This window comes from Pseudonaja textilis, chromosome 12 (genome assembly GCF_049901715.1).
Source record: "Pseudonaja textilis isolate UNSWEBS1 chromosome 12, rPseTex1.2, whole genome shotgun sequence".
NCBI classification, from domain to species: Eukaryota; Metazoa; Chordata; class Lepidosauria; order Squamata; family Elapidae; genus Pseudonaja; species Pseudonaja textilis.
Genome location: NC_142001.1, coordinates 16,444,052 through 16,516,140, shown reverse-complemented (window position 1 = coordinate 16,516,140; position 72,089 = coordinate 16,444,052). Strand labels below are relative to the sequence as shown.

At 41.8% G+C, this 72,089-nt stretch overlaps 1 long non-coding RNA gene across 1 annotated transcript; it reads right to left on the bottom strand.

Moving 5' to 3' along the window:
* Positions 1-36,538: 36,538 nt before the first annotated feature.
* LOC148124788 (uncharacterized) lies at positions 36,539-54,958 on the bottom strand. The gene is made up of 3 exons (XR_015745015.1): positions 54,835-54,958; positions 51,328-51,418; positions 36,539-36,584 (listed from the first exon to the last, which is right to left on the bottom strand). It is a non-coding gene; the product is annotated as an uncharacterized LOC148124788 (long non-coding RNA).
* Positions 54,959-72,089: the final 17,131 nt, after the last annotated feature.

The window sequence follows — 72,089 nt, the reverse complement described above, 5'->3', positions numbered from 1 at the left end:
GTGGAAGAACAGCTTTTATTTTGAGAGTTACATAAACTCTCAACTTCCTAAAATGAGCTGTCCAAGGTACTGATGGTGTTTGCACTTTAATTCTGCCAGACTGCAGGTTCTTCTTTATCCACTCCTTAAGAGCCCTTTCTCCTGAGTTGTTATTTCTGAAGAGTCTTAGTCAGGTCAGGAGACGAGGACACCCTGCAAAACTGGGTGGCTTCTGGGACTGCAAAATATGCCGACAATAAGTTGGCAAGGACGCAAGCTTCATTAGAGGCAAGGAACTCAGGTTTCACCCATGACATGAAAGGGAATTTGTAGCCAGGAAAAAAAACCAACAACTTCTGGATAGCGTCCACAAGGGAAGAAATCTTTTATCCAGCTTGCTGTTCCAGTTTATGCATCTGATGTGCAGGAGGTCATGGGCAATTTGCAACAGAACTCCCCATTGTTCTGACAGCTTGCAAAATAAGAGGACCCCTTCTTTAAATGTCACCGGAGGGTTTTGAGGAAGTTCACAGAAGTGTAGAGTTGGAGACCATGGCAATCAGGTCAAAAGAAGGAGGAGGAGGAGGAGGAGGAGGAGGAGGAGGAGGAGGAGGAGGAGGAGGAGGAGGAGGAAAGTTTGGGATTTGCGCTTCCGAGTATTTTGATCGCAGAACGATGTGCAATAAATTTCCAGGCATTTAAGGATATTTGCATCAAAACTGAATGCAGAGGAAGGAGAGAATTGACAGGTAGATTTGCATGAATGCTCTCCATGCCATATGTTAGAAAATTTTCAGGTTTTATTCAGCACCTGTGAGAGATTGAGAGACGCACGATGTGTTATGATAATTAGTTATTTTGTGTGTGTGTGTGTGTGTGTGTGTGTGTGTGTGTGTGCGTGTGTGTGTGTGTGAGCTGGATAATCCCATCAATCACAGGCCCAAGTCACATCACGTATTATTAAATGTCTCCCAAATTACAGATAAATCCAAAGGACAAAAATACATTTCATTTTATAAGCATTGTTACAAGACTCTTTTAGCGAGTAAAAGCATTCTGGCTTTTCTAGAATCGGATTGACCAAAAAAAGAGAGGACTTTTTATATGCTTGCCTTGTTTCCCAACAGGACCTGCTATGAAACAGGGGAGGGGGAGGAATACAAGCAGATTTTTTTGCTACTGCATCTGAGGAGGTGATTATGGATAGCAAACTGGGTCAAAAAAGTCAAGGCCACATGATCAAAGCCCAGGCTCTTTTCTATTAAGACATGGGCATGCATATATGTAATAAATAACCAATCCCTAAGTCCTTTTTTTTTGTCTTCATTTACTGTAGCAGTTGAATGGAAATGAAAACAAAAAATCTATGTTTCTGAAGATTTCTTTCTTTCCTTCCTTTTCTCTCTCTCTCTTTCTCCTTCCTTTCTTCCCTCTCTTTCTTCTTCCTTTCTCTTTCTCTCTCTCCTTCCTTCCTGCCTTCCTTTTCTCTCTCTCTTTCCTTCCTTCTCTCCTTCCTTCCTTTTCTCTCTCTCCCTCCCTCTTTCTCTCCCTCTCTCCCTTTTTTTCTCTTCCTCTCCTTCCTTCCTTTCCTCTCTTTCTTATTTCTTTCTTTCATTCCTTCCCCCTTTCCTTCCTTTTTTCTCTCTCTTCATCCTTCCTTCCTTCCGTCCCTATTTCCTTCCTTTTCTCTTTCTCCCTCTCTCTCCTTCTTCTTTCTTTCTTTCTTTCTTTCTTTCTTTCTTTCTTTCTTTCTTTCTTTCTTTCTTTCTTTCTTTCTTTCTTTCTCTCTCTCCTTTCCTTTCCTTTCCTTTCCTTTCCTTTCCTTTCCTTTCCTTTCCTTTCCTTTCCTTTCCTTTCCTTTCCTTTCCTTTCCTCTCCTCTCCTCTCCTCTCCTCTCTCTCCTCTCCTTTCCTTTCCTTTCCTTTCCTTTCTCCTCTCCTCTCTCCTCTCCTTTCCTTTCCTTTCCTTTCCTTTCCTTTCCTTTCCTTTCCTTTCCTTTCCTTTCCTTTCCTTTCCTTTCCTTTCCTTTCCGTTCTACCTAGTCACCTTTATTGCAATGCAATCTTAGAAGTATTTAAGTAAACTCATAAATTTTCATGCTCATCAAAGGGGATGATTCTTGCTGTATTTTTTTTAGGAGAGGTCCGAAATTGCTGAGTGCTGGCAGGCGGTTTCTGCTGTAATGAAGTCATTAATCAAAACTAGTCACTTGTAACGTCCACAAGCAGCAATGCTGAAATGAGCTGGAGCACATTTTGGAGTTCTTTGGGTAGATTTTAGGAGGTATCTGAATTTAGATGGGGGAACAAAGATAGATAATGTCATTTTCACACAGATTATGAATTTAATTTGGATAAGTCTCTTTTTTAAGCACAATTGGTTTCTTCTGTAATCCAGTCTACATTTAAGGCTTTTATTATTTATTACTACCCTGCCTTTGTTATTTTTGCAAATAACTGAACGATTGGGACATATCCAATGCCCCTTCTTTCTCTTATTTTCCACACAACAACAACAACCCTCAGGGTGGTTGGGCTGAGAGAGAGGGAGTGGGCAAAGTCACCCATCTGGCTTTCATGATAAGGTGAACTAGAACTCAGGATCTCCTGGTGATTGACTCACAGTCATCCAATCAACTTTCTTGCCTAAGGTGAGACTAGAACTCAGAGTCTCCTGGTGATTGGCCCAGAATCACACAGTCAGCTTTCATGCCTGAGGCAGGACTAGAACTCAGAGTTTCCTGGTGATTGGTTCAGAGTCACCCAATCAGCTTTCATGCCTAAGGCGGGAATATAACTCAGAGTTTCCTGGTGATTGGCCCACAATCACTCAGCTCTTTTTCATGGCTTGAACAGAACTTGAACTCATGGTCTCCCAATTTCTATGCTGGTGCCTTATGGAGCAAACTGGGTCTATTTTATGCATTTAAATACAGTTTTTTTTTCCTGAGAGAAGGTCTGTAGGCTTTTCCTCAGGGGTTCTTGGAACAAAAAGTGTTGAGTCAATGCATCTAAACTTGTAGTTGTTTCATTGGGCCTTCTTTCTTTTATACTCGAACTGGGGAAACCTTTAGCAAAATTATCCATTTTTAGCAGCCTTCCTTTCTGTGTTCTCCCCAAACCAATATAGTGAGCATGTGCAAATCTCCCGAAAATTAATTCTAATTTTCAAGCTAGATTTTGCTTCTCTGTACTTTTCCTCCTCTTTCTTTAAGATAATAAGTCCAAATGCAATCACCATTGCATTTGTTCCTCCAGGTGTTTCTCACTGAAAAGACAGAAAAAGCGCAAACTGTGGCTGTAAAGAAAATGCAAACATTTTCCCTTCTGCCTTTGGAAACACATTTGCAGATGAATCGGGAAAATGTTTTCCTGTTTCACTCAAATGGGGTTGGCTTTGCTATACCTTTTTGTTCTTGCCAAAACAGCTTTTTTTTTTTAAAAAAAAATGTTCTTTTGATAATGAAATTTTAGGGTGCATAAGCACACATGCACACACAGACAAAGAACATTCTGTACCAAATGTGACATTTGTTGTAGTTAGTGGTTATTTTAAAAATACTAAATGGGGTCTCCTTGCCAGCGATCCAATTAGAAAAATGGAAAATGGCATGGAATCCACTGCTAACAGAATCAGGTCAGCATTAGATAGAATGCAATGGTTACTTTTGGCAACATATCTTGGGAGGTGGGGAAATGAAGGTCACATATTGGAAATCACGGTTGGGCGTAGACGTCAGCCTGACCACTGCACCAACACCAAAGCAAAATGTAACTATCAATTATGATTTCTCTATAAGGATTGGGATGAATTTTTTGGGACTCTAGAACAGGGGTCTTCACAGGGGTGGCATTCTACAGGTTCTCACCTATTTGCTAGAACTGGTGGTTAACTTTCTAAGCAGTTCAGAGAACGGGTTATTAGAAGAAATCTCCTTTTGTTTTTTTTCCACCCTTCTTGCATTCTTGGCAGTAGGCCTAGACTTACTGTCTCCAAAGGAGGTTTTCTTTTTCCTCTTTGCTGGTACTTTCTTAAAGGGGAAGGGTTGTTTTAAGCTTTTTACACTGCTGTTGGGAGGAAATACTCCCCTGTTGGAGTTAGCACTTTGAAGAAATCATTGAATAATGAAACAGAGCTGCCAGTAAGAAGCTTTTAATGACAAGGAACCAAGATGCGTGACCTTCAGCAAGGCTTCTTGGCTAGCTAGAAAGATTAACATTTGAAGGTGAGTTTACATACCCTTTTTGAGTTTTGGTCTAAAACAGGTGACCGTTTAAAGTTACAATGGCACTGAAAACAATGACTTATGACCATTTTTCACACTTACAACAATTGCAGCATCCCCATTGTCATGAGAGGCCAGGTGAGGAGAAGTGCCCCTTGACGTGAGTGATGTTGAGTTGGCCACGCCCACCCAGTCACATGACCAGCAAGCCACACCCACCAACAAAGCCATGCCCACAGAACCAGTTGTTAAAAAAATTGAATCCCACCCCGGGTCTTCAAACTTGGACAGCTTTAAGACTTATGGACTCCAACTCACAGAATTCCTCCTCCAGTCATGTTAGCTTAGGAATTCTGAGAGTTTGAAGTCCACAAGTCTTAAACTTGCCAAGTTTGAAGACTCTTGATCTAGAAAGTATTAAAGGATCAGCCTCCATAGGCTTGCTCCCAATCTTGTTGAGATGCTGGAGAACAGAATTGTGTGTGTTTCTTTGTCTGACTTATTTACGTCCACTCTCTAGATTAATTAGTTCTCCTCAGATGCAGTAGAGTCTTTGTTACACTAGAAAGTGTGCAGAGAAGAATGACAATGATTAAAAGTAAAGGTTTCCCTTGCACATATTTGCTAGTTGCTTCTGGCTCTAAGGGGTGGTGCTGATCTCCGTCACAAAGCCCAACAGCCAGAACTGTCTGAAGATGTCTCCGTGGTCATGTGGCTGGCATGACTAAATGCCGAAGGCGCATGGAATGCTGTTACCTTCCCACCAAAGATGGTCTTTATTTTTCTACTTGCATTTTTATGTGCTTTCAAACTGCTAGGTTGGCAGAAGCTGGGACAAGTAACGGGAGCTCACTCCATTACGCGGCGCTAGGGATTCGAACTGCCGAACCGCTGACCTTTCTGATCGACAAGCTCAGCATCTTATCTGCTGAGCCACCGCGTCTCCCATAACAATGATTAGGGGTGGCTAAAATGTGCAATGAATGGTTGCAGGACCTGGTTGTGTCTAGTCCAATGAAGAGAAGGATTAGGAGTGGCATGATAGCAGTCTTCCAATATTGGAGGGGCTGCCACAAAGAAGAAGGGGTCAAACCTGAGGGCAGGAAAGGAAGCAATCGATGGGAGATCATTAAAGAGAAAAGCAACCTAGAACTTAGGAGAAATTTCCTGACTATGAGTACAATTAATCAGGGGAACAACCTACCTCTGGAAGTTGTAGTTGCTCCATCACTGGAGGTTTTCGAGAAGAGATTGGACAACGATTATTCCAGAATTGGGTTCTCCTACTTGAGCAATAGATTAGATTAGAAGACTTCTGAAATCCCTTCCAACATTGTTATTCTGTTTTCTCCATGTTCTCCTTTTGCCAATGTTAAACTAAGACTCAGCAGTCTATCTTGTTAAGTTGGCTTCAGTATTCCCAAGCTAAGTTATCTTGTTGCTGCTGAAGCAACAGCCTCCATAGATCTGCCTATAATCTAGTTGTTCTCCAGAAGTTCATCTGTCTACAGAACAGTTTTGTCCTCCAGTCTACAGAGTCAAAATGGAACATTCTAAAATGCTCTTTGGAGGTAAGCATGAGAAATAAATCCAGAACGGGTTGACTTCTTTTTTTAAAAAAATTACTACATGAATATAAAAAGGCATCCTGCAGGGAGAAGGTTTGATAGGGGCAAAGCCAAGAATTGAGCTGTTGACAGGCAGTGATATCCCATTGAGGTCAACCTGAGCTTTGTCAAAGTAAAGGCCCATTGAATGAACTCTCTGGATTATCTTTTCATAATAAATTCCTTTTCATATGAATTGCTCTTCAAGTCTTTTAGGGCATTCTGTTGCACCTCCCTCTTTTGAATGATAGATTCTAAGCATACATAGTAAAAACTCCTTTCGAAAGGAATTGATAAAGAATTTTTAGATTCTTCTAAAATCTTTAGAATTTCCTAAGGAAAAATGAATGGGACAGCTTTGACATATTTTGTTGTGGCCTGCCAGCTGCCAGCAGAGCTGACTTGGATGAGGAGGAGGTTGGGGATGAACTTGGGCCAGTTCTGGAGCCTGGAGAAGGCTCTGATGGATGCTCAGCATCAGAGATAGAACCAGGGCCATCCGGCATTTCCCAGCCAGAGAGGCAGCTGCCTTTGGAGTCAGAAATGAGTGAGGAGGACGACTAGCTGGGGTCCGTTCCCGATGCGCGTAAGCGCAGAGCAGATAGGAAAGTTGAACAACGGAGGACAATGAGCTGGCCAGGGAAGCAAAACAAATGTGGACACTAACTGGCTCCTTTCTGGCTGTGGAATAAACAGGAGGAAAGGAGTTTGGCTGTCACAGACAACCATTCACATTTCTGGAAAGTTTGCTCCTTGTGCATTTCGTGGGACAAAGACTGCCTTGCCAGAACTGAGGTTTGTCTATTTCTCTGTTTGAACTGACTTAATTTGCATCCTCCCGGCTGGGAGCTCACACCCTTGTCAAGGCCAGGTCACAACATATTTCTGAACTCAAATCAATGTCAGTATGCTATACTTTTCTGCCACAAAACCAGCAAATTCCTTAAGTTGGTTATATTTCTCCACTTCTCTTTCTAATTCTTTCTGCCCACGGATCAGATTAACTCAGTCCTTGCTTGGTGCTACTTTTGCATCTGCTGGTACTTTTTGAAGACTATCAAGTTCATTCGGGCAAATCTGTTTGCGCGACGGGCCCGTTTCCAATGGCGATAGGTCTGATCCCTCCTTTCCAATATTTTCTGAGCGAGCTTTGTCACAGTTGCCGCCTCAGGTCTAATTTTGTCGTTTTCAAGCTTCTTTCACCGGATCTTTTTGGGAGATAATTGACTTTGATCACAGAAGTGTTTATGTTAGCTGCTCCTTAGCAATCCTGAGCCGGGATGAAATACCACAGAAAGGAAATGGCAGTCATTCTATTTTTCTTACGTTCTTTTTCTCGATCTCAGTAAAATGAGAAAGTTCTGGCCAACGATGCAGTTAATCTTTTCCTGTTCAGCCGAGCAACTGAATTCATTACAATTTTGGATGTTATCTCCCATATTGTTAAAATGCTTTCCGTTAAAGGCCAAAACAGAAAGAGAAGTGTTTTTCTGAGTTATGATTTTCAAAAAACGGAACATGGAATTTTCCTGTTCTGCAAATTCAGAGGAGACCTCTTCAGAGACAATTTAAAATGGTGAGGAGGCGGTAGTAGAACTGCAAATGGAATATAGTCATTATTTTGTGTAGGAGGCTCACTTTGAGGGTGGGATCAAACGTATCAGCAGTTTGGAATCTCTACGCTCCCATTAAAGGCCTAAGTCCAGGTCTCTTTAATGTCTGTTTACTCTTACTAAAACTTTTCCCCTATACTTAAATAATTTGTCACAATAAAACGCCTTCCTCCCCCTACTCTCTCTCCTATTTAAGTGGTCAGCTAATAAGCGATCTGTTTTCCCTTTTGCCTTCCTTAGATCTCCAAGAATTCACTAATGAAATTGTCTCTGTGTCAAGCATTCCTCATTACAGCCTGTAAAATGAATCCCTGAAGTTGGAGACTGTCACTTACATATTGTACTGAATTTATCTCCTTCCCTCTTTCGAGATGTCGTTTCCCATCTTGGCAAATCCAGATGGACCTTATTAGCTCCATCATTTGCTCGCACCAAATGAACCTTGGTCACTCCACTCCCCACTCATAATGTCTGCCATTGTGAGCATAATGGCTCACTAATTAAAGTGAGTTGTCGGGCAAAATCTATTGCATTCAACCTGATAAAAGAAGTGGGTGTTTCCCTTTTATCTGAAATGAGGCACTTCCCCCCCCCCCGCATTTTTCCATGGGAGTTAGATGATTAAAACAATAACAACAACAACCAGCCGGTGTTAATTCCATTCCGTTCAGAAAATGATTCACACCGTGCTTGCAATCCACGATTGATGAGGTTAATATTAAATAAGAATGAACTCTTCACCCCTGAATTTTCACTGCCACTACGAAGGGAATCGTAGCTACACCAGGAGCTTTGTACTTGTAATGGAAAGTGGTGCAAAGTTGTAGGAAGGAGGGGCTCTTTTCCAAGGATCTAAGCAAGAAATCAGCCTAGAATCCTTAGATCCCAAGGATCTAAGAAGGGAATTAGCCTAGAATCCTCTTTCCCAAGGCTCTAGGAAGTCTAATTTCCGAAGGGATGATATCAGAGGTGGGATTCAATTTTTTTAAATTTTTTTTTAATGGTCATATATCACTTTTTTCAGTGCCATTATAACTTTGAATCGTCACTCCACACAAGTAAAGTACCAGCAAAGGAGCGGGAAAAAACTCCAGAGAAGTTCCTGAGACAGGAAGTCTAGTCCTGTCAAGAATGTAATAAGGGTTAACAGAGAGGCAGTTTCTGTAAGCAATACCAGAATGTTTCCTTCCTGCCTTCCTTACAGGATTAGCCCTGTAATTTCTTCTAACAATCGGCGAATAGGTGCGAACTGATAGAATCCGACCCCTGGATGATATTCCATAGGGAATATCACAGAGAAGGCCCTTCTTCTGGGTCCCATCAAATGTACCTCCTTAGAAGATCGGGACCCACAACATTCTAATAGCAAGAATTAGTTGCTGCTCCGACCACAGGTGGGCTTCAAAAATTTCACCAAAGGGCTCTCTGCCTAGTTTCTGGATGGGCGTGTCCATGATGGGTGTGGCCTAGTTGACCTCCTGCACCATGGAAGGGGGGCATTTTTGCCCTCCCCAAGCTCCGGAGGCTTTCCTCGAGCTTTCAGGAGGACAATAATGGCCTCCCTGGGCTCTGGAGGCTCTCTAGAAGCCAGAAATTGGGCCATTTCTGGCCTTCCCAAACTTCTGGGAGGCCCATTTTTTGCCCTCTCCGAGCCTCCGTGCATGCCCTGCACTTACCTGCATCCAAAACAGACCATGTGGGGACTCCTGGGAGGGGTGGGGTGGGTGGGGCTAGCCAGGAGTGGGATTGGGGGTTCTCCAAAGTGCACAGAATCTTAGCTAGGGGCTCTCCCAAATCCCAGCAGCCCACCCTTGGCTCAGACCTTACCTTACTGTCGGAAGAATTCCGACATATTTTATTCTCCAAGTTCTAGTTCATGCCTAAAGCACTTTGCCCACACAAAGAGGTAAAACAGATTTTATTCCAAGTTCCAAAGAAATCAGCGCGGGCAGGACAAAACAACAGCAAAAACAACAACCCCTAAATTTGATTGGATTGCATTGGCATATAAACTGAACGTCAAATTAATTAAATATGGTTAATAGAATTAGTCCCCTCCCTTGGCAGAATTAATCACTGTCATCCATCTCTATCATGATGAAAAGCAAAATTGGGTGACAAATCTTGACGGGAGGACGGAGGAAGGAAATTCTGTAAGGCAGCTGTGGCGTCCAGATCTTGCATTCCACCATTGTCCTTGTAAATCTATAGCATGCAAGATAGAAAATATTGGAAGCTATTCGTTCTATTTTTCAAGATGGCATCTGTTAAAATTGACCCTTTTGGGGGACTAATAGAAAAGAACAGAAATTTACCAGCCAGTTGTATTGGAAATGTTCCTCTGTTTATTATTCGAGTCAGGGTCCCAAGTAACAGACACAACAAAATCAAAATTCTGAGGTCTGGAGTTTCCTCAAAGTAAGAATTTATTGAGAATGCCATCTTGGCGCGGCTGGTGAAAAACCCGACTCTGAAGGACTGGAGGTTTTCCCAACCCAAATCAAAACCCAAATTTCTTGCGTTTTCCCCCAGTCACATGTCCATCACGAGGTCACAATCTTCCTTCGGCTGCTTTTTGTCCATGCTTTCCCAACACCTGGTGTTGACATCCTTGGCTCCCACAGGAAAGAATGTTATTTTGGCTACCATCCAGTGGTGGGATTCAAACTTTTTTACTATCGGTTCTGTGGCCATGGGTTGGTGGGCATGGTGTGGCTTGGTGGGCATGGCAGGGGAAGGATACCGCAAAATCCCATTCCCTCCCCACCCCACTAACCTGCTTTCCAGCCCCGTTCTCCTGTGCAGGGCAACAAAAGAAGACCCAGCCAATCAGCTGGGACTCAGGAGGCAGGGGTGGGGCCAGTCAGAAGTGGTATTTGCCGGTTCTCCAAACTACTCAAAATTTCTGCTACTGGTTCTCCAGAACTAGCCAGAACCTGTGGAATACCATCTCAGCTACCCCCCCGCCCCAGCTGTCTCTATCTCCCCACCTCACGTTCCCACAGCCGCAACTAGCAATACTGCATTCTAACCACTGGGAAGGAAGGAAGGAAGGAAGGAAGGAAGGAAGGAAGGAAGGAAGGAAGGAAGGAAGGAAGGAAGGAAGGAAGGAAGGAAGGAAGGAAAATATCAATAGCACTTAGACTTGTATACCACTTTACAGTTCTTTTTACAGCTTCCTCTAAGCACTTTACAGAGTCAGCATATGGTCCTCAACAATCTGGTCCTCATTTTACCCACCTCAGAAGGATGGAAGGCTGAGTCAGCGTTGAGCCTGGTGAGATTTGAACTGCCAAATTGCAGGCAGTCGATAGTCAGAAATGGCCTGCACTACTGCACTCTACCACTGCGCCTCCGAGGTTCTAAATATTGATGCATATTTAAAAATAAAAATCCGATAAAACTTTCAAATAATAATTTAAAAAGATGGTTAGGGATTTTTTTTTGCTTTGAAAGGCAACTGGATTGATGCTTTTTGAGGAGGAAGAAGAAAAATCAGTCCAGTTGCCTTTTCAAACACACACACCAGAGGTGGTATTCAGCAGGTTCTGACCAGTTCTGGAGAACCGGCAGCGGAAATTTTGAGTAGTTCTGAGAACCAGCAAATCCCACCTCTGACTGGCCCCGCCCCCATCTATTCTCTGCCTCCTATTGAGTCCCAGCTGATCGTTTCCAAAGGGAACTATTGATGTAGTCGTTCTCACTTTCATTAAAAGACGCCTCCAATCTTTATCAGAGCCTGAGTTGTGGTAAAGCTGTGAAAAAAAATCAATCAAACAAATACTTGGTGGGGGGACGTCGAAGTGAATGACACACGCACCGTTTAGAAGAAAGTTAAATAAATTGGACCAAACATCAAAGAAATGCAGGCATTCATGTTCTCACTTAAACACCCAGAACACTTTCTTTGTTCTTTACGCACAAAGGATGGGGGAAAGAATCAATGTGACGATGCTCTCCATGGAAACTTTATTAATTATATAGCCTGAAAATGTATATGTACTGTATATGTATATGTTAGAATAGAGCTGGAAGCGACCTAGGAAGTTTTCTAGTCCAAGCAGGAGAACCTATACCCATGATGGCGAATCCAGATGCCTTCTGGGTGCTGGTAAGCGAGTGTGCAAGTGTGAGCATGTATACAATTTTCGGCACAGGAGCCCACAAAGTTTAGCCACCACTGACCTATACAATTGCAGACAAGTGACTGTCCAGCCTCTTCTTAAAAACCTCCAGTGATGCAGTGCCCACAATTTCTGGTGGCAAGCTGTTCCCCTGGTTAGTTGTCCTCACTGCTTGGAAGTTTCTCCTTAATTCCAGGTTGCTTCTCTCCTTGATTGGTTTCCATCCGTTGCTTCTTGTCCTGCCTTCAGGTGCTTTGGGGAATAAGTTAACCCTCTCTCTTTGTGGCAGCCCCAGGGGTAGGATTCTACCAGTTCGCACCTATTCGCAGCAATACCTTTTGATTTTCCAAAGTGCCTGAAGGCAGGACAAGAAACAATGGATGGAAATTAATCAAGGAGAGAAGCAACTGGAATCAAGGAGGAACTTCCTAATGGTGAGGGCAATGAACCAAAGGAACGGGAGATCTATTGAGATTCTCAGTCATGGCTTCTCATCCAAGAAGCTTCTTCAGCTCTGAGAGCAGAAGAAGCTTCCGAGAGAAGCTGAAGAAGCTTCTGGGCTGAGAAGTGAAACCTCTTCAAAGAAAAAACAGAAAGTTCAGTTGCCTCTCGGAAAAAAAAAAAAAAGCACCTTTGGGACAATGGAACAGAAGTTGCCTTCAGACGTGACGTGATTCCCTTCCTTGTTTCTCCTTCTTCTCTTCGTTACTTATGCTATCCCTTGGGGAGAAGGAAAAAAAATAAAGAACCAGAGTTCAATGTTTGGAATCTTCAGAATAAAAATGATAATGGGTTCTGCTGTCAGCAAAACGACCGTCTTCCCAGGCTTTGTGACGAATGCTATCAGAGTTTAGGCCGTGCATGTTTTTGTAGATAATAACGAGCATCAGAAAATGGAAAGGTGGTGGCGGAAGAGCTAACATTGATCCATATTAGGGAGGGAGGCGAAAAGGAGCCGTTTGTAAAAGTCCGTCATTTTTGATAATTGAACCAACTGCAGGGCAGTTAACTCTATCATATTACCTTTTGGCGATCGGCCTAGTCAACTGTATTTATAGCACTTGTTAATAAAAAGATAGAGAAAAAGAAATTGGATCCATAAGATAAAATACAATCCTTTTACAAGGAAAGGGCGGGGAGAAGGAGAGATCTTTTGCCGTGCAGTTTTGGATATTCCGTGGCTTTTCCTTTTGAGTAATGTAAAGTGCAATCTATATAGTGATGAAAATGCTGGCTTAGAAACCAGGGGACTTGAGTTTTAGTTCTGCTTTAGGCACGAAAGCCATCTGGGTGATTTTGGACCAATCATCAGGAGACAGTGAGATGTAGTCCCGCCTTAGGCATGAAAGCCATCTGGGTGATTTTGGACCAATCACCAGGAGACAGTGAGATGTAGTCCCGCCTTAGGCACGAGAGCCATCTGGGTGATTTTGGACCAATCATCAGGAGACAGTGAGATGTAGTCCCGCCTTAGGCACGAGAGCCATCTGGGTGATTTTGGACCAATCATCAGGAGACAGTGAGATGTAGTCCCGCCTTAGGCACGAGAGCCATCTGGGTGATTTTGGACCAATCATCAGGAGACAGTGAGTTGTAGTCCCGCCTTAGGCACGAAAGCCATCTGGGTGATTTTGGACCAATCATCAGAAGAAAGTGAGATGTAGTCCTGCCTTAGGCACGAAAGCCATCTGGGTGATTTTGGACCAATCATCAGGAGACAGTGAGATGTAGTCCCGCCTTAGGCACGAAAGCCATCTGGGTGATTTTGGACCAATCATCAGGAGAAAGTGAGATGTAGTCCTGCCTTAGGCACAAAAGCCATCTGGGTGATTTTGGACCAATCATCAGGAGACAGTGAGATGTAGTCCCGCCTTAGGCACGAGAGCCATCTGGGTGATTTTGGACCAATCATCAGGAGAAAGTGAGATGTAGTCCTGCCTTAGGCACGAAAGCCATCTGGGTGATTTTGGACCAATCATCAGGAGACAGTGAGATGTAGTCCCGCCTTAGGCATGAAAGCCACCTGGGTGACTTTGGACCAATCACCAGGAGACAGTGAGATGTAGTCCCGCCTTAGGCACGAGAGCCATCTGGGTGATTTTGGACCAATCATCAGGAGACAGTGAGTTGTAGTCCCGCCTTAGGCATGAAAGCCATCTGGGTGACTTTGGACCAATCACCAGGAGATTGTGAGTTCTAGTCCTGCCTTAGCTATGAAAACCATCTGGGTGACTTGGCCAATCACCAGGAGACTGTGAGTTCTAGTCCCACCTTAAAATCTTCATATCATGACGGTATGCAATTAGCTTTCCCCAATTTGTTTCATCATGGTCAGTTTTTTGGGGGAATGAAGGTGTTTAGAGTTACATAAAAATGCTCACATACATACTTCTTTAAGGTATGAACTGTCTACAAAGCTTCGTTAATCGCCAACATTTCTGTTTGCACTTCTAATGTATTCTTTTTTTCCCCTTTTAACACAACTCTGGCAAATCTACATTTTAAAATATGCAACTTCCCCAAACAATTACATCTCAGCATGCAGATTTCAAACAGAGTGATATTTTGAAAGGGAAACTGTCAGCCACCACAAATGCCATGCCTTTCTGTGTAACAACAGATTTTATCTGAACTCACACCCGTGCTAATTTCTCCACAGTTCTGCCTCTGAGCAGAAACACAAACAATATCAAAATCGCCGTTTAAAATGAAAAGCTTTTTGCTTGGTTCTGAATTGCAGCCTCGAACGCCTTCAGAGGGATCGTTTTATTTTCTGTTTCTTAAGCAGGCACCTTGATGAATGTAATTTTCCTCAAACTTTCTGGTTTGTTAAAAAAAACAGACTGCCCTAGACTTTGTCCCATGGGAAGGCATGATCATCACAATTTACATGGGAAATCATCCTAAATCCTGGGATAAGTAAGGCACTTTTTAAGTAGCTTAGTCCACTACCAAGAGTTCTGATGTTTCGAAAGACTGAAAAATCAAATCTTTTGAAAGAATGGGAAGGGATTACTGCTGATAAAAAGGAAAATGATACTTTTAAATCTAGCAAGCTCTTCTTTAAAAAAAAAGTCACATGTCACCTTTTAAAATTATCTTTTTATTTCTTGCAGCAAGAAAATGGGTTTGTTTGGGGCCTGTCTGATCCAGAATTCCACAAATCTTGATTCATGCACCATTGGTGAAGCATCTTATCGTTCCCACAGTGGCTCTAACCTTCAACTATTTTAAGCCCTCTTTCACAATGGCACCTAAATCTTGCTGAAAATTGATTATTGCCTCATTTTAAACCCTCAGCTGATAGATTGTCAGCTAAGTTAAAGCTTAACTCCAGGTGTATTGAAAAGGTCAAAATGATACTGCATCCCCCAGCTGTGTAATGATGGTTTTTTTTTTTTAAAAAAAACATAGACCAAGGATAAGTCATCCTTTCATTACATCTAGGTAAAGGTTATTGGTGGGAGTCAATTGATCAGTGGCACTGAAATCGCAGGAAAAAAACAAACACATTTTCTTGCATGCTGCAGTTCAAGAAATTATTCCTCCTGGAACGAAAGGATTACAAATGCGTATATAGCAGTGGTGGCTAACCTTTTTGGGCTCCTGTGCCACTTGCATGCCAGCACCCAGAAGGCAATGCGTGCCTCCAACGCCCTCTACGCATGCATGCGTAATCCGCACCCACCCACCCCCTTACTTGCACTGTGCCTTACAGTTAATTTTTGGCCGGTTTGAGGCCATTTTCGGCCTCCCAAAGGGTTGAGGAAGGCTTCTGTCGGCTTTGCAGGATGAAAACTAGCCCCGTTTCCTCACTTCCGGTATTTTCAGAAAAACAGGAAGTGATGAAACGGGGCTAATTTTTGGCCTGCAAAGCCTGCAGAAGCCTGCAGAAGCCTTCCTCAAGCCTTTGGGAGGCTGAAAAAGGCCTCAAACCGGCCGAAAAACAGCTGTGAGGTGCACGCATGCCCAGTAAGGTAAGTTTGCCTGCAGTTCACATGCTGGCACAAATGGCTCTGCGTACCACCTGTGGCATGTGTGCCATTGGTTCGCCATCACAGGTATATAGGGTTATAGCAGGGGTGTCAAACTTGATTTTTTTCAAGGGCCGCATCAGTATTGTCCTCCACGGGCTGGCTGGGGGGGATGCGGAGATGGGACGGATGCTTCCTGCAGCATCCTGCCAGCCAAAACGGGGCACAGGGCAGCCCTCAAGCGGAGGCCTCATGTTCCATTTTCAGCCTGGACGGCCCCCTATAGTACTTTGCTGGCCAAAACTGCTGCAGGAGGCCATCCAGGCTGAAAATGGGGGTTTGCAGGGGGCTGTATCTGGCCCCTGTGTGCCCCCTTTTGGCTGCCAGAAGCACCGCAGGCAAGTCCTTTGCTATTTCCAGGCCAGTCATTCTCTCTGAGCTCTGAAGAAGAAAGTAAGGGCAAACACTTTGAAAAACCTTGCCCCCCTAAATTGTAAAGGCTAGTCCAATCAGTTACCAAGAGTTAACCTTGACAGAAGTACACCCATCCATACAAAAAGATTACACCATCTTGGCTACGTGACATTGAAGCATGATTCTAATTGATGTCCGGGTTGAAAATGAAAAATTCCTCAGTATAGGGAAAAAAAAGTTAGCATCATCCTTGTTTCTCTCTCTCTCTCTCCCTCTCTCTCTCTCTCTCTCTCTCTTCCTTGTATCAAACATGGAGGTATAGCATTCTTGTAGGAAGATCACAATAATTATATTTCAGCTTGAAAAAGTTTCTGCCTCCCTTGAAGGAAGAAGGACTGTCAGCTTATGACACAGGGTTGAAGCAAGATCTAATCTTACTTCTGCTGTTTTTTTCAGGTCATGAATTTAGATTGGACTAGTCGGTTAATAGGGGACACGGTGGCTCAGTGGCTAGGACGCTGAGCTTGTCGATCAGAAAGGTCGGCAGTTCAGCGGTTTGAATCCCTAGAGCCATGTAACAGAGTGAATTCCCGTTACTTGTCCCTACCTAGCAGTTCAAAGGCATGTAAAAATGCAAGTAGAAAAATAGGGACCCCTTTGGTGGGAAGGGAACAGCATTCTGTGCAACTTCGGCATTTAGCCATGCCGGCCACATGACCACAGAGACGTCTTCGGACGGTGCTGGCTCTTCAGCTTTGTAACTGAGATGAGCACTGCCCCCTAGAGTCGGAAACGACTAGTACGCATGTGCGAGGGGAACCTTCACCTTTACACAGTTAATATTGCATATTAAATTTCATGACCAGGAAGGGATAATTAAGCAAATATGCACAGTGGGAGCATATCTAAAGTGGCCTTGAACTGCATTTAGCATTCTTTGAACTTTGACTGACTCTCACAGTCTTCCATTGACATCTCACTGAGGGGGGAAAAAAGGAATTAAATTACCCAGAAATTAATGTCATGCTGACATCGGTGACAAGATTTACATCCCAGGTGACTCTCTTCCCACGAAAACTTTCTAAAAAATTTATACCCTCGGTCTTCACTCTTACAGAACTCGGTGAATGTCCTTTAAATATACGACCCTAATGAGAGAAAATGTAAATGGCAACCATGTAATTGAGTGCTAGTTTAATTCATTTCAGGAGATAGGGCGGTGGGATTTAAGAGCATCGATAATTTGCAGGCCCGAATGGAATAATGCCAGTTGAGGAACAGAAAATATTTACACACATTCGAACATACATACCTGCATTTTCCTCCTATTGATGTTGAAATAAATCTCACCACCAGCCCCGGTCTTCAGAATTCTGCCTTTCTGTTTTCCTATTGTCTGAAATTTTCCAGGGCTTTTATTGCCAGACTGAGTGGTAATTCTTAGAATGGTAGGAGAAATGCACTTTGGTAAGGCTGCGTTGATCAGTCATTAACAGCAGTGAGTAATTTGTGAGGAATTTTCTAGAATCTAAGATCAGGGATGCCCCCAAAATAATCTCTAAAGACTGGAGAAAGATTTAAATTTTGGACTTCATGTCTGCACCCACTGGGTTCTTTCTTTCTTGCTAGATAATCCAAGGGAACATTTAATAATATGTCCCAAATATGCTTTTTCAAAAGGCAATTGGACTGTCTTTGTTTTTTTTTTGAAAACATTTCCCTTCTCATCCAAAAAGCTTCTTCGGTTCTGACTGAATTGTGGAGGATGGAAGGGTTTATATTCCTTGCAGTCATCTGGCCATTAGCACTCTCTCTGAGATAAACAGACTAGATGAATATAAATGCTTCCATCTTCCACCATTGTCAGAACCGAAGAAGCTTCTTGGATGAGAAGTGAAACATTTTTGAGGAAAAACAAAGGAAGTCCAGTTGCCTTTTGAAAAAGCATCTTTGGGACTAGTACAATTTCTTATAGATCCTGTGTCAACAAGTCTGTGCGAACTCTGGATTTATTGGTCTGTGGAGGTTCTCAGTCCTCCAGGTCATGGCTGTCCTCCTTTTTAGGAGGCAACTGCACTTTCTGGTTTTTTTTTCTTCTTCTGAAGATGTTTAGCTTCTCATCCAAGAAGCTTCCATAACCATGACCTGGATGGCTGAGAAAAGTCTACAGACTTTTAGCTATACAGTTTGGGACTAAACACTGTTTGAATGGTGTGGGAGTAGGAGTGGATTTCCAGAGGAAAAAAATGCAGACTACAGGAGCCATTTGCACTACTCAGGTGACCCTGAGGACACAGATAAACCTCCAAGTGGCCTCAGTGACCCTCTAAAACAGTGGCCCCCAACCTTTTTTGTGCCACGGCCCGGTACCGGCATCACAAAATGATCCGCGGCCTGGTACCGGCATCAGCACGCATGACAAGGCAAGGCGAGCCGAGCGACCGGCCAGCCAGCCGTCCCCTGCCACCTTCAACTCCTCCTTTGTACCTTTTTTGTGCTTTCTTAATCTCCTCCGCCATTGGGACAGCTCTTCGTTCGAAGCCACCACCACCCTCAATGAAACTAAGGCGCGAGGATTCCTTCAGGACCCAAACGCCGCTTTCCAACCGGAAAAGCTCACCTGGAAGCACTTTCTCGTCGAAAGAAGATGGCGGCACCCGGCAAACCGGCAGCCCAGTAGAAAATGATCCACAGACCGGTACCGGTCTGGGGCCCGGTGGTTGGGGACCCCTGCTCTAAAAGGATGCAAATGACCAGCTGTCTGCAAAGAATATAAATCCTTCCATTCCCCACTATCCGGTCAGAGCTGAAGAAGCTTCTTGGATTAGAAGCAAAACGTCTTCCAAAGAAAAAAAACAAGAAAGTCCAGTTGCCCCTTGAAAAAAAGCACCTCTGGGTCTTGATTTATTGGTGTAATTTTTCATGAGGGGCGGTGGGAGAAGGGGATACCAAGTTAGATATAAACTGCTTCTTCTCATTCACCATTTTGAAAACTAGGTATCCCTCCTCTGGTTCCTTCTCTACAGCTGTCACTGCTCAGAAAAGAGGGGAGGTGAGACTATATCCGGGGGGTTGCAGAAGTTTGGGATAGCCCCTCATTAAGATTCTGTGCAATTTGGAGAATTCCCCCAAATCCCACTCCTGTCTGGCCCTGCCCACCCATCCTCTCCCCTCCCTTCCGCTCCCAGGTGTTCCCACACATGGCCTGTTTTGGATGCAGGTAAGCGCAGTGCACACAAGGAAGCTCGGAGAGGATGAAAAATGGGCCTCTCAGAAGTTGAGGAAGGCTGGAAATGGAACCCTTTCTGGCTTCCAGAGAGCCTCCAGAGCCTGGGGAGGCTGTTTTTGTCCTCCTGGAGGCTCAAGGAAAGCCTCCAGAGCCCAGGGAGGGCAAAAACTCCCCCTCCCGCCATGGTGCAGGTGCCCAACTCGGCCACGCCTACCATGGCCATGCCCACCCATCAACCGGGCAGAAAACCCTTTGCTAAATTTTTTGAAGCCCATGTATCTATGCTTCTTTCTATTTTTTTTTCACTTACATATCATCCTAATAATCTGGTCCCACTCTATCCCCTCTCGTCCATTAGTGGGTTGATTAGTTGCAACTTTTTTTCTATGCCAGTGACATCGCAATCACACCTGTCTTCCAGGTGAGAATGAGAAGGACACGGAGGCCTCTTTTTTTTTTTTTTTTGCTCAAAGAAAAAGCTTACAAGAAATGATTAGAAAACTAAAGTCCTGGCATTTGCATGAAATTGTTATGAAATTCATTACTGGCAAATTAACAGAAGGCTGTTGAACAGGTGCGTATCTATAAATATTCTGCTGTTCCAGCCCTGATTAACCTGGAGAGAATGTTTTCTATATCTAGCAAACCTGGCTGTCTATGGCTTCATAGCTAGGCTGAGATGTTTCTACTGCAAGGTAGCCCATTTAATTTCCACAGTTTTGGAAACTTTTCAAGGATTAGAACCTGTGAAGAATCCTATGATCACCTTCTGAGGAACATAATGAATTGAAGGCACCTCTTATTTTTCAGATTAAGTGTATATAATTGCTGGTTTACTTTTTGAAGCATTGTTCAAAATTCATAGCTCCAGGTAGTTGCTTCTGCTTTGATAGTGGCTTTTTTCCAGTCCAAGTGAGGGTCGATAACATGATCTGGAAATCTAGAAGAAAACGGACCAAGGACAAGTAAAAACCTATTGCCGATCTTACTTTAACTGTTGATAGTTGCTTGAAAAGAATCGATGTTTTTATGGTTCTTCCATTGGAAGAGCTACTACCATGGACAGCTCCTTCAGAGTTGGCATTAGCCATGTTCTTTGTGATTTAAAGGTAAAGGTTCCCCTCACACATATATGCTAGTCCTTTCTGACTCTAGGTTGTGGTGCTCATCTCCGTTACAAAGCCAAAGAGCGAGTGCTGCCCGAAGATCTGTGGTCATGTGGCCGGCATGACTAAACACTGAAGTTGCACGGAACACTGTTATCTTCCCACCAAAGTGGTCTCTATTTTTCTACTTGCATTTTTTACGTGCTTTTGAACTGCTAGGTTGGCGGAAGCTGGTCCAAGTAACGGGAGCTCACTCCGTTATGCGGCGCTAGGGATTTGAACCACCAAACTGCTGACTTTTCTGATCGACAAGCTCAGCGTCTTAGCCCCTGAGCCACTGTGTTCCACTTTGTGACTTATGATTCTCTATATAGAAAGGAAAAGTTGGGCCTCAACATATAACCATTCCTGTAGTGATTTTTTGAAGTTGCAACAGCATTGAATAAAATGACTTGCAAGCAGTCCTCATGCTTATGATCATTGTGGCATCTCGATAGAGATGTGGTTAAAATTTGGGCATGTAAAAGGAGTGGAATGATTTGAGCAGATGATGAAAAAAATCCAGATGAGAATACGGAAAATCACAGAGCAAAAGTCAGTAGTAGACAAGCCATTGTACCAACAAATTACAACATGGAAAAAAAAAATCCTCATTTTTTTCCCCCTTAGATACAGTGTTGGTTTTGCTAGAAGAATTGTTGCTAAGAGACTAATGGTGATTTCAATGTGTTTATTTTACTTGGAATTCTGGAAAATGCTCGTATTTCCTATCACATAGTTGCTGTAATTTTCAAACCCAGAATACCTCTCACAAATATATGAATTATTTGCAGTTAAAAAAGGTTTCATTCTCAAAGAGCTGAAGAAGCTTCTTGGATGAGAAGCGAAACATTTAAAAAACAACAACAAAACAAAACAGAAAGTCCAGTTGCCTCTTTAAAAAGCACCTTTGGGACAACCATGACCTGGAGGACTGAGAATCTTCATAGACACTTCACTCTCAAAGATATGGTTGAATTAGAAGGAGGGAAAGATATTTCCCTTTTAACAAATCTCTTAATATATTTGCCGGCACAGGAATGGAATTGCTCTCTTCTCCTGGAACCAATAAAATTATTGCAGAAGGGGAAATAATCTGAATAAAAGGAATTGAGATTGGTGTTACCTTAAGTAATAGCTGGACACCTGTATTAGGCACCATATTGGTTACTCATGGTGGATTTATGATGGTTTGCCACGGACAAAGCCTATTGCTCTTAGCTGCTTTAACCAAATGAAAAACATATTTTCTCCCATTAGTATAATTTTTGGGTTGTCTAAAAATAGGAATGGCAGAACATCAGGTTCATCTGAGTGTTTATATAAATTTGTACCTCCTGGACCCATAGAATATCTGCATTATTCAGAGTTTGTTCTCACTAAATACATGCACTCATATCAGGAAAAAAACATTCCCTGAAGTGTATTACATTAGGGAAACATTATTTGCATGCATAAGTAATGCGTATATATTAAAAAAAATGTCACTGGGTTGAAGAAATACGCATGGAAATGCAAACACTTTTTCATACAGGTGTTTCAAATGTGTAAAATGTGCACACTGCCCATCATCTAACACAGCATGCAGCTCGTAAAAAGTCTATAGAAACTGAGAAAAGACTTGTTTCCTTGTGAGAGATTATCCAAGATCCTACAATGGCAACTTTGGCAACTTTAAGATGTATGATCTTCAAGCCAGCATCTTGGCTGGGGAATTCTGAGTGTTGAAGTCCACATGTCTTGAAGTTGCCACGGTTGAGAAATGCTATCCTATAGTATCATTTGGGTGCAACCAGACAATTGCAGCCAAATGATACTATGGGTCTAGTAGGGGTTGCATCTCTTGGCTTGGAGGAACAAGATATACGGTGAGTCAAACCAAATCAGTGAAGTATTATTGCATTGTTATGTCATGCTATCTCTTTATTAACACTGTGCTAGAGGTCAGCAAAGTTTTCATGTGACATTGGCCCATCTCGAGCAATTACACAGTCGGAAGCATTTCCTAGAATGAAGAAGAGCTGAGAGGAAGATCATCTAGAGGGTTCAGACCCTACTTTTGGCTCAGGTGTAATGGCATATGGAAATAACCTTGGGGGATAGAAGGAAGAGCTGACGTCTAGGCAGAATTTGAGTGTGAAGGAAGAAGAACATTGAAAGCATCTCAGAAGGAACTCTCTCTAGTTTTCAGTAAAGTTAAGGGGAAGGGCATATTTAGGCTTGCATAAAGGAGAAGAAGAAGAAGAAGAAGAAGAAGAAGAAGAAGAAGAAGAAGAAGAAGAAGAAGAAGAAGAAGAAGAAGAAGAAGAAGAAGAAGAAGAAGAAGAAGAAGAAGAAGAAGAAGAAGAAGAAGAAGAAGAAGAAGAAGAAGAAGAAGAAGAAGAAGAAGAAGAAGAGGAGGAGGAGGAGGAGGAGGAGGAGGAGGAGGAGGAGGAGGAGGAGGAGGAGGAGGAGGAGGAGTCATTATCCATTCAGTCATGTTGGACTCTTGGACATGATTCTATGGGCCAGGTCCCTCCATGTCTTCTGATCTTCCACTACTTCTTTGCATTGAGTTGAGTTCTACGCTCTGGCTGGTATCATCTTGGATAGCCTCCAGCCACCACATTCTCCTGACAGCCCGTTTTCCCTTTACCGCTCATTTTTCCAAGCACAATTACTTTCTCCAGTGAATTCCCCCACATGACAGGGTCAAAGTAAGCGAGATGCAGTTTTGTGATTTTATTCTGTTGGCATAATGTTAAAACATAAAGATACAGCGAGTATCTTGTTGGATTTATCTGAACTACTTTGCAAGGCTAATACCCAGGAGCCATTAGATCTGAAATCTCCTGAGATTCCAGCCTTCTTTCTTAAACTCTCAGGGGATCGCATTTGAGCATCCTGAAATCTTGGGAGGAAGCTTTCTCTATTTCTGGAAGCTTTCAGTGGCTGGGTTTCCTTTTTTTCTTTTTAATTTTGAAGAAATAGTTTCGAGTTTCTGTAACTACTATCTTCAGGTTTTACAGAGGACTTGGCACCCATGGCTTCTGTGGGCAAATCAATAATCTACAATATATATACTCCTACAACTGAGCTACATTATATTCAGTGGTGGTATTCAAATTTTTTCACTACCAGTTCTGTAGGTGTGGCTTGGTGGGCGTGGTGTGGCTTGGCAGGTGTGGCATGGCTTGGTGGCATAGCAGGGGAAGGATACTACAAAATCCCCCTTCCCTCTCCACCCCACTAATCTGCTTTCCATCTTTCCATCTCTGTTCTCCTGTGCAGGGCAACAAAAGAAGACCCAGCCGATCAGCTGGGACTCAATGGGAGGCAGAGAAGAGATGGGGTTAGCGGGGCCAGTCAAAGGTGGGATTGGCTGGTTCTCCGAACTATTCAAAATTTCCGCTACCAGTTCTCAAGAACTGGTCAGAACTTGCTGAATACTACCTCTGATTGTATTTTATGGTACGTTTCCTAAGCTTTGCATCCAAATATCAATTGGTTTTTTTTCCAAATTGTATCATCTGACAAAGCCTGCATTCACAATCTAACCTGTTCGCTGTTAGTTAAATGAATGTCCTCCTTGATGGCTGCTGAACAGGTTGAATTAGTTTTAATTATTTCTGCAAGGTCTATCAATTAAACTGTCTAACAGCCTAGCGAGGACATCCCAGTACAGTAATAGATTTGCATGTATTTTTCATGCTATGTTTTATTCAAATTCAGTTTTTTGCTTCTTCTGAGTTTTCCACCTTATGGAAGGAAGGCTTTTTTGAAAAAAACAACAACTTTCTTCCTGATACTGGGTTTACTTTGAGACATTCTGTTTGGGGATAGCTTTTTTGCTTTTCTTTCTTTCTTTTTGTCCTCAGGAAATGTGTTTCTTTTAATTGTAGAATGAGTTATTTTCTTGCACTCACGCAAACCATAGCTTTGAATTATTGTCTGGTGCAACAAATTGCTGCTATTCACAGATTCAAAATAAGTTTTAAATCAAAGACCCAGGGGTATTTGTCTTGTAAAACATGAACCGTTTTGCTAGAACTTAACTGTTGCCTTCCTGGATTAGACCCAAAGTCCATGGTCTTCATTAGTGGGGTATTTAACTCTTTGTAGGAAACACGGTGTCTTAGCGGTGAAAGACGCTGAGCTTGTCATCTGGGAAGCTGACTGCCTGGGTTTGAGACCCGTGGGCTGCACGATGGGGTGAACTCCAGTTCCTTGCTCCAGCTCCTGCCCACCTAGCAGTTCAAAAGTATGCAAACATGAATAGATAAATAGGTACCACTTCAGTGGGAAAGTCACAGCATTCTGTGTGCTTTGGCGTATAATCATACTGGCCACATGACCATGGAAGTGTCTTTGGACAACGCTGGCTCCCTCAGCCAAAAAAATAGAGATGAGCACTATCTGCACCTTCAAGTTGATTTTTTGACTCCTGGCAACTACCTGCGTAAATCCCTGCAGTTTCTTGGCAAGGATTTTTTAAAAAAAAATAAATTTTATTAGGTACGATCTTTAAAAACATTGAATGTGGTGGACTTCTCTGACATACATTTTTGTCATTACATATTACACTCAAAAAGAAATTTCATACATTTGTATACGTATATACACTTAATCTTTATGCATTTTAATTCCTTCCCATCACCTCTCAGGTAAGTCATATAATCTCTCATATTCTTTCTGCTTTGCCTTTAGTCCTTATTCCATTTTGCGAATTCCCATTCATATCCCTCCAGTGGTAAAATTTATTCCATATTATGTAGTATTCTGAGTTGTCTTTATCCTTCAGTTCCAATGTCAACCTATCCATTTCGGCGCATTGTAGTATCTTATTGATCGCCTCATCTTCCCAAGGAATTTCTCTAGCTTTTCAATTTTGGGCAAATATCATTCTTGCCGCCATGATTAAATGGATTATTAAGTAGGTGTCAGCTTTACTATACTCTGCCATTATTCCCAGTAAGAACATCTGTGGTTTTTATATTATTTTTTGCCCCGTCATTTCCTCTAACCACAATCAGATTTTATACCAGAACTCCTGAACCTTTTTACAGGACATGGTAATACGTGCCTCGTTCTTTCAAACATTTCCAACAATTAGGTGATTGGTTTCTGTGCATTTTAGCCACTCTTTGGCAAGGATTTTTTTTTTTTGAAAGCGGTTTGCCACTGCCTAGTTCCTAGGGCTGAGAGAAAGGGATTGTCCCAAAGTCACCCAGCTGGCTTTCATACCTAAAGTGAGGCTAGAATTCATGTTTTTAGCCAGGTGACTTAACCACTCCAACAAACTGGTCCTTAAGAGCCATGCAGATCAGACTAAATATGGTTTCTATTACTTGTATTCAGAACATTATTTGCAGAGAAGTGCTAGGCAAGTTTATGAGTGACTGCTATTGATTTCATGACAGAATATATATTAGTGGATCCTGATGGTTTATTTCATATGAAATCCATTGTGGATTGCTTTCTCACCCCTAACGTGTTGTTGTTAGCCTTTTGACAGATCTAAGGGGGTCGTCTGAAAAGCCTTATGTTTTGCAGGAATGATACTAGGTAAAAGTAAAGGTAAAGTTTCCCCTCGCACATACGTGCTAGTCATTTCCAGCTCTAGGGGGCGGTGCTTATCTCCGTTACAAAGCCGAAGAGCCAGCGCTGTCCGAAGACGTCTCTGTGGTCATGTGGCCGGCATGACTAAATGCCGAAGGCGCATAGAATGCTGTTCCCTTCCCACCAAAGGGGTCCCTATTTTTCTACTTGCATTTTTATGTGCTTTTAAACTGCTAGGTTGGCAGAAGCTGGGACAAGTAACGGGAGCTCACTCTGTTCTGCGGTGCTGGCGATTTGAACTGCTGAACTGCCAACCTCAGCGTCTTAGCCACTGAGCCACCGCGTCCCCAGGGATGATACTATTGCCCGGCAAAAATTCTACCATTAAAAAACAGTTGGATAAGTTCTCCAACCTCTGGAATAATTCATAGAACCTACTCAATTTCTTCCCGTAAATTGGATGAATAATCTTCCCTTCCTTAGCTCTCCTCTTCTGTAATGAAAAATAATGATTTTATAGCTATGGACATTAACTTGTCTTGATATGAGTAAAACTGTCCTAGTCTCTGAATTAATTGTTCTTATAGATCTCTAATCAGATGATCTTCAGTGGTTTTGGGACTATGCATGCGATGCAGTGAGCTTGCAAAAGTTTATGTCTTTTAATAACATTTGTTAGTTTCTTTCTGATTTTTTTTTTGCTCCCGTTGATCAACATGACTGTCCTCCTATGATATCTCCAGAAGAAGAAGAAGGAGTAGGATGAATTCTGCAGGAGTGGAAAACATGATTAATAAGAGAAGCAAAAAGAGACACATTATGATAATGTATTAGATTAGTCCAACTCCCTTCTCCTACAGTTGAGATCAACTAAGATTTTCTTCCCTTAGAGCTCAAGTCTTGGTGATTTCATGCATCCAGCTATTGGTTATCTTGGGCAGAATGTGTAGTGGGTGGAGTCAAAAGAGAAAGCAGCCTAGAATCTCTACGTATTCTCAAGTAGATTAAAGCCCAATCTCCTCTGAATTCTGTGGATCCTTACCCAGAGGTGGTATTCAGCAGGTTCTGACCAGTTCTGGAGAACCAGTAGCAGAAATTTTGACTCATTCGGAGAACCAGCAAACACCACCTCTGACTGGCCCCGCCCCTATCTCTTCTCTGCTTCTCAAGTCCCAGCTGATCAGCTGGGTCTTCTTTTGTTGCCCTGCATAGGAGAACAGAGCTGGAAAGCAGGTTAGTGGGGTAGGGAGTGAATAGGGATTTTGCAGTATCCTTCTCCTATCACACCCACCAAGCCATGCCCAAAGAACCTGGTAGTAAATGTTTTTTGAATCCCACCACTGCCCTTCTCTAACTCCAAGCAGGTGCTAAATCTTAGTTGAGAAGATTCCTATGCGTGGTCTGTTTAGCAATAAATCAGTTTATTTGAACCTTCACCATACAGACCTGGTCTTTTCATGCCTGGTAGAATGGGATGTAGTTAAGTAGACAAAGTTTTTCTTCAGTTTTCTTTCCTTTCCCAAACTATCCTGTAGCCTGAGAATTTTCTGATGGCCTCTCACTGAAACACTAAGCCATTCCTGGAAGAAATAGACTGCGAATTTCCTCCTGCCTTTCATGGCAGGAGAGTGAGCAATCAATCTTAATTAACCGGTTGATCATCTGAGTTACTGGTGTATGGGGATTAAGAAGATAGTTTCCCACTGCTAATGGGACTGAAAAGATTGCCACCTATGTCATGGGGCATGAATCTTTCATTAATGATCCTTATTGCAATTAAGGATTGGTGCGTGGATATACCCTTATGCTGGTTTCCCCTGAACTTGAAACTTTCCCAAGCTTTGCATATCTACTGTATTTCCCAGGATTTGGGGAAAATTGACTGCTTAGTTCTGAGATTTTGAAGTTAAAGGTACAAATGCCTGCAAGAGATGAAAGACACAATTAACCTGAAGTAGAGTGCTTTGAGTTGCATAGCCATGCAGGATGGTGGCTCTCAGAAAGATATACTGAATTAATAAATAATTATAAAATGGATTGATGAAAGTCAGATGGCATCAGGCTGAGATTAGATGCTATCAAGGTGTCTATTAACAATCAAGAATATCGGGACTGTTCTTTCTGGCTTCTACAGGCTAGTGAAGCCATATTTTAGAGGAAGGTCAGAGGGAGAGAGAGAGAGAGACAGAGAGAGAAGGAGACAGAGAAAAAGAGAGGCGGGGAGAGAGAGAGAAAGAGAGAGAGACAGAAAGAGAGAGAGGCACACACACAGAGAGAAAAACAGAGAAAAAGAGAGAGGGAGAGAGAGAGAAAACGAGAGAAAGAAAGAGACACACACACACACACAAAGAAAAAAAGAGAGAGAGAAGCGGAGAAACACACAGAGAGAAAGACAGAAAAAGAGAAAGAAAGAGAGAGAGAGAGAGAAAGACACAGAGAAAAAGAGAGAGAGAAAGACAGACAGAGAAAGAGAGATAGAAAACAAGGGAGAAAGAGAGAGAGAGAAAACGAGAGAGAGAGAGACACAGAGAAAGAGAGAAAGAGAGAGAGGAAGACGCACAGAGAGAAAGACAGAGAGAAAAAGACAGAGAGAGAAAGAGAGAAGAAGGAAAGAAGAGCGGGAAAAAGTTAGAACAGCAATTCAGCTTGTTTGCAATTAAGCTGCTTAAGTTGGAGGTAATGGGTCTTCTCTTATCTGAGCTGGTGCAAATCTTTATTTCATAAACAACATTCTCCCCAAATACTAATAAAGGAAGACACCAACTGAAAAAAGGATTACCAGCCTCCATGTGGAAGGGAACTCTGCCAGTAATAAGTTTATCAGGGCAGTGCACACACGGGGCCTATGGCATACCATTAATTTGCCTTTCCTACCAAATTAGCTGGGCTCGGTTTTGTGTTCCTTCCAATTTTATATCCCTGATTACACATTCACAAAACAGACCCATCTTCCAGGCGTAAATACAACCACTTTGAAAATATAATTGTGTGTGTGTGTGTTTATCAAGAACGTAATTTGTTTTACTTACTGGTGACTAATTATAGGGGAAATAGGAAGGTCTGATCGGCCACGTTGTGGGTTTTTAAAATATTAAATATACATATGGCAGTGGGAGACGGGAAGAAACGGCTGGAATCACACTAATGGTATTCTCTATCAGGAAGAGCCTGTTTTTCAGCTGGTGGACATGTGGCTTTCACCCACTGCAGGAATTTGATGGTCTAATCCAGGGGTTTGCAACCATAAACACTTAAAGAGCCATTTGGACCTGTTACCCACAGAAAAGAAAGCGCAGGGAGCCAATAATTTAACAAACGGTACGATGCTGTCAGGACTCCAACAAATCCATCCTCATTCAAATTAAAGTCTCTAGCCACTAGTCTAAGGGGATGAGGTGTCGTATGAAAGCTGCTAGCACAGAGTGTCTTCCTGGTTTTCTCAGAGAGTGCAAAGAAATGGAAAATTGCTTTTAATTGCCAGCTCAAATTCATCTTCATCATCTTCGTCTATCTTCATCAGGCAGTATTACCATCATTATTCTCATCTTCCCTATTACCTATTTCCTTATCTTCTCATGACTATAGCTTTGTTGCTTGTATCCTACGATTTATATTGTTTACTTAGTATCCTAGTAATACTTGTGTTGATTGCTTATTCAGTATCTATAACTATCACTAGGTGTTGCATCTAATGTTTTATGATGAATGTATTTTTATTGTTGTATGTATACTGAGAGTGTATGCACCAGAGACACCTTGTCTGTCTTAATCACACTTGGCCAGAAAAATTTCTATTCTATTCTATTCTATTCTATTCTATTCTATTCTATTCTATTCTATTCTATTCTATTCTATTCTATTCTATTCTATTCTATTCTATTCCATTCTTAATTATTTTCATTATCTTCATCATCTTCGTCCTCATCGCCTCCTCTTTCACCTTCATAACAATCACCGCTTGTTATCCCACATCTATTTGCACATATAACAATTGGTGTAATGTGCTGAGTTTTGTAAACCTACATGCTTCATTCGGCCCATCTTGCAGTCAGTGGTAGCTCAATTTATGATCTTACAAGATCTCAAATTGGAGCAGACAACCTTTCCCCCCCCCAAATCGGGAACCGCACCGGACAGACAGAGAAATGGATTTGGACTAAAACATGAATTAATGTAAATGTGAATGTGACTAAGATCAAATAATGCAATGAATAACTTGCCCTCGTGTCATGTTAAAAATGGCATTTTGGTGACAACTTTGGGAGCTGTGTCTTTGTGGATGTTTTATTTGAATCGTCCCTTTTTAAGACATTTTGCCTTTCACACATATGCTTAATTACAGCAAGCGGCACTAAAATGACAGCTCCTCATTTTTTAATGAAGATCATTATGTTGTCAACCTAAGGTTTTGAGGTTCTCCATCTTCACTTATAATTGGGAAATGACACAGTAGGTACCAGAGCATCCTGATGCTATTCTCAGGATCTCAAAAATATATAAGCTTTTTTTTTAATTAAAAAAATCTGCTAAATTATCCAAATGGACTCTGAAGAAGCATGATAGAAAGAGTTGAATGCCTTTGAATCTTGGTGTTGGAGAAGACTCTTGAGAATGTAATGGACAGCCAAGAACAGCAAGAGATCATTGAATAATTAACCCAGAGTTCTCATTCAAGGCACAAAAGACCAGGCTCAAATTAGCACATTATGAAGTCATTATGAGAAGATTTAAGCTTTTCTGGAGAAAACTGTAATGCTGAGAAAAGTAGAAGGAAGAAGAAGAAGAGGGCCAGTGGATGGACTCAGTTACAGTGGCGATAATTGCAATCTTAGAACTCCTGAAAGGACAGATCAGAATAGGTCATCATGGAGAAGATCTATCTTTATGATTGATAGAAGTAAAAAATGATGATGATGTGCAATCAATCAATCAATCTATCAAACAGTCATAACGTCCAAAAAGTGATATTACTAAATCTCATAAGACTCATTACTTATGAGACTCATGCAGAAGGTGGTATTCAGCCAGTTCTGAGAAGTTCTGGAGAACCAGTAGTGGAAATTTTGAGTAGTTCAGAGAACCGGCCAATGCCACCTTTGACTGGCTCCACCAACCCCATCTATTCTCTGCCTCCCGAGTCCCAGCTGGGTCTTCTTATGTTGCCCTGCACAGGAGAACGGAGCTGGAAAGAAGGTTAGTGGGGTGGGGAGGGAATGGGGATTTTGCAGTATCCTTCCTCTGCCATGCCCACCAAGCCTTGTCCACCAAGCCACACCATGCCCACCAAGCCATGCCCACAGAACCGGTAGCAAATTTTTTTGAATCCCACCACTGGATTCATGACCAAATGTTGTGAGTCTATTTCCAACTAAAATCAAGATCCAAAGATTCAAAAATCAGGAAGGTCAACATCTCCAGAAAGTTGGAACATCTTAAATGTATTTTTATTTGACATCCATACCATCCATACCAACAAATAAGTTTGTTTTTTTCTGCACTGAGTCTCATGGAAAGATTTACTAAGTATCTGTGTGGCAAATCCTCTGGCTTGTTTGTTTCTTAAAAGTAACCCCTGCTCCTTGTCCAAATTTAATTTCACAGGACAATGGAGCTAAAAGGAGACCCAGTTTTGTTTGGCTGCATGCAGCTTTTAGAGAAGAGTTAACTATGGATGAATTTGAGCTGGAAAAGATTGGATTATTGGATAACGCTACACAGCATATGAACCACCATGATCGCTTTCTGCCATGCCTCCTAGAAAATGGTTTTGTTTATTAGCACCATTTGGAAGGGTTTTGTTGATTGAAAAAAATAGTACACTGGCCTAATAGCAATTTAAAGCAACCACACACGTTTGATTGCTCGTTGAAATTGGTCCGGCTGCTCCCACTTGATATATGGATGGAAATAATTCGGTAGGCTAGAATTATTGTTATGAACCTTAATTTCGATCATTTTGCAATTTCACTACTCCTGAAATTTGTTTGGATATAAACAGGATAAAAAAAAAAACAGTCTACCAATAATTTTATGGGTCAGCTTTTACCCCGCTCTGCAGACGAATTTGCATCTTCTTCGTTTTCTGAAACAATCCATAATTTTTCTTTCGGCTCTAAAGTGGAGGATTATATCTGCAGAGCTGCAGAATGCAAGAAAGTCACAGAATGTCCTTTAATAGCCGCCATTAATTAATTGGAAAGTGTAGGCTTTCCGAGCTGAAAAACAGACATACTGGCACAAAATGCTTTCCTTTACACAATTAACATATATTCAGAAATTTCTTCTTGGCGGGCATGGAAAGATCATTGGGTAGACTGACAGGAGCATGCCCAGATTTTGATATTTTACTAAATGAAAATTAATAATGCACTCCCACAAGAGAAGCTGTGCTTGACTTCATGGAGAACTGTTGAGATGGCTCCAACCTTCGTCATTCTTTGCCTGTCTTCACACAATGCTCAGATTCAGGTTAGCTTTAATCCCAGCAGTCAATTGGACAACTTGCTAAGCTTGTTATTAGACTTCCTTCCTTCCTTCCAGTCTAGACTGTACATACCTAACCCAAGGATCAAGAAAGAAATTTATTAAAAGAGGATTAAAATTACAACATAAGAAGTCCAATAGGTCTTCTATTAGAAATGAGATGACCCAGGTTTGATATAGAGGTAGTTTTTGACTTGAGAGCACAATTGCTAAATTTCCATTGCTCAGCAAGAAAGTTACGTGAATTTCGCCTCATTTTATAACCTTCCTTGTCGCTGTTGTTCAATGAATTACTGTGCTTGTGAAGTGAGTAACATGGTTGTTAAGTGAATCTGGCTTCCCCATTGCTTGCCAGAAGGTGGCAAAAGGAGATCACATGATCCAGAGACAGTGCAACCATCATAAATATTGCCCAATACCCATTGCCAAATGGCTGAATTCTGATCACGTGGTCATGGGGAATGCTGCAATGGCCATAAGTGTGAAAAATGGTCATAAGCAGAGGTGGGATTCTACAGGTTCTCACCTATTCGTAAGAACCGGTTGTTAACATTCTAAGCAGTTTGGAGAACCGGTTGTTAGAAGAAATTACTGGCCTAATCCTGTAAGGAAGGCAGGAAGGAAACATTCTGGTGTTGCTTACAGAAACTGCCTCTCCGTTAACCCTTATTACATTCTTGACAGGACTAGACTTCCTGTCTCAGGAACTTCTCTGGAGTTATTTTCCCCTCCTTTGCTGGTACTTTGCTTGTGTGAAGTGACCATTCAAGGTTACAATGGCACTGAAAAAAGTGACTTATAACCATTTTTCACACTTACAACTATTGCAGCATCCCCACAGTCACCAGAGTCCAGGCGAGGAGATGCGTGCCTCGATGTGAGTGATGTTGAGTTGGCCATGCCCACCCAGTCACATTACCACCTAGCCACACCCACCAATTAAGTCACACCCACAGAACCGGTTGTTAAAAAAATTGAATCCCACCCCTGGTCATAAGTCACTTTTTTCACTGCTGTTGTAACTTTGAAGGTTGCTAAACAAATGGGATGCAGTGGCTCAGTGGCTAAGACACTGAGGCTTGTCGATCAGACAGGTCAGCAGGTCGGCAGTTAGAATCCCCAGCACCGCGTAATAGAGTGAGCTCCCGTTACTTGTCCCAGCTTTTGCCAACCTAGCAGTTTGAAAGCATGTAAAAAATGCAAGTAGAAAAATAGGGACCCCTTTGGTGGGAAGGGAACAGCGTCCCATGCACCTTTGGCATTTAGTCATGCCGGCCACATGACCACAGAGACGTCTTTGGACAGCGCTGGCTCTTCAGCTTTCTAACGGAGATGAGCACTGCCCCCTAGAGCTGGAAATGACTAGCACGCATGTGTGAGGGAAACCTTTACCTTTACCTAAACAAACGACTGTGATTTGAAGATTACTTGTAATGGTTAAGGCAACAGATAAGAAGCAAGGTAGAAGCAAGCTTGACAAAGTGAGAGATTTTACTCTTCCTTTCTCTAAAGACAAGGATGAATATTTAGGTCTTCATGGATCTTCTCAACAAGAAGAGAATGGGTGGGAACCATCTGGATTTCAGCGCTATTGCTACTGTTCTGACCCAGTTCCCCAAACCCAACAAACCATCTCATGTGAACTCAAAAGATTCCTTTATTAGGAATGCTGGCAGCCCCGGGAAAGTTTCTCTCGCAGGCTAACCAGTCTGTCTGGCAAAGAGATGAACAGTTGTCTGCCAGACCTATTCATCTCCACCCCCTGCCTTTTATCCCCAGGGCTAGAGTGGGGCTTCACTAGCAGTGGTGGCTCTTTCATCCCAAGGACCGGCCCACAGATTTCCACTGCTCTCCTCTCCTCTCCTCTGCCTTCTGCTCATCTGTACATCAGGCCCTGGACCCAACTGTTCCTCTTCTTCCTCATCAGCCACCTCCAGACCTGGGAGCTGTTGACTCTCCATCTGAGGGCTGATGGACGGCCCAGACTCTGCCTTTCTCCCTCTTCCTCTCCCTCCCTTCCTCCCTCCCTCCCTCCCTCTCTCTGCCAGCTCCATTCCCCCTTCCCCCTCAGAGCTCTCAGGTTGCCCTGATGCTGACCTGACTCCTATACTCCTCCTCTTCCTTTCATTTGGCTGCTGGAGGGACCGGCAGCCTACAAGCCACAACAACTACTTTTTCTCCTTATCTTGTGATATTTTGCTTGCATTCAATATTCCTAAGCCTGGGATCCAAACTAAATCCAAACAACACACAGCTAGGAGAGCGATGTTAGAATAGCGATGTTTTGCCGTGCTCGGCTTCCTTGGTAAAAGAAAGCTTTTGCTTGCTCATTCCCACCCTGTAAATTGCTACAATTCTACGTTACATGGGAGAAGTTGTAAAAACTTCTCATTTGTTGTGATAATGGTTCATTCCGGGCAATCGTTTCTGAACAATCATACCCCCTTTTTTGTGGCCCTTCAGCTCAGTGATTTGTTTATTATTTTTATGACGAGAGCCATCAGTAATCCAGCAGAGAGGTTTGGTTCATTTATTTCTATTGCCAGTTAAATGTGTTGTTGTTGGAGTTAAAAAAAAAAAATCAGAGAGGAATTTTCCCCAAATAAAATGAAATCTAAGAAAAGGCCATAGATGGGGTGGTGGATACAGCAACAGGAATTTCAAGGGCATACCTGAAAAAGTTGCAAAGTTGCAAGGCCAAATTACCAAATCAACTCACAAAATCAATACCAGAAAATGAGGCAATAACTTCTATTCTGTTCTGTTTGCTTGTTGTTGTTTTTGAATTAAAAACAAATAAATGAAAAGAAAATTACTAAGCTGACAAAGATGAAGTGCCATAAATAGAGTTTCTAGCAAGACTATTTGTTTCTTCAGATGTATGTGTGTGTTTGTACCTTTAGGTGAAAAAAAAAAGTCCTATAAAATAATGAAAATAATTTTTTTTTTGGGGGGGGGGGAGATGTTTTTCTTCTCCAAACTGAAAGTTTGTCTTTTGCTGATTCTTCTGCAAACGGAAGTGCCTGGTGTTGGGGTCAAAGCATTTATTATCAGGGGTGGGCTTCATAAATTTTAGCAAAAGTTTCTTTGCCCGGTTGCTGGGTGGGCGTGGCCATGGTGGGCGTGGCCTAGTCAGCCTCCTGCACCATGGTGGAGGGGAGCGTTTTTGCCCTCCCTGGGCTCCAGAGGCTTTCCTTGAGCCTCCAGGAGGACAAAAATGGCCTCCCCGGATTCTGGAGGCCCTCTGGAAGCTGGAAATGGGCCCATTTCCTGCCTTCCTGATCTTCCAGGAGGCCGTGTTTTACCCTCCCAGAGCCTCTGTATGTGTCCTGCACTTACCTGCATCCCAAATGGGCCATGAAAGGGACTTCTGGTAGGGGCGGGGCAGGGGGGGGGGCAGCCAGGAGTGGGATTTGGGAGTTCTTCGAATTGCATGGAATCTTAGCTAGGGGCTCTTCTGAACCCCTGCAAACCCCCCAGCCATCCACTCCTGTTTATTATGTAAAAAGAAGTTGGTTTTCTCAATGATTGGACTCCTCTGCTTTGAAACGTTGGCCACTGATGTTGACCATGGGATGGCAGAAGAGAGGTGATTTTGTGGATGGTAATGAAATCTCATTTAGGACAACCGCAAAGCAATCTGCAAACGCAAGGATTGTAAAGGTGGAAGTTAATACACAAAGATCCTGAAAGAGGTAAACAGAAAAGGACACAGTTAACGATGGATGAACTTCTGTAGCTAATGATTGTTGACTTATCTTTGATTGATTGACTAACGGATGATGTTCCATCAAGTTGCTTTTGACCTCATAGATTTACTTCATGATGATCTATTCCTCAACTGTTCTTTCAAGTCTCCCAATGGTACACTTATTGCCATTGTAGGTGAGGTCATCCATCTTCCTGCCAGTCTTCGTCTTCTCCTTCTCCTCCTTCTTCTCCTTCTCCTCCTTCTCCTTCTCCTCCTTCTCCTTCTCCCTCTCCTCCTCCTCCTTCTCCTCCTCCTTCTCCTTCTCCTTCTCCTTCTCCTCCTCCTCTTCTTCTCCTTCTTCTGTTTCTTCTGTTTCCCAGCATAAGAGTCTCCTCCAAAGGGTTAGGTCTTCACATAATGTGTCAGTGAAAGAATAATTTGACCTTGGTCTTGAGTGAGAAATCTGGGTTCAAGGATCCATTGGTTTGTTTTGTTGGTTGTTCAGGAGTTTTCTTCTTTATGAGTTTGCTTTCCAATGTGTTAACCAAGTACAGTTGGACAACTAAAAATAAACAAGAATATTATTAGCAGTGGCCCCACTGCTAGCAAACAGTAATCTGGAAAACATATGGTGAGAAATGGTACATGTTGGAAACATTTTTTAAAAAGTTCAGCTCTTCAGTTTCAATTTAAGCATGGGTTTGAAGATTGTGAATGTTGAACTTGAAATATAAATCTAAGATAATTTAAGATTAGAAAGGCGGCTTTCTTAGACTCTGTGTAGAAAATTCAGAGGTAGATCAGAGGTAGAATTGTCATATTGAACATGTTCCTTCATTACCAGTTAGAACTGGGCAATTGTAGGAGAAGAAGAGACAGAACCTAGAGGACAGAATCAAGAGAGAACTCAGCCTAGAATCATTACATATCCACAAATGCTCCAAGTCCAGTTCCCCTTGAATTCTGATAATTTTTATCTAGCACCAATTTAGTATTAACCATTAGTTGATTAGATTCTTGTGTAGGCTTAAGCAATACATTTTCTGAACTGGAACTTAGATTTGTTTCTGATTTTTCACAGGCAATTGTGAAAATCAGGATCTTCATGACAGCAATTGCCAAATGCCAAAAGCCATCAATGTCCATTTCAGCAAACATTTATTCTCACCGAGAAAGCACCTTTAAGTAAATCCAGCTTTTGTAGGATCCCTAACCATTGTTGGCTTTTTAATATTAGGGGGAATTATAATGGTGAGATATTTTAAATCAGGAGAGCTGCTTTCTCTCTCTTTAACATGCAATCAATAATCTAAGAAAGGAACAGAAAAAGCATCGGTATGCTTCATTTTATTTTCCCCAACTCAAGCTTTCTTGCTTTCTTCCACCCTAACCAAATTTCTTTCTGATGTTCTATTTAAGGAGACATTAACAGTTCTCTCAACACATTCAGCTGGTATCGTCCACATCGAGACTGTTAAATTTGAGAAAAGTTACATACTGGGAAATATTTGATTCATAGGTAAACATTTCCTGTGTCTAGTTGTATCTAACTCTAGGGGCCAGTGCTCATCTCTGTTTTTTGGCTGAGAGAACCAGCCTTGTCTGAAGACATTTTCTGGGTCATGAGGGCCAGCATGGCTATGCGGCAAAGGTACACATAACTCTGTTATCTTCTCACTGAAGTGGTACCTATTTATCTACTCACATTTGCATGCTTTTTTTTTTTTTTTTTGCATTTGCACATCATTGCCCAGAAAATCATGGGATGCCCTCTCCCCTTTTTGGAAGAGCTTTATAGCTCCTGCTGCCTTAAGAAAGTTCAAAACATTCTCAAAGATCCATCTCATCCTGGGAACCCATTTTCTTTTTTGGAACTATTACCATCTGGCAGATGGTACAGAATAATAAAAAAACAAGGACGAATAGGCTGAAAAACAACTTCTATCCCAGGGCAGTAGCTCTTTTGAATTCTACTGAATTCTACAGTGTTGGTGCGGTGTTGTGGGTTTTCAGTTCAATGTGTGGAGTATGAAGGATGTGTGCTTGTGTTTATTTTCATGGTCATGATGTGCACTGAAAATAGTATTTGATTTCGTTGTACGAGGTGCAATGACAATAAACTAAACTAAACTTTTGAACTGCTAAGTTGGCAGGAGCTGAGGCAAGTAATGGGAGCTCACCCTGTCATACGGTGCTCGGGTCTCAAAAGTGGGATATTAGCTTTCTAGCGGACCAATTCAGTCTTTAGCCGCTGAGCCATTGAAGCCCCATTTGATTCATATCCGTACCCGAAAGTCTGGCAAGGGGCGCTGTTACTTGAAAAAAGACCGTTTTCTCCCACTTGCTAAGTCCTTGTTTCCATAGCAGCTCTGCTATGCCACTTTTCCAATCTCCTAAAATGTAGCAGCACGACATCGCCTTGTTAACGTTTTCTTGTTTCAGCTCCAATGCTCACACTCTTCAAACTCCAGGTAGCATCCTGGAGGTAAAATTTCATCAAGCTAGATTCATTTTACAAAAATTGTAAAATATGGTTTTTGAAAAAGTTATGTCTGTGCGCACCTTCATCAAGTATGTGTAGGATATAATAGTCCTTTGTAATAGAATATAATGACATGAAATATGGTCATGTTTTGCAAATAGGCAAGTCTCCCCAAAATCTTTCAATCTAGAAAGTTGCTGAGGCCACTCCACACCCATTTGCACTACTCAGGTGACACAGATAAACCTCCAAGTGCTCTCAATGACTCCCTAAAAGGATGCAAATGACGAGCTGTCTGCAAGGACTGTAAATCCTTCCATTCCCCACCATCCAGTCAGAGCTGAAGAAGCTTCTTGGATGAGAAGTCAAAAGTCTTCAAAGAAAAACCAGAAAGTCCAGTTGCCTCTTGAAAAAGCACCTTTCATTACCATAACTTTTAATTGTATTTTGATGCATGGATAGTATCTAAAAGTTCCTCCTCCTCTTCCTCCTCCTCCTCTTCTTCCACCCTCCTCCTCTCCAAGGGACACAGTGAAAAATGCCCCCACCTGTGTCCATTAATGCTGATCAAACTCAGATTGGAAATAGGATGCTGCTGACTAAAGCCATGTTCCATCCAGAATTGCTATTCAGCCATCAATATTCTTCCTTCTGCATCTGACGTTCTTTCCTGGCAATCGCATCTCTTATGCATGCCAGCCTCTTATTTATGACAACAGGATAATAATCAGCATAAAAGCCATTGAACTAATGTGAAGCATACTGGAGATAACCCAAGGCAGAAAAGAAGACAAGTGGATCTAAGAAGCCTCTTTGATGACGAAGACATCTGGTTGAAGCAAGGAAGTCATTCTTCATGTCTTCAAGTGTTCAAGAAGAGCAGACAATGAATAACTGGCAGGAACTTAATTGATGGGGGAACTGCTCAGGTTTTTATTTCCTAAGGAACCTACCAAAAGTTTTAATTTGGTGGTGGGGAGAGAACAGAAACGAGACAAAGAAGTGTCTCATCTGTAATTATCCAGAGTATTTTTAAATGGGACGGAGAGCAGAACAAATGACTTAGTTATTTCTGATGTTCTGTCAATGAATGATGGGTGTCTTATATCATTACAGAAAGATCCAGTAGTAAAGTATTATATTTTGGGGGGACTTTTGAGCAGTGTACAGCAACAACTAACGCTATGTACTTAGAGGAAGAACCTCTCGGGGATTAAGTTGGAAGGAAACTTAAAAAAATAAGGCTATGGACCCCAAAATCACCCAATGAGGCATGATATGATGGAAGGTAGCCAGGAGATGGATTTCCAAGAGAGAGAGGGTGCATTCCAGAGGAAGAAGAGGCAACTCAGCCTGGATATCACATGTGAGAGAAAGAGGAGGAAGACAGCTCCACCTTAATAGTTCCTTGAGTATATTGTATATGCAGATAGCGGGGTCTTCAGTCTGGCAAGATTCTGTCTCTAGGTGTGAAACAATAAAGAAGTCAGTGTGGTCTCCTCCTTGAGCAGGGGACTGAACTAAAATTACCGATTGATTGACTGCATGAAAGGAAAAGAGTCAGATATTCTACTTCATTTTTTAAAAATGAATTTTGAGACTCCAAAGCCTATGCAGAAATTCCAGAGTGTAGCCGGAGTTAGCTTCCTGCTTTTTGAATTTATTGCAAAAGAGCTTTCTATGTATTAAAGCAAGCAAATCAGTGGTGGTATTCTAGCGGATTGGCCTGGTTCATGAGAACCGGTAGTAAAAAATACTACCAGTTCAGCTGAAGCGGTCGTAAAACAAAAAGCTACCTGTTTAGCTAAACTGGTATTTCTGATGATCAGATGTGCCACGTGATTTAGATTAGCTAGAAAGCAGGAAATCTAGCTAATCTAAATCACACAGCACAGGTGAGCACAGGTCCTTGCTGTTGTACTTACCTCGCCAGGGGGCTTCCCTGAGGCCCAGTAGGCAAAAAATGGGGTGCGGGGGGCGGGGGGGCTGTGTAAGGAAAAAAAATCCACCCCCATAGCCATGCCCACCCAGCCATATGACCACCTGGCCACGCCCACCCAGCCATGCCCGCCTAGAACCGGTAGTAAAAAAAAAAAAAGAATCCTATCACTGAAGTAAATGTATTTATGTAAGTTGAAGCTTGTGGCAACAGACATGCTTCTGTTGAGGCTGACAAGACCCATTTAAGAGAGAAGACAGGTTTCATCTCATCTCTAGCCAATTGCAATATTTTTTTTTTGCATTCAATGGCCTTGTCTCAAAAATTGGATGCATGTATTAAAGCCTGTTGGTTCAAACAGCACGTGAGAGAAATACATGTTTTTAATTAAGCGGGAATCTGAAATCAGCAAGTTAGGCATGCAATTTGCAAAAATAAGTGATAAGGGAAATATTTCACTACCGGGATTTAATAGTTACCTTTTTTTCTTTTGTTTATCACTTTGTCAAATTAATTTTACACCTAGCAGGAGGTTAAATGTAATTTTAAGGAAAGCGTGTTTCAATTTATTTCATTCTTTTTTTTTTAAAAAAAAGAAATAATTATTCACTAATGCACAAAAAAAAGTAAATTAAGAGAATACGTGAACCAGAAATATCTGCAAATTAAAGAAAAAGGGGGAAACAGCTCCTTTTATGACTTGATTAGATTTTATTGGAGTTCACTCTTTTTTTATATGCAGATTTCTGCTTTTATTTCCAATATACATTTTGTCTCAAAATTAATTGTGCTAAGTAGGATTGAATCCTACCCTTTTAGTGTTAATTCCACGTTTATTGTCTATTACTTTCTCATATTAAACTCTTTCGAACAAAAGTGGAATTTTCTTGCCAATCTCCCAGGCAAAAGTTGACTTTTCTAAGCTTGTAACTGAGTCCCCCATATCATTTATTGCTCAGATTCTCAAGCAAAATATAAGCTAAACATATTTTCACTGACTTGGATAATGGTGTTGTCTGAATGCAACCTTAATGTGACAGAATGGAAAATGAAAGCCTTGAATGAGGATTTTTAATAACTACATTGATTATCCTTCATATGCCCCTGGCCTTTTTTGAGTGTGCCCAAAATATGTCATTAAAGACCTAAACCATGGTTTCTAAACCACAGTATCTAGGTTCCAATATAACAAATTTAGCCAGCGTGAATTAAGGAGCTGTGTGAGCTGAGCCATTCTCTTTAAGAGTAAATAGCAGTGGTAATAGAAACAAGAACTTTGTGTTTTCCCAACTAAGGGTTGGAAAAAGAGAGAGAAGGGAAGTTGACCTCTTAATCACTAATGAGTGGTATACATCCTTATTTCTTCTTCTATGTTTTTCTAATTTGCAGTTACTTCATTGCAACTGATCCATTTGGTTCTCTGATCAACAAACTGCTCAACCAAAGAGTGGAAGGTTGCTATCTTGGAAAATAAACCAGCATGGGCTTTGTAAACAACAAGAAAGCATCAGCATGAAAAAGCTGGAACCGATAACCTTTTGGGGGCAAAAAAATAGAGTTCTTTAAAATCTGCTTTAGAACATTTTGCTTTCTGGATGTGTCAAGCCAAGGCTGTTGAAGATAGCTTTCTAATTTTCCTGTCATCCAGCCACCGCTTTGATTGAGGATGATGTCCCGTCCAAGGGCAACTTTTAAAAAGTGACATTCTCAGTTGATGCATGCCAATCACCTGCTCAGTGTGGGAACAGTACATTCCACCGACGTAACGTCGGCAGCCTCTTCAGCTCATTTCACTCGTGACAAATACATTTGCCCAGGGAATTATTTCCAGTGGGAACGACATGTGTGATAGATTTGAACTTGTGTCAAGGAGAATGCACGCACGCACGCACGCTGGCTGGCTAGCTGGCAGCATTGTGATACTGCAGTGACGTAAATCTCTTGGAAGTTAACGAGATGCTTTGCATCGTTGTAGGATGGTGTGTTTTCTCACAGAAAGGAAGGAGAACCAAAAGTTGATTCTCAATGGTCAGGTCGCAGAGCTTCATTTCAGATTGCGAAAATCAGTCTGGTCTACCTTTCCCCCCCAACATGTGGATGCAAGAAGCATAACAGAGTAACAGAGTTGGAAGGGACCTTGTAGATCATTGTCCAACACCCCCCACCCCACCCAAGCAGGAGACCCTGCACCATTTCTGACAGATGCAGTCCAATCTCTTCTTGAAGGCTTCCAATGATGAAGCTCCCACCAAGCTGTTACGTTGGTTGATTATTCTCACTGTCAGAAATTTTCTCCTTATTTCTAGGTTGAATCTCTCCTTGATCAGCTTCCATCCGTTATTCCTTGTCTGGCCTTTGAATGATGCGGTGGCCTAAAGGTGGAGCTCTCATCTCACAATCAGGAGGCTGTGAGTTCAATCCTAGGTAGAGGCAGGTATTTTTCTCTCTGGGCACGATGAGAATCTGCTGAACAAAACTCCGCATTGGTGACAGGAAGGGCATCCGGCCATTATACACTCTGCTAGCTCCACTCAGTTGCTCAGACTCCACTTTGCAAGGGATTATGGGGTCATTAAAAGATGATGATGATGATGATGATTCCTTGTATGGCTTTCAGGTGCTTTGGAAAATAGGTTGATCCTAGTTCTTATGCCTCCCGCCACCAAAAATATTTTGCATTGTTTTTTTTATTGTGTTTTAGGTGCCTGGTGTAAAAGGGAGGGGTGTTGCATTTTTCTCAACGTGATGCCTTTGCACTGCATTGTTTTAGATCCCCAACCTGGTACTCACATGCTGGCAAGTGTTTCCATCTATTTATTAAGAGAAATGAACTGGAAAAAAAGATCTGATTGCTTTGCACTGTGCTTATTTAGAACACTAAATGAGGTTCTCTGGCCCAATCCCCTTTATCAGCCTGAAGTTCTGATTACTTCTGAGGTGTGACCTTTGTGTTCCGAAAGGATCTTTTTCTAACAAGAAATTGCAGATCGTAGTTATAACTACTGGTACTGAAGCGTTGTGAGACAATCATCTTGTTGACATGCACACTGCACATGAAAAAAAAAAGGGAAAGGTCATCCCTACATCTGAATTCAGGAAGCGTTGTGTGGTTTCCCTGTACAGCTGATGACCTTATGTTGCATGAGATGGACTTATCTATTCCTTTTTTTTTTCAATCTGCAGCTGACAATTTTCATCCCTTAAAGAGAAAAAAAACACAATGAAAGCTAAGTAGTCCTAGGTGGGACAACGACCATAGCTTTCAAACAAAGGGAGAGAAGCACAGCTGGTGGAAGCCAAAACTGCTGATAGTATATTTTGAGTTGTTGTTATTTTGGTTGCTTTGTAAAGGTGAACAATAAGGTTGTTATCAGTGTTCCAACTAACCAACTCCAAACCAATAAACTCTGAGACAGGCATTTTCTCAAAGTTCCATTTTATTAGGGTTGTCATATTGGCACATCTGGGAAAATCTGAATATGAGAGTTCCGTCTTTTCCCTTCCCAAAAGACTATCAAAAATCCCTCCCCTGCACCCACCAGTCCATCACATGGTCCAATCAAATATCATCCCAACTGGAGACTTTCCTCAAACACTTCCTCCAGGTGCAGGGTGACTTGGCCTTGACTCTCTGAGAAAAGAATGTTGTTGAGTCTAATCTGCTGCCTCACTATGAAATCCCCCTTCCCAAATTCCCAGGCACTAAATGTGGCAGCCTCAAAGCTTCCAAGTAAAATATGGCTTCCAATGCTGACAAGTTGTGCAATTAATTAATGGAAGATGATCTAAAGCAATGGAACTGGTTTTATTTATTTGTTTCGGTTGATTTGTCAGCTACCTCAGTGGGAAGTTGCAACTCCTCCAAAGTATCAGGAGAGGGTTCCTTGATTAATGCCTCTCTCTGATACATTGGATGAGGCCCAAACTGGATTCTTTGATTGTACATGAATTAATTATGACTGAATGTGGCTGTTGCACTGGGCTGAGAAAGAACCATGGACCAGAATTCTAATCAGAAAGCTTTTATGCTATATTTTGGGTATGTTTATTGCAAAAGGGAATAACTTATGAAGATCTTTTGCATAGAAGAAATCAAACTCTGCTTTGGGAAACCTAGCGAGACAGGGGAAAAATATCTGAACTAGAATTTTCTTTAGGCATTTATAAATAAAGAATGTAGAGAAGAAGAACAAAGGTGATAAGAAATCTGGAGGCTAAAACCTATGATGAACAGCTAAGGGAACTAAGTATGTTTAGCTTAATGAAGAGAAGACCAAGGGGAGACATGATAGCTGTCGTCCAGTAGTTGAAGAGTGGTCACAGGGAAGAGGGTGTAGATTTATTCTCCAAAACACCTAAGGCCAGGACAAGAAGCAAAAGATGGATGCTCACCAGAGGGAGAGCCAACCTGGAAATAAGGAGGAATTTCCTGACAGTGAGAATGATTCAGCAGTGGAATAGCTTGCCTCCTGAAGTCATTGGGTGATCCATTATTGGAGGTTTTCAGGAAAGGATTGGACAACCAATTGTATGAGGATTTGGGGATTGGACTAGAAGACCTTCAAGATTATTTCCAATTCTATGATTCTATGTTTCCATGATACCATGGTTCCATGATTTCATAATTCCATGATTCTGTAATTTTATGATTCCATGATACCATGGTTCCATGATTTCATAACTCCATGATTCTAGGATACCATGGTTCCATAATTTCATAATTCTATGATTCTATAATTTTATGATTCCATGGTACCATGTAGGAGTGGGATTCCACTGGTATAACAACTGGTTTGGTGATCGCCCACTTCCTCTTTGCAGCGAACCGCTTCGGAGCGAGTTGAACCATGGTTCCATGATTTCATAACTCCATGATTCTATACTATGATTCATAATTCTATGCTTCTATAATTCCATGATTCTAGGATACCATGGTTCCATGATTTCATAATTTCATGATTCTGTAATTTTATGATTCCATGATACCATGGTTCCATGATTTCATAACTCCATGATTCTAGGATACCATGGTTCCATAATTTCATAATTCTATGATTCTATAATTTTATGATTCCATGGTACCATGTAGGGGTGGGATTCCACTGGTATAACAACTGGTTTGGTGATCGCCCACTTCCTCTTTTCAGCGAACCGCTTTGGAGCGAGTTGAACCATGGTTCCATGATTTCATAACTCCATGATTCTATACCATGATTCATAATTCTATGCTTCTATAATTCCATGATTCTATGATACCATGGTTCCATAATTTCATAATTCCATGATTTTATGATTCTATAATTTTGTGATTCCATTATATTATGGTTCCATAATTTCATAATTCCATGATTTTATGAATCTATAATTTTATGATTCCATTATATGATGGTCCCATGATTTCATAATTCCATAATTTTATGTTTCCATGATTGTACGAGGCATGGTTCCTGCATCCTAAAGCATGACACCCCCTACCTCACATGGTGCCATTCCCTTGGTCCACGTTACAACGGCTTGTATTGTCTGCTTCCTGATTTTGCCAGTCTGCATTGCCATTCTCTCCCTTCCTACAAATTATATCAGCAGGGGCTCCTGAGCCCCACAATCTGCCTTTATATTTTAGCCTTTTTTTCCTCTCCAGACTGAGTTTTAAACAACAAAAGCAAATCTGGAGACTCTTGCAAATCAGGTACAAATCACTCCCTGAATATTCAGAGCTTTCTGATGTGTAGCTGGAGGTGTCAGAATTAATTAGCTGTTGAAGAAATTATAGTGGTTGCCAGCAGAACAAGGTGTGGGTTCTTTTTGCGTGTTTCGGTTTGGGCAAGAAACATAGGTTTTTCTCCCCCCCTCCCTTACAACGAAAAACAGAAAACAGCTTAATTTTTCCCATTACATCCTCCAGTCACCTCTGTCATGCTCCTTTTGATTCAGTGACTTGCTAGGATTTACCCATTGGCACAATAGATATTGTTAGCTGCATTGTGAATTTTTGACTAAAGCTCACTGGCGCATATAAATTATCCATTTCAGCATTGATTTGAAAATAATAATATAGAGCACCTCAGCAGAGTGTCAAAGAAAGCATCAAATGAGTTGCTCTTGTAACTATAATTGCAGGCAGTGGGTTATGGAGGGAAGATATTCCTAAATATTAAACAGCAGAGGCTGAATGCCAGACAGAGCATTTTTGTCCATTTATAGGGGAGGCAGAGAAAAATAACCTCATGCCCTCTATTATAGGGAGAAGGTTGCTTGGGAGAGATGATTGGACGAAGAAAATCCACGACTATCTTCTGGAAAGCAAGATTCCTGATGCAACCAATCTTCCTAGCAATTTGAAAACAGAATCTGAGAGCCAGTGTAGTCTCATAGTTACAGCATCAGATGTAAGAGATTGTGAATTCTAGTCCCGCCTTAGGCGTTGAAAGCCAGCCTGGTAGCCTGGAGCCAATCACAAGGAGACAGTGAGTTCTAGTCCCACCTTAGGCACTGAAACCTGCTGTGGGACTTTTGACCAATCTCCAGGCGACTGTGTAAGTTTGAGTTCCCCCTTAAGCATGAAAGTCAACTGGGTGACCTTGGCCAATCAACCAGGTGACTGTGAATTCTAGTCCTGCCTTAGGCATGAAAGCTTGCTAGGTGATTTGGGGCCAATTATTCTCTCTCAGTTCATAGGACCGTTATTATGGGGAAAATAGGAGGAGGAAGGTATATGAAATATGTTTGCCAGCTTGGCTTACTTATAAAAGTGATAAAAGTCTGATAAATAAAATCTAAAAAGGAAAGACAATCCATAGGAAAATTCACACTCAGGAATGGGTCGATTTGCATTTTCTATCACATACACAGTGACCAAATGGACTCTTCTAGACATTGTTCAAAACTTTTTTTTTGTTTAAAAAAGGCCAACTTACACTATGTGACTATTCCCAGAAGCCTTTTTTTAAGATGAAAGATAAATTGCTGTCATATTGGACTTTTGAGAAAATAACTATAATCCACTATGAATTTCCCCCTCTTTGGGGAAGGATGAACGCTATCTAGACTTCATTCATGTTAAAGGTCATTCTGCAGTAGATGCTGCCAGAAGTGAGGTATCACTTCTCATAAAATATTCCTATGCCTGTTTTCGAGTTGCCATAAACAAGGAGGAAAAATTGGAAAGAGCAGTATGGAAGTTTAAAAACAGAAGTACATTCCACCCTTATCTCACAAAGATTGTAGCTAGGCTACCGGATCTTCTGTCCATGAAAATCCTTCACTGAAGAACATGATTGATGACACCCAGCCAGTGAACGGGCTTCATTGTAGAATCTGATTTATGACACACCCAGGAGGGAGGGGGGAAACAGGGTCACAGGTGACTGTGAATTACATATGCCAGAGTTGGCTTCATTTAGGTTAATGCCAACATATTACTCCTAATAAATCTTTTGAGCTTTTTTGAAGCTTGGCTCAAGTCTCATGATTTAATTAGGGCAATCAGAGGAACCCTGACACTCTGCTTCTGGCAGGCTTTGTGTTAGAAATCTTTTAAATCCCTAGATTAATCTGGAGTTTCCTTGGCACTTGAACCACAAAACTAAACTGAATTGATTGCATTGAAAAAAGATGAGCAGGGCATACCTCAGAAACTGGACCTCTTGGAGAGCCGCTTGCAATCTTGCGATCCTGTTCTTGTAAGTCTGGCATTGCATAGATCTAATTGATATCTAAATACATTTGGCTCCTATGTTTATCTCGCCATGCTATGAAAATGGGGGCAGAAAAAAACCCTTTAATTTTCAGACTTCAGAGTTCATCCGTATGCCAAAATAGCACCACGTACTTATGGCAATAATGGAGTCTTATACTTATATTAAATGTTAATTACAAGGTTAGTTGGAAGAAGCCATTCAGGTAGGTATAATAAAGAGTACATCATAGACCACGTCTCGAAATAAAATGGAAATTCCTGCGAAGAAAGCACAACCAAGTCAAAAAAGGAAAAAAAAAGGATAAAGAAAAAAGAAAAAAAAAGGAAAAGAAGAAAGGAAGTGATGTTCACAGAAGTCAAGTTGCCAAAAAGTAAAGCTTTGTTTTAAGACAATAGCATTTTCTGTTTTTTTTCTTTCTCTGGATATTAGAAAGAAGGTACGTTTTGGTGTGAGGGATCAACTTCATCGTAAAGATCCAGTAGAAGACATGGGGTTTCATGTGTTAGGATGTTCTCCTGCAAACAATATGAATTACAAACTGGTATCATCTTGATTTGCATTTTCATGTTAACTCAATGTCTCTTGATCCCTCTTAACTACCCATAAAGTTCAGATGACAAGTGAAGAGTAACAGCTGTGGTAGGGAACACGTGAAGCACTATCAGGTTTAAAGTATTTGTCAGAGTATATTCATGAACTGGAATAGAGCTTGGCAACAGGGTCAGCCAAGGAATAGGTATAGCAACTAAGTCAGCCAATGAGAACCGTTTGGAAACTGAAACTGTTATGACGGGGAGGACAATGATAACTATGGGGTCCTTGGTGCTCTCTGAAATTGGTTGTTGTTGTTTTTTGCAAGCCTTTCATTACCCAACTAGGTAACATCATCAGTGCTAGAAAGAGTGGGTTTGTGGAGAGGAGGAGGAGGAGGAGGTCAGTGTTGACTATGGGGTCCTTGGTGCTTTCTGAAATTGGTCATTTTTCTTCCATTACTCAAACCAGGTAAAATAATCAGTGCTAGGACTAATGATGTTACCTAGTTGGGTAACGAAACATCTACAAGAAAACTACCCAGGTCAGAGAGCACCCACATTTATCTACCTTCCCCTTTTACAACCCACAGTTGCAAAATGACCCCGCTCCCCTTTAAACTTGGTACAAATGTCTGAATGTTGGTTTGAAATCTTGTTTCTGGAGTGGTGTCGGCCGCAGCTACTTCCGAACATCTGTGCCAGAAGGAAGGTGAGAGAGCTGAGCTTCTTGCCCCCTTCCATATAAAAGTATCTCAGCGATCCTGAAGGAATAAAATATGAAGCTTTAAAAAGAACTGTATAACCCCAGGATCAAGGCTGACTGGAGTAATAACTGTATATCTCTCTCCAGAATACAGGGAGGGTTGGTACCCTGTGACTCAGAAGGACAATTAGAGAGTCACCACTAAATCATTAGATGTGCCTAAAAGAGGTAACATTTTTCTGGAGGACAAAGGAAGATGGGAAATTATCATTAAGCAGACCTCTCAATATTCCAGAGGAGTAATATAATGCATGAGGAGAGCACAGAGCCAATGCCATTTTCAATAAGCATTTTCACACCTTCCCTTTGAAGCACAAGGGCGCATATTGGTCCTCTGTAAGGAAAGCCAGACAGAAGAGGGAAGCTGTGATTTGTTATGGCTATGCTTATAGGGCTGCCAGGTTTCAATCACAATTTATGGTAGAGTGGTGATCATAAAACTGTGATGCTTTTGCCCTGGAAAAATGGATGGTATCTCTTTCGGGGTTTCGGAGGAGGAGGAGGAAGAGGAGGAAATGATGAAGAAGACAGAAGAAGATGAAAAAGAAGGAAAAGGAAGAGGAGGAAATGATGAAGATGGAAGAAGATGAAAAAAGAGGAGGAGGAGGAGGGGGGGAGTGAGAGAGGAGAGGGAGGAGGAGGAGAAGAAGAAGAAGGAAGAGGAGGAGGAGGAGGAGAAGAAGAAGAAGAAGAAGAAGAAGAAGAAGAAGAAGAAGAAGAAGAAGAAGAAGAAGAAGAAGAAGAAGAAGAAGAAGAAGAAGAAGAAGAAGAAGAAGAAGAAGAAGAAGAAGAAGAAGAAACCATCCTCATTGGAGCAGGAAGAGAAAACTTTAACTTTTCTGCATGGTCCAAAAATCTGATTCAAAATAGCCACACAAACAATCTGCTAGGCTTTGGAAACTTATGGATGCGTGTCTTACGCTAGAATCGGGAAAGGCTAACCCAAACCGTTAACTGGCGTCTGATAGAAAAAAAAATGTTTCTATTTATTATCTAAAACCAGAAGGCTATCACATCCATCAGCCTACATGCAATTTTAAATGAAAACTCCCACCAATAGCTAGTCCAAAAGTTTGGGGGATAGGGGAGGAGAGGGAGAGAAAGAAAGAAAGAAAGAAAGAAAGAGAGAGAGAGAGAGAGAGAAAGAAAGAGAGAGAGACAGAGAGACAGAGAGAGAGACAGAGAGAGACAGAGAGAGGGAGGGAGGGAGAGAGAGAGAGAGAGAGAGAGAGAGAGAAAAGCACCAGGTATCTTCTAACATGAACATCAGGCTGAAGAAGTCTTTGTGATGTAGCAACTATGTATTTCAGAAACATGAAGACTCCTCTCCATCCTTCAGTCTGACCATTTAGCACTTTCCCTTTAATAAAGTTTAGCGTTGCCTAATAGATTCTCCAATGGGACTTTAATATTCCTGTGACAAAGGAAAACCATTCCCCCGTTGCAGAGGGATGGAGAAGAGCATTAAAATTTGTTTTCAGTGACAATGGTCTTTAGCACCCTTCTGTCCTTCATTCACTCACTCTCCAATTGATCCAATTTTAGCTGCAATTTTTAAAAGCTCAGGATTCCTTTTTCATGGTTAAATTGCTCCCTGGCTTCCAGGAAGCTCTCTGGACATTGCTGTATGCTACGTGCATGATGGATGCTTTTAATTCTACATTCTCCTAGTGCCTTTGAAGTTGTTTTGACATCAATAAAAGCACATCGCTGAATTAAATCAATGCTGCATTGCCTTCTTGCTATAGCTTCGATGTCCAGAGAGTATAGGGGTTTGCGTCAAAGAAATTTAGATGAGGACAAACAAAATACCCTGAAAATGAAACTAAAAAATTATCCCCAATACAGCTGGATGAAAAATAAAATAATGTTCCATAGGGCGATTCACCTTGGCATCTGAGTTACTTCCAAACCAAACAATTGCAGTATTTGAGGGGCTGCCACAAAGAAGAGGGGGGGTCAAATTATTCTCCAAAGCACTGGAGAGCAAGACAAGAAACAATGGTTGGAAACTCATCAAAGAGAGAAGCAACTTGGAATTAAAAAGAAAAACTTCCTAACAGTGGGGACAATTAACCAGTGGAACACCCTTTTCTTCAGAAATTGTGGGTGCTCCATCCCTGGAGGTTTTAAAGAAGAGTCTACACAGTCACTTATCTGAATTGGTATAGGTTCTCTTGCCTGAGCAGGAGGCTGGACTAGAAGACCTCCAAGGTCCCTTCCAGCTCTACTCTACCCTACTCTACTCTACTCTACTCTACTCTACTCTACTCTACTCTACTCTACTCTACTCTACTCTACTCTACTCTACTCTTCTACTCCATTCTACTCTACTCTACTCTACTCTTCTACTCCATTCTACTCTACTCTACTCTACTCTATTCTACTCTACTCTACTCTTCTACTCTATCTATTCTTCTATTCTATTCTATTCTACTCTACTCTACTCTACTCTACTCTACTCGACTTCTACTCTACTCTACTCGACTTCTACTCCACTCTACTTCACTCCATTCTACTCCACTCTACTTCACTCTACTCTATTCTACTCTACTCTATTCTACTCTACTCTACTCTACTTCTACTCCACTCTACTTCACTCCATTCTACTCCACTCTACTTCACCCTACTCTACTCTACTCTACTCTACTCTATTCTACTCTACTCTACTCTACTTCTACTCCACTCTACTTCACTCCATTCTACTCCACTCTACTTCACTCTACTCTACTCTACTCTACTCTACTCTACTCTACTCTACTCTACTCTATTCTATTCTAAAGAATTATTTATATGTTTGTGATGGGTTGGTATCACATGACTTCAAGTCGAAGTTGACTCCTAATGACTTCTTTGTCCCTGAAATTTTCTTGGTGAGATTTCAACAGTGGTTTGCCAATGCTAGCTTCCTAGGGCCAAGAGGGAGGGACAGGTCCATGGTCACCAGCTGACTTTGTGCTTAAGGCTGCACTGGAGCTCACCATCTCCCAGTTTCTAGCCTGATTCCTTAAACTACCAAGCTGGCTCTCCCAGTTATCACAGGACACCAATATCCAGGCTACAGAAATCCAGGGAGCATCAAAGAAGTTCTCAAACTCAATGCACTCTCATTCTGGGATTAACAACATTCTAGAAAACCCAGCAGTCAGCAATCCAAGCAGAAGAGCCACCATAGGAACATGGTAAGAGAAAAATCTACCCTTCCTGTTCTCCCTGGGAAATCAGTTCTCCTGTTCTTACAAATCATGGCAAGATGCAATTGGGAGACCTCCCTCCACAAATTTCCTTAATCCTCTTTTCAAAGAGGTTGTAATTATAGCTGCATTTTGTTTGGCAACAACTTCAATATGTTAATAATTTGTAGTTATTTCCTTTTCTTTGTTCTGAAGGCACTGTGGATGAGCTTTATCAGATGCCAGCAAGCCTGAGCTTTCCGTTTTCTCTCACGCTTTTGTTCTGAGCGAGAGTGGCTTGAATTTGTAGCCAAAGTTCTTGTTCTAAAAAGCTCTTTCTTCTTAGCTTTATTTGCCCTGGGGTAGGGAAGCAGAAACATTGGCAACATCCAAACACAATCTATAGATTCATCTTGAAGGGCCCTTGGTGCCACATTGTCCACCTTGGTACTACACTGATGATGTTACCTAGTTTGGGTAATGAACTGTCGGCAAGAAAACAACCAGGCTCAGAAAGCACCAAGGACCCCATAGTCGTCCTCCTCCTCCTCCTCCTCCTCCTCCTCCTCCTCCTCCTCCTCCTCCTCCTCCTCCTCCTCCTCCTCCTCCTCCTCCCCGCCAGCGCTGATGGTCTTATCTAGTTTAGGTCATGAAATGTGTGCAAGAAAACAACCAGGCTCAGGGAGCACCAAGGATCGCTCATTTCAACCCTCAGCTACAAATATTTGCCTTTATTGGGATTCAATTTGGTACCACAAATTCAAAAGAGGACAGTTCATTTTGTGAGTCTCTCTTCCATTGTTTTAGTCTTAGTGGAAGTCCTCTGAGACACCACGATTATTCTTTAGGAGTTCTTTGTAACCCGTGCTATATCTGAACGGAGTTGGATTGGATAAAAGTCAAAGCCAGTCAGATCTTCTCATCATAGTATGAAATTTCTGCAAATTGTTTTAGCACAAAGGAATTCTGGGAGTTGAAGTCCACACATCTTATAGCTTCCAAGGTTGAGAAATACTCATCATATTGTTTAATCAAGCCTGACCTTGTTCACATTTAAAATGAGATCAAATTAAAAGGAATTACTTATTCCTCTTTATTGCATTGATTTTTGGGAATACCGCTTCCAGTAAGCCCCTGGGAGATAAAACACAGCTTTTGTCCTGAAATAATTTGTGCCCTGGAGCTAAAACCATAAAGGGGCAAGCTTTTATTCTGTGGAGGCCAATCTATTCTCATACTCTACTTTGAGGTTGCTCATAGAGCCGTGGTGGCACAGTGGTTCGGATGCAGTATTGCTGGCAATTTCTGCAATACTTTGAGTCTCACTGGCTAAAGGATGACACAGCCTTGCATCAAAGGATGCTATAAAGCACAATGGTATACTAGTCTAAGTGCTATTGTTTGCGAAGGAAGGAAGGAAGGAAGGAAGGAAGGAAGGAAGGAAGGAAGGAAGGAAGGAAGGAAGTCATAGTGGCACAGTTGTTAGAATGAAGTATTGCACACTAACTCTGCCCACTGCAAGAAGTTCGATCCTGACCGCCTCAGGTTGACTCAGCCTTTTATCCTTCTGAGGTTGGTAAAATGAGGACCCAGATTGTTGGGGGCAAGAGGCTGATTCTGTAAACTGCTTAGAGAGGGCTGTAGAAGCACTGCAAAGCTGTATATAAGTCTATTGCTATTGCTTGCAAAAAGAGGAAGAATTTGAAAGGAAGGGAGGGAGGGAGGGAGGAAGGGAGGAAGGGAGGAGGGAGGGAGGAAAGGAAGGACAGGAAATGGAAGGAAGGAAGGAAGGAAGTCAAATTGTTAGGGGGAAAGAGGTTGACTCTGTAAACCACTTAGAGAGGGCTGGAAAGCACTGTGAAGCAGTATATAAGTCTAGGTGCTATTGCTATAATCTATTATTCTCATAATATACTCTGTTAAGGGACCGTATGATGCAGAGTGCTGGAAGACATACGTGGTCAGAATGGAAAACGGAATAAGATTTCCTACCTCTGCTTTTTAATATGGCCTTTCTTCTCCATTTCTCAAACAGCAGATCTAAACTGGCCACACCCAACTAGCCTGAAGAACAAATGTGATGCTTGCATCTAACAGCCGTAGAACATTGTTTTTCCTGAGCATTGCTAGAACAATAAGCGTAAAGCCCTTCAAATCCCTCAAAATGTCATATCAATGCTAACCATGATTATTATTGTTTGATCTATCCAGGTAAGGCTTACCTCCTCCTTGTCTCCAGATTCTAATTTCTTACCACGGGTGATGTATTTTCCCAGGCTTGTCATGGCCCAGTTAATTTTATTTGCTTTTCCTTAAAAGAGGATTTTAAAGCTCCTTTGGCGCAGCATTTTGTAAATGTGTGGAAATAATTTTTTTTAAAAAAAAACCACACCAAAATGAATTAAGCTGCAGAAGTATTTACAAGACTTAGTATTATTTTTCCACTGCTTAACCTTTCTTTTCATCCTTGCAAACAAAAATTAAGCCGAGAGATAATTCAGTCTCCTGGGCTTTTCTCTCAATCCAGTCTGATAAGGTAGATTAGTGGCGCGGCACAGATATCCTTAACATCTTTACTTTAGGGCCAATGGTTTTAGGATGAAATGGTTGGTGGACACCCAAAGTTTATTCACAAGTGGCTAGGGAGAGGAGAGCTGCATTAACGGAGGGATTGAATCAAGATCATAAGAAGAGATACTACCAATTTATAACGCCTTGGCAGCGGTGATATTCAGCAGGTTCTGACCAGTTCTGGAGAACCGGTAGTGGAAATTTTGAGTAGTTTGGAGAACTGGCAAATACCACCTTTAACTGGCCCTGCCCCCATCTATTCTCTGCCTCCCATTGAATCCCAGTTGATCGGCTGGGTCCTCTTTTGTTGCCCTGCCCAGGAGAACGGAGCTGGAAAGCAGGTTAGTGGGGTGGGGAGGGAATGGGGATTTTGCAGTATCCTTCCCCTGCCACGCCCACCAAGCCACACCCATGCCCACCAAGCCAGGCCACACCCACCAGGCCACGCCACAGAACTGGTAGTAAAAAATTTTTTGAATCCCACCACCGTGCCTTACGGGAACCACACTTGGAATACTGCATCCAGTTTTAGTCACCACAATATATAAAAAAAATGTTGAGATTCTAGAAAGAGGGCAGAGAAGAGCAACAAAGATGATTAGGGGACTGGAGGCTAAAACCTATGAAGAACGATTGCAGGAATTGGGTATGTCTAGTCAAGTGAAAAGAAGGACTAGCAGTGACATGATAGCAGTATTCCAATATCTGCAAACAGGTGTGCAAAGAGCTGTTCCTGAACACTCCAAATGTAACCATTGCTTCACTTTGATTCATAGTGCAGGAACTTTTCAAGGAATACATTCACACTACCTTTGGGCCTAAAAAGCACTTAGCCACCCAAGCAGTGGAACAAAGGAAGATCAGATCCAAATTACATAGATTAATGATTGTTTCTTCCTTTTAGGAAGGTTATAAATTCAAACCAAACATTGAATAGGCTCACATCTTCCAAATTTGTACCTCGTTATTGGTAGCTGAAATTCCATGGAACTCTTCGTATGAAACCTGCAACTATGTGAAAAATAATCTGGTTTTTACTTTGATTACAAGCTTGGCATGCGGCCCAGGTTTGCTAAGGAGTCTTTGAACTGTTAAAAAAAAATGTTTTCACTGAGTCTTACTCAACAGATTCTTGAAGGGGATTAGCAGTAAGAAATTAATGGTTTCACCCAACGTCAAAGAAGCAAAATGGCTTTTACTTCCTGACTATATATGTGTAGCTCAAGCTGCGCCAGGATAAAAATCTTCCTCAGATAGCAGGCCAATAATACTTAGGCAGCTCTATATCACTGAGAAATAATGGATTTTTAAAAGTTATGCCTACACAATGTAAGACTCTCAAATCTAATACAAGAGGCCTGGTGTCAGTGAGAAATAGAGACATTTATTTATTAAATTTATATCTTGGCTTTCATTCAGAAACCCAAAGGGGCAATCTCTCTCTTTCTCTCTCCTTTCCGCCTTCCTTCCCCCTCCTCCTTCCCTTCCTCCTTCCTTCCTTCCTTCCACTTTCCTCTCTCTCCCTCCTGCCTTCCCCCTTCTCTCCTTCGCTCCCTCCCTCCTTCCTTCCACCTCATCTCTCCCTCTCTCCCTTTTTCCTTCCCCTCTCCTCTTCCTCCCTCCCTTTCCATCCTCTGTGGAAAGGGAATTTCACGAAGGCAGTAGTGTCACAAAAAAGAACAGGAAAAGTCCAAGGGGAACATCAGGTCAGCCAGAAAACAAACTTACATAGGAAAAGGAATCAAATAAAAAGTATTAAAGAATCCCTATAGACAAAAGCCTAAGTAATTAAGAAAACTAGACAAATAGGAAAAGGAAACAAAAGATAATTTAGAGAACCCTTACAAACACAGGACATACCAAATAAGCAAAACAAACAGATAAAAGACACAAAATATAAATTACAAAAGGGACAGACAGGAGATTGCCACAGAACAAATATGAAAAACTATCTTAAAGCTAAAAGAGATTACAGAAAACCAATAATACAATCTGGCCACCCCACGGAGTTTGCCTTCTGCACCCTGCGGAGTTCGCACACCAGCGGGAATAAAGACAAACTCAAACAGGATTTGAAACATTAGGCACAAATACAAACGCTCACACAAAATCAACTTACAAAGGGAGAAAAGGGTATAAAAAACCAGGGTCTTACCATAAGAAACTAGCTAGCCCAGGAACACAGACTTCTCGCTGTTCTCCGCCTTCCTGAAAAATAAAAAGATCCAGCTTTCAAGCAGTTGTCCATATCCTTGCACCGGAGCTCTCCCAGTGGGAAAATCGAATCCTCAAAAGAAAGGCATTTTAACACCTTTCAACACCTCCTTCCCCTTCTCTCTCTTTCTCTCCTCCCTCCTTCCTTCTACCTCTTCTCCCCCTCCCCCTCCTTCCTTTCCCCTCCTCTCTCTGTTTTTTTCTCTCCCTCCCTCCACTCTCTCTCTTTCTCTCATCCCTCCATAGCAGCAACCTTGTGAGTTTCATCTTCATCAGTTTCATTTTATTCTCTTTTCCTTTTTAGTGAAAAAAGGTACATGTGCAGTCTTCTTTATAGCATAAAACTTTTTGTATATAATTTCCCCTAATGTGCCAAGTTTTTAACATAACTCACCCAGGATTTTTGAAAGCAACTTTCCAGGCTGTGAATAATTATACAGATTAATTGTTATTGTGAATAAACCCCTTACCTGCATGTTTTTAAAAATGTTTATTGGATTAAATGAAATTATAGCTTGCTGACTTCATTTACAAACATTCCCTAAAGTTGTGCAGAAAGTTGTATGCAACTTTTCCATAATTTCTATAATTTTTTGGCAACAGCTCCCAAATGCAATAATATTTTTGTCTGTGAAGTTTAGATCAAAAATGTTATGTTATGAAATATTTTGTAAATCTGCTTCCATCAGAATCTGGAGGCCTTTGTTTCCAATTCCTCTCCACCCCCCAAAAATGTGTTAATGCACAATAAAAGGGCAGATGTTGTGCCTTTATATAAATATTAAAGTTTCAAATTTTGGGGAGACGGGTTCTGGGTTTCTACTTGGTCTTTCTTGAGAGCTGCACTCCAAAAAGTAAGGAAAAGAATGGATAAAACTGTAACTGTATTTGATGTACATTTAACTGAGTAAAGATTAAGTTGGTTGTATTACATCAGTTAATATGATTGTCCCTCATGTATTTAATACTTCCTGCTTTTGGTTGCATTAAAAGTGCAATTTGATGGCAATATATGGAAGGACATGTGGATGGGTGGAGCATGAATTCAAGACTTTAAGGACCCAGCGAAGTTCTGCAGATCTTTGGTTGTGTCCTCTCACCTTACCTCTTTGTGTATGGTTCTGTTCACCCTTCAAGATGGTCCATACAGGAACCCAAAACCATGAATACTAATACCATCTTTATTTCAAGATTGCAATAACAAAACCTTGTAAGTCTGAATGTGTTTTTCCCCTTCCTGCTTTTACTTTCCAAAGAACTAGGAAGAGATTCTTCTGACATTCGTTCTCCATCCAAATCCCTCATCTGGATTCAGATTTCATTTATCAGACTGTTGTCTAGGCTGTGGCTCTCCCACAGTTATTCTCATAGTGAAGAATAAGAAGAAGAGGCAGAGACTAGGAGTGGAGTCAAGAGAATAATTAGCCTGGAATCATTACATTCCCACAAATGGTCTAAATTCAATCCCTCTTGAATTCTATTAACCTGTATCTAGCACCAATTTAGTGCTGACCATTGGTTGACTAGATTCTTATGTATAGGCATGAGCAATAAATCATACCTTAGCTGGAATTTCATGCGTGGTCATGATTCTTCATGCCTGACATGTAGCCCAATACATTTAGATACGGGACTTAGCACAATTCTTTTAATTGCTATGTTATATTTGTATGTCTTTTTTCACCCTCCTTTCCCTTCAGGGATGAATAGCCATATCAGTTCATTAAATGTACGAATAAATAAAACTAAAGTCAGGATTAAAAGATGGGTGAGAATATATTTGTGTTTCCAGTCTTTGTGTGGAATGCTCTATACAAATCTAACCTTTATATATTGTGACTGCCGTAACAATATTTGTACAGTGCTACAAATACCAATAGTTGCAAGACTGAATTACACCGGCATAAGAAATGAGGTAGTCGGAATGTATCCATACTAGGATATTATAATTTTAAAAAGGTAAATTGACTTTTTGTCTAAAGTACAACTGTGGGGTTTTAAAGAATCCACATGTAGTAAGCTTTTTCTTCTTCTGTTTGCTTTTTTCTTACTCTATCTGCAAGTCAATATTTAACAATAAAAGATATGGATTGTATACAAAAAAGGCTTATAATGTGCATTTTCGACAAACTTGTACATTTAATGAACTCCACCACCTAAAGGTATAGTGTAAATATATCTCCAAAGCTAGTAATGTAATCAGTTATGCATTACATTGAAATATGAAAAAGTAAAGATAGAAGACCTTCTAAATGCCATCTCAAGGAGAGAGAGAACACTCCACTTAAATGAGTATATCTGAATAAAATTTCCTGAACATGGATGATTCTGTTCATGTATAGAAATGTGTGATTGTGTGTCCTTACGTTTATGAGCTGCTTGGAAGATCGTAAGATGGTTACTTATTTAGCTTAATGGATAGCAATAACACTTAGACTTCACAGTGCTTTACAGCCCTCTCTAAGCAGTTTACAGAGTTAGCCTTTTGATCCCAACAATCTGGATCCAGGATGGCCCCGTGGACCAGATCTAAGCACCCCTTGGGCTGGATCCGGCCCCCAGGCCTTGAGTTTGACACCCCTGATCTAGAATGTCAACCAGTTAAGAGCAGTGTCCTTGTGTGCAACCAGTTAAGAGCAGTGTCCTTGATCTAGTTTTCTGAGATCATAAATAGTAAGAGGAGAAAGGACATTTATTCTACACATGTTATTGTAATATGTATTGTGGGATATCTGCAACGCTAAAGCCTCTTCAACCCTCGTGATATTTCTTTTTGCCCTGAAGATTGAATAAAAGAGGTAGATTGCAAAAATTGGATTTTTTTTTTATCTTTTAAAGAAGGAAAACCATCAGTTCCTGCTGTTTTATTTGAGCAGGGGTGTCTAGACAACATGCCATTGTCACATCTTTTCTGTGCTTTAAATCACGGGAGGTTATTTCTGTTGTATAATTTTCATTAGAAAAGAAGTTGGAGCATTTTTTCCCCTCAGAAAATGACAGCAACAAATGCCTATTTTATGTGTCTGTTTCTGTAGAAACGGTGGGAAAAGTTATCTTCCAAATGTTTAAAGATGCCTATGACAATGTAGGAACCAATGTTCTTCTCAGGAGTAGAGAAGATCAGCAGGTCTTGGTTTTTGTAAAAAAAATTTTTTTTCAAGAGCCCAGGTAGACAATTCCAAATTCTGAATAGCAATAGCACTTAGACTTATATATTGTTTTTCAGTGCTTTCCAGCCCTCTCTAAGTGGTTTACAGAGTCAGCCAATTTCCCCCAACAATCAGGGTTCTCATTTTACCCACTTTGGAAGAATGGAAGGATGAGTCAATCTTGAACCTGGTGAGATTCAAAGCGGCAGATTGCAGGCAGCCGGCAGTCAGCAGAAGTAGTCTGCAGTACTGCATTCTGACCACTGTGCTACCGTGTCTCAATTGCGTTGTGGCACCCTGAAAACCTTTGAGATGGGGTTCCTTAAAAGCTTGTTTTTAAAATCAGGAAAAATTTCAGGAAAACATCTGGAGAGTTATTGATAGGAATATGAACCCATATGTAATTGTAACAATTTCTGTACAAACAAAATTGAATACAATTAAACAGAGTTTGCGTTCTGCCCCACATATTAGAACTTCTCAATCCAGTAACAGGCTGTAGCTTCAATAATATTGACTGTAGAAGTTGTCCTTTTTAACCTGTCTCATCTCCTTTTGAAAGCTACCTAGGTGGATGGTAGACCTAGCAGAGGTGGCCGTTCAGCAGGTTCTGACCAGTTCTGGAGAACTAGTAGCAGAAACTTTGGGTAGTTCGGAGAACCATCAAATACCACCCCTGACTGGCCCTGCTCCCATCTATTCTCCCCCTCCCATTGAGTCCCAGCTGATTGGCTGGGTGCTTCTTTGTTGTAGGAGAATGGAGCTGTAAAGCAGGTTAGTGGGGTGGGGAGGGAATAGGGGTTTTGCAGTAAGCTTCCCCCTGGAGTGGGGAGGGAATGGAGATTTTACAGTATCCTTCCCCTGCCATGCCCACCAAGCCACGTCTACAGAACCAGTAGTAAAAAAAACTTGAGTCCCAACCGTTGAATCCTAAGATAATAAGATTAATGTTTTAACATTGTGTGAAGAAATATTTTGGGAATATTATCACTTTGAGTTGCTTTGTCCACTAGTAATGGCCCACTTTTGCATTAAGAATTGAGTCTGTCCCAGAATTTTATTTTGAAAGAGATGAAGACTTCCTTGCATGTACCTGCTTCCTATTTCTAGCAAAGCACAGAAAATACAATACATAAAATGAGCTAATATGATTAAATAAGTAACAGCGAAACCAAAGACTCCAGCTTTTTGGGAGAACGCATGCTAAAAAAACATGAAGTCCATTTCTCAGATTTTCATTTAAAAGTTGGGATGAGAACTACCTCCAAGCAAAACAATGGAAATATAAAGCATGGTGGCCTAAACCATTTATCTTATAAAGCACAATTTATCTTAGAAAACACAAACAAATAGAAGCTCTGAATCTTCAGAAATGGACAACTGTAGAAATCTACCCAGGGATGAGAAATGTGCAAATATATATATATATATATATTTCCCTGCAACATTTCAAGAAACTTTGGTGATGCTTCTTCTTTGCCGTAGACCAAAATGTAAAGATTGTCTAATCCTCTTAGAAAAAGTTTTATCTGCCAAACAGCATGCTTACTTATGGTATAGAGAGATAAGTACCTTCTTAAATATACATGTTTTGGAACATTTGCACGCGAAGAGATTTAAAACCTGCAGGAGTTCATTTGGACAGGGAAGGAAAGATTTATTTATATAAATGCTTCTTGTTTTGCTCAGGTGTTGCCTAATGCAATGAGGTGGGCAGGTGTGCAGGAATGAGGAAAATAATACTTATTGCCTGAAGAAACAGGTGCTCATTGGCAATTGGCTGGAAAATTGCTACCCAGTTAGCTCTTGGAAGCGTCCTGATGTACATAGTGTCACAGATGATTTACTATTTTTAGTTCTCATTTAAAAAGCCCAACAGCAGACCAGATCCTTGCTTGGACATTTATAAAATGGTTTAGCAAGGAGAATTATCTATTCCCACACATCATTTCATCACAAGCAAAATATAAATTAACACTCATTTGCCTTGGTCAAGCAGGGAGGTATCTGCAAATAGATGTCTGTTTTGGAGCCCAGATGCATATATAAAGACAGATTATTGTGCTGGTCTAACCTGCTGTTAGAAAAAGTAAGACAGTCTTCTTCAGTCATTGTAAAATCCCAGAAAGAGATAACTGGAGTACCAAATGCTTCATCTCTTTTCTATCCCTAATTCAGGGGTGGGATTCAAATTTTTTAACAACCAGTTCTGTGGGCATGGCTTAGATGGTGGCTGTGGCCTGGTGGTCATATGACTAGACAGACACAGATTGGTGGTCATGTTATTGGCTGGGTGTGGCCAACTCAGTATCACTCACATCGAGGCATGCATCTCCTCGCCTGGCCTCTCATGACTGTGGGGATGCTGCAATAGTTGTAAGTGTGAAAAATGGTCATAAGTCACTTTTTTCAGTGCCATTATAACTTTGAATGGTCACTCCACACAAGCAAAGTACCAGCAAAGGAGGGGGAAAAAACTCCAGAGAAGTTCCTGAGACAGGAAGTCTAGTCCTGCCAAGAATGTAATAAGGGTTAATGGAGAGGCAGTTTCTGTAAGCAACACCAGAATGTTTCCTTCCTGCCTTCCTTACAGGATTAGGCCAGTAATTTCTTCTAACAATCGATTCTCCAAACTGCTTAGAATGTTAACCAGTTCTAGCAAATAGGTGTGAACTGGAAGAATCCCACGCCCAGCCTAATTGGCATGCAGGTTGGGTTCTTGGCATGGAGGTGAAGAAAAAAGATGACCCCAATCTTGGAGCAAACTGATAAAAACAAAGCTGTGTAACTGATAGTCTAACCCTGAGATATCACGGTCACTGAGGTACTGTTAGGAAACTTCCTGCTAGGCTGGAAGGAGGAGTCAAGTAGGGACCCAGCTTGGAATTATTGTGCAGCTATAAGTGACATAAGCTTGGCTTTCCCCAAGATCCACGAAGCCCTATATGGTCATTTCCAGGAGAAGGCAAACAGCCTGGGGAAATTCTTGTAAATATGTGTAGAAGACAATATAGTTGCTAACTTTAGCTGTTTGTGAGTTTGTTGCCTGAGGTATTCTGCCCATGAAAATCCTTTATTGGAGAATATGAGTGATGACACCCAGCCCATGAACGTGTTTCATTGGAGAAGCTGACTTATGATACACCCAAGGGGGTGGGGGAAGACAGATTGTAAAGGATGTGTCTCAGAGTTGGCTTCATACAGGTCATGCCAGCCTGTTGCTCCTAATAAATCTTTTGAAGTTTTTTGAAGCTTGGATTGAGGCTTATGATTTAATTAGGATGATTGCCGGAATCCTGACAGCAAGCCAACTCTGAGACACGTAATTTACAATCACTTATGACCCTGTCTTCCCCCAACTCCTAGGTGTATCATAATTCAGCTTCTCCAACGAAACAATGGTGCAAATGGGTGTGGGCCCTCAGGTGACCCTGATGACATGGATAAACCTCCAGGTGGCCTTAACAACTCACTAAAAGAATGCAACTGACCATCTGTCCGCAAGGAATATAAATCCTTCCATTCCCCACCATCCAGTCAGAGCTGAAGAAGTTTCTTGGATGAGAAGCAAAATGTCTTCAAAGAAAAACCAGAAAGTCCAGTTGCCTCTTAACAAAGCATCTTTGGGACAGCCATGACCTGGATGACTTGAGAATCTCCATAGACAAGAAGAAAAGAGCTATAGCAGATGCATTACAGAGGGGCAGTCGAGCAATAGCATCTATTATCTCTTTCTGGTTGATATAAAGTTGGATTATTAAACTGTATAATTGAAGTGACAATAAAAAAAATGTAAGCAGGGTTAGGAGCAAACGTCCAGTTGAATTTGATAGGTGCTGGCCCAAAGCTGGAAAACTTTGGGAGAACAGTTGTTACAAATTTGCCTAGAATGCGAGATTTAAAGACTGAACAGGAAGGTGCGCTTAGTCAAAGAGAAGAGCCCTTGAGCTAGTCATAATCTCATCTCCAAAACTCACAATAAATCTATAGAACCTTTGACACTCTACGCCCCGTGCCAACAGATGGATAGAACAATGAACGTTTAGTGGGACAGATGGCGGAGTTCTTTTGTCCAGACGTCTTGGTTTCGATGTTTGTAAGCAATTGTTGTGTGCTGTATCCCCGGGACAATACTGTACAACCTGCTTTAGATAAGCAAACTCCCCTTTTGTGGGATTTCTTTCAAGCCAAGCTGGCCACAATCAACACGCAATCTGTTGGGAAGCCTCTTGATGTCCTACACAATGGGCCAATGTAGAGCAAGAAGTGTTGACATCAAACCTGCCTCCTTGCCAAGTTTGCCAATTTTAGAGCTGTTTTTTTTTGTTGTTTTTTTGTTTCCGGCAGTCCACAGGGAAGGAAAATTCTTCTTGAAAGATAGACCCAGGAAAGAGACAAGGACTGGCACAGTTTGCAGCCTTTACAGTCATGACTGGAATACTAAATTACAAATCAGCTTCTAGGCATAATCAAATGTAATGATAATCATCAGTGCAAAGGATCCTATTTGACTTAAATAGCTTGCGATGGGAGAAACAAATATTTATTTAGCCTTGGAACCCCCACTTTATGAGAATTATTGTTCAGTGCGGGTGTTTTAAACAATGTTTAGAAAGGCCTTTCAGTTAAGCAAATAAAACAAGGTGTCATCTTTAACGGAACTCATCTGTATCACGAGGCAGACAGACTGAGGCAATGCTGGAAGATGGAGCCGAGGTGGTTAGCGCTGATGATGTTACCAAGCTGGGTAATGAAATGGCTGCAAGAAAACAAGCAAGCTCAGAGAGCACAAGGACCCCATAGTCTCCTCCTCCTCCTCTTCCACTTCCTCCTTCTTCTCTTCCTCTTCGCAAACCTCACTCCCTTCCAGTACTCATGATGTTACCTACTTTGGTAATGAAATGTCTGCAAGTAAACAAGCAAGCTCAGGGAACACCAAGGACCCTATAATCCCCCTCCTCTCTTCCTCTTCCTCCTCCTCTCCACAGACCTCACTCCCTTCTATCACTGATGATGTTACCTAGCTGGGTAATGAAATGTCTTCAAGAAAAGGCGGGACTAAAACTCACCATCTCCTTGTGATTGGCCCAAAGTCACCCAGCCAGCTTTCATGCCTAAGGCGGGACTAGAACTCACCATCTTGTGATTGGCCCAACGTCACCCAGCTGATTTTCACACCTAAGGCGAGACTAAAATTCACCATCTCCTGGAGATTGGCCCAAAGTCACCCAGCCAGCTTTCATGCCTAAGGCAGGACTAGAACTCACCATCTCCTTGTGATTGGCCCAAAATAATCCAGCCAGCTTTCATGCCTAAAGTAGAACTAGAACTCACTTTCTCCTGGAGTTTGGCCCAAAGTCACCCAGCTGGCTTCCTGGGTTACGGCAGGACTAGAATTCACCATCTCTTTGTGATTGGCCCTTAGTCACCCAGCCAGCTTTCATGCCTAAGGTGGGACTAGAATTCACTGTCTCCTGGTTTCTAGCCTGCTATTTTCACCCCTAGACTAAAGGAATTCTCAAGTTGTTTCAGGAAAAGGAAGCTTTTCTTTTAAGCTTTTAAGTATTGAAATGCTTCATATCCTTTGTTCTCGGTCTCCTTGAAGGAGAATGCTCTGATGATGTGTAACACCAGCTTGAGTTTTGATCGCTGGCGTTCGTCCGAGGCTCACATCCCATCCCGGTGACTTTTCTCTTAAAATACCTTTTGGCCTCCTGCACTTCTTTGATCTACCGCCACATGCTGTAAGCTATTGCTTTGCTTAAAAGTCTATCATTCCTCATGCTCAAAAAAACCCAGCGATGCGAATGTGCATTCTGGGTGATAAATGAGGTCTAAGTTTGCTAAAAAAGAAAAAAAGTGAGAAAGGGGGGGAAAAGCAGCTGTGCTGGGTGATGCGTATGTGCTTCCTTCAAAAGATTCCTGTGTGAGCGCATGAACTGTGTCATTTGCAGCTAGGAAGGAGAACATCTGTTGTTGTCTCGTCGCTATCCGTGATATGTTCTGCAGTTTTTTTTCTCCCGATCTCCCTTTGGGATGCGCAGTCCAAGTGATGCTTCCTTTGAAGTAAAAACTTCTGGATTTTCACAGACTTTTTCAGCTTCATTTTTCCCTACAGTTCATTGTCTTCTTTTTCTTGTCATCTTTTTTTAAAAATTTTTAAAATTGATTTTCTAATAAATATAAATAAATGTCCAGGTTACCTTCAGCTGGAGAAAAACTCTCCCAGGAACAGCCTTTAAGTGGAGAAAATTCAGTCCAAAAACAAAGTACATGTAAACTGTAACTAAAAATCCACACAAACCACGCTGTAGCAATTAACTGGACAGGGCAGGATAAGAAATTGCACAATTCAAAGGCCAAAAAAACACACACAGTTAGAAGACACCAGAAACCCAGATAAGCCTTGACCATAAAAGATAACTCATAATTTGCTTCCCACGAGTTGTTGTGTGCAAACTCCCCTTTTAAACACTGTGTTCCCAGCTGCAGCTAATGAAGGGAATCAGGGCCCTTTCCTCCCCTATAAGCCACACAACTCATGTTGCTCCCTTCTCCGTTCCTCCCTGCATGCCCTAGGATGAAGAGGGGGTGGGCCTGAGTCTTCCTCTGAATTCCCTCTCCCTTGCTCTACATCTCTCCTGCTCGGCTCAGCCAGACTTTGCCCTTCCCCGGTTTCTTCCACAGCCAATGGAGCCACCCTCCCACTCCTTGTCAGCTGTTCAGCCTCCCGCTCTGAATCAGATTCCGATAGGGGCATGGCAATTCATATTCTGCAGCTGATGATCCATTTCATCCTCCCTTTCTCCATAGACTTGTTTCATTTAATTGCTCTTCTCTTTGCTGAGATTTGTTGGCATAGCTGTGTTCCTCAGGGCGCTTCTGATGTTCAACTAATTTGCTGACTCCTGCTACGCTGATGAAGTCAGCTTGTGGTTCAGGTAGAAAAAAACCTCAGAAACAAAGTTCAAGTAAAGAATTTATTAAGGAAGTCATATTGGCACACAATTGGAAATTCAAAAGCCCATCCCCTGCACTCACCAGTCCATCACACGGCCCAATCACCCATCAGCCCAGCTGGAGACAATCCTCCAGACATTGCTTTCCAGGTGCGGGGTGACTTGTCCTTGACTTTATGAGAAGAATGTTGTTATGTCTAATCTTCCACCTCTCTATGAAATCCACTCTCCCAATTTCCCAGGCATTTAGATGTGGCAGCTTGGAAACTTCTAAATACAATATGGCTTCCAAAGTAGGACTGGAGTAAACAAAGAATACTTTGGCGTACCCATTGTTGGGGGGTTATTGATTGGCCTTTGCCCGCAATTATAATTTAGAGATCTCCTTCTCTCTCTGAGAGATAAATAGCTAATTAATCAAGGGTTTCTTAGATAGATAGCACAATTCTCTTCTATGACCTAAATCTGTTTTTATGCAATGCTGTCCCTAGATCAATAAGTTGCACTAAGTAATTCATGAGTCTTTTCTACACTCAAGCTCTGCCTTGCATTACAAATGGGGATGATGTAGGATTTCTATGGATAAATAGGTCAAAAAAGACTTCACCCACTGAAATGCCTAACCGTGTTTGCATAATAATAACAACCCAGACTTAACCACTGTTGATAAGAAAGACAAAAAATGTCTGGAGAGCGAAGGTTGGCAGTACCCAGAGACAGCAGAATAATAGATAACAGATAATCAGAGTTGGAAGGGACCTTGTAGGTCATCTAGTCCAACCTCCCCACCCAAGTGGGAGACCCTACACCATTTCTGAGAGATGGGAGTCCAATCTCTTCTTGAAAGTCTCAAGTGATGAAGCTCCCACAACTTCTGAGGGCAACTTCTGTTCCATGGGTTGATTGTTCTCACTGTCAGAAAGCTTCTCCTTATTTCCAGGTTAAATTGTTCAGTTTCCATCCATTATTCCTTGTCTGGCTTTCGGGTGCTTTGGAAAATAGCTTGACCCCCCACCCTCTGGGGCAGCCCCTCAGATATTGTAAGACTGCTATCTTGTCTCCCCTGGTCCTTCTCTTCCCTAGACTAGCCAGGCCCAGTTCCTGCAACTGTTCACTGTATGTTTTAGTCTCTAGTCCCCCAATCATCCTGGTTGCTCTTCTCTGCAATTTTTCTAGAATCTCAACATCTTTTTTTATAGTGTGCTGACCAAAATTGGATGCAGTACTCTAGGTGCGGTCTTACTAAGGCTTTAATAAAATATAGTTATTAATTTTTACAATTAAAACCAGTTACAATACATACACAAATAAGCAAAAGAAAGAAAAAGAAAGAAAAGAGGGGAGGCAGAGAGGGAAAGAATTTTGAGAAAGGAAAGAAAAAGAAAAGGGGAAGAAAGAAAGGAGGAGGTTACAAGGTTAAAAGTATTCTTATTTTAACAGTTTGCAAGATCTTCTTTTGTTTTCATAACCTTAACTCGTGTCATATAACCACACCTGTTTTTTACTTATATCGCTACCTCGTTATTATGGGTTTCTGTTTCTGTCTGTCTGTCTGTCTCTGTCTCTGTTTCTGTCTCTGTCTCTGCCTCTCTCTCTCTCTCTCTCTCTCTCTCTCATTCTTTCTCTCTGTCTCTGTCTCTCTCTGTCTCTGTCTCTCTCTGAAGCAGGCAAGGGCAAATCCGAAAATCCTTGGCTAACAAGTGTTTGTCTAGGCCATTGCCAAAAGTACAAAAAAACCCCAACAACAACAGGCTTGAAGCCCACGCTTTCAAGTCATAAAATTGGTCCCAAGCATTCGGAGGGTCGTTACTATTTTGCAGGAGCCTTTCCTCGAGCACCCTTGATAACAACCTGAATAACAGCAGCAAGCATTCCTGAGGACCCTGCAGGCTTCTTCCCTCTTAAGGGCACCTTTTTGATGCCCTCTCCCCTTTAGCGGCCAGAGAAGTCCCCCCCTGCCCCACTGAAGCTGACCTTGAACTGAGACATCACCCGACCCTGGGGATTCTTGTTGGCAGGAGACACCAACCCCAGGCAAAGCTAACGGAAGGCGTATCTTTTATTCATGAGCAAAAATTTATTCATAAGGCAATTTCTGCTGATGAGAAAAAAACTTCCCAGGGCTTCTCTAACTGCCTGAAGCCAAGCCTTTGCAAGGTCTTTGTGAGCATGAGTTAAAAGCCCTTTAATTCCAAACTCCCTACAGCAACGGAAAACGCCTAAAACAGCATCAGCTTAAGAGCTTTGGGTTCCAGACTAAGCGGAACAGGGCTTGTTTATCCGCTGTCTGTTTGTTGGTCTTGCTAAGCCAGCTGTTGGGTTCCGTGTTTGTCTCCCTGGGTCAGTGGTAGGATTCAAATTTTTTTTTTTACTACCAGTTTTGTGGGCATGGCGTGGCTTGATGGACGTAGCTTGGTGGGCATAGCAGGGGAAGGATACTGTAAAATCCTCATTCCCTCCCCACCCCACTAACCTGCTTTCCAGCTCCGTTCTCCTGGGCAGGACAACAAAAGAAAACCCAGCCGATCAGCTGGGACTCAATGGGAGGCGGAGAATAGATGGGGTTGGCGGGGCCAGTCAGAGGTGGGATTTGCTGATTCTCCAAACTACTCAAAATTTCCACTACTGGTTCTCCAGAACTGGTCAGAACCTGCTGAATACCACCTCTGCCCTGGGTGTGTAACCGTTGGGTTTTCTTTGGATTGATGACCAGGCAAAACTTTCTGTGAAGCCGGAAAATTCAAATATTATGGAAGCAATTTCCTGAGGGGCTCACAAGCAAGGAGAGACAATAAATCAGAATAGAGTTCTTGGAGGCCTTCTAGTCCAACCCCTTGCTCCAGCAGGAGACCCTGTGCCATTCCAGACAAGTGGCTGTCTAGTCTCTTCTTCAAAACCTCTAGTGATGAAGCACCCATAACTTCTGGAGTCCAGCTGTTCCACTGATTAATTGTTCTCACTGTTAGGAAGTTTCTTCTTAGTTCTGGGTTGCCTCTGTCCTTGATTAGTTTCCATCCATTGTTTTTCATCTTGCCTTCTGCTGCTTTGGAGAATAGGTTGACCCCCTCTTATTTGGGGAAACCCCTTAGATATTGGAAGAACAGCTATCACATCACCCCTAGTCCAAAAGGTGGTGAATTTAGACCAGTTCTGGAGAATCAGTAGCGGAAATTTTGATTAGTTTGGAGAACCGGCCAATGCCACCTCTGACTGGCCCCGCCCCCATATCTATTCTCCGCCTCCCATTGAGTCCCAGCTGATTGGCTGGGTCTCCTTTGGTTGCCCTGCACAGGAGAACAGAGCTGGAAAGCAGGTTAGTGGGGTGGGGGGAAGGAATGGGAGATTTTGCAGTATCCTTCCCCCGCCAGGCCCACAGGACCAGTAGTAAAAAAACAAAATTGAGTCCCTAGCCCTTCTTTTCATTAAACGACACAACGTTCAATTTCAAGAAATTTCAAGGAAGACTCCGCAATGCTTGGTTGCCCACTTTCAGAAAGAGATCTCCAAGCGTCACCAAAGAGACTCCGGGTTTATAACGAGGGAGGTTTACATCAAGGGCTGGAGGAAAGGAAAGACGTCCTGGAAAATCCCCATACTTTCCCCCTTAAGCTGTGCATTGTTGCTTTAATCTCCTCTGCAGTTTCTCTGGGCAGTCATTCTTATTCCTCTTCTGCCTCCCCGGTGGGAGCAAATCTTTGTGTACAAAATAATTTCATGGGCTGCTGCCGTCTCTCTCGAAACTAATTTAAGATTCTATTTTTTTTTTCTCCCTCTTCTGGCCGCTCCTCTTCCCTCCTCCCTACTCGTTGTTGTCGTATCTGACAAAGTTTGCAATCTGTCTCGTTCGCTCACTTCTCAGGCCTCTTTCTCCACCGTCAGCACTTCCACTGTTTATATTAGGGATGCTGCTAATTAATGAGCACTAATTTAAACTTGTAATCACTTCCTTCCACCCCCAGGTGTTTAACTTGGTTCCCCCCTCCCCTAAGTATCCACCCAGGAGAAGACAGAAATCTTGTATTAACCCACATTAAGTCATGCTCCAGGGTGCTTTTTCAAGAAAACGGGAAAGCACCTGAAGGTGTCAGTGGAGAGACGATATGGGCTGGTCAGCCCTTGGAACATTTGCATCGTTTAAAATTCCATTAACCTTGAACAAACACAGATATCGAGATAATGTTCCTGGGAAGCAGGAGGCTCCTTATGCAGAATGATGATTTTTTTTTAAAAAATGGAGCGTCAGGCTCCTAGATATGATGAATGCTCCCATCCAGGTATTAATAAAAGAGAATGTTCGTAGCTTGGGATTGAAACGAGGGATCCTTGTTGCTCTCTGAGACTAGTTATTTTCTTGCAGATGTTTCATGACCCAACCAGGTAACAGCGTCAGTGCTAGAAGGAAGTGGGGTGTGTGGAATGGAAGAGGATTGTGGGGTCCTTGGTGGTCTCTGAGTCTGGTTGTTTTCTTGCAGACGTTTCATTGCCAAATTAGGTATCATCATCGGTGCAGAGAGGAGGAGGACTGTGGGATCCTGGTGCTCTCTGAAGTTTTCTTGCAGATGTTTCATTACCAAACTGGATAAC